General features: G+C 39.9%; 1 protein-coding gene, 3 non-coding genes and 1 pseudogene across 4 annotated transcripts; 4 read left to right on the top strand and 1 right to left on the bottom strand.

The window, feature by feature from the left end:
- Nucleotides 1-6,742: 6,742 nt before the first annotated feature.
- On the top strand, nucleotides 6,743-14,608 carry LOC112732275 (protein MEI2-like 5). Its single transcript, XM_025780936.3, has 13 exons — nucleotides 6,743-7,266; nucleotides 8,249-8,307; nucleotides 8,396-8,539; nucleotides 8,625-9,070; nucleotides 10,405-10,563; nucleotides 10,667-10,783; nucleotides 10,916-11,067; nucleotides 11,514-11,605; nucleotides 12,089-13,043; nucleotides 13,129-13,213; nucleotides 13,303-13,371; nucleotides 13,505-13,684; nucleotides 13,882-14,608. The coding sequence occupies exons 2-13, from the start codon at nucleotides 8,277-8,279 to the stop codon at nucleotides 13,930-13,932; spliced, it is 2,481 nt and encodes an 826-aa protein (XP_025636721.1). The 5' UTR covers nucleotides 6,743-7,266; nucleotides 8,249-8,276; the 3' UTR covers nucleotides 13,933-14,608.
- Nucleotides 14,609-16,035: 1,427 nt separating this feature from the next.
- LOC112735947 (photosynthetic NDH subunit of lumenal location 1, chloroplastic-like) lies at nucleotides 16,036-47,009 on the bottom strand (annotated as a pseudogene).
- LOC112739485 (small nucleolar RNA R71) lies at nucleotides 25,462-25,569 on the top strand. The gene has a single exon (XR_003170421.1). It is a non-coding gene; the product is annotated as a small nucleolar RNA R71 (small nucleolar RNA).
- LOC112738810 (small nucleolar RNA R71) lies at nucleotides 34,424-34,527 on the top strand. The gene has a single exon (XR_003169763.1). It is a non-coding gene; the product is annotated as a small nucleolar RNA R71 (small nucleolar RNA).
- LOC112738799 (small nucleolar RNA R71) lies at nucleotides 41,197-41,300 on the top strand. The gene has a single exon (XR_003169750.1). It is a non-coding gene; the product is annotated as a small nucleolar RNA R71 (small nucleolar RNA).
- Nucleotides 47,010-72,089: the final 25,080 nt, after the last annotated feature.

Here is a 72,089-nt window from a genome sequence, read left to right as displayed (position 1 = left end):
ACCTCCGTGGAACATCCGCAAGCCAATGGACAGGCTGAAGCTGCCAACAAAGTCATATTGGCCGGGTTAAAACGGAGATTACAAGACGCAAAGGGAGCTTGGGCAGAAGAGCTTCCACAAGTTCTATGGGCGTATCGAACGACGCCACACTCCACCACAAAGGAATCCCCCTTCCGGTTAGCATACGGAATAGAGGCAATGATTCCAGTAGAGATTGAGGAAGGATCGCCTAGAGTGGTTCATTACAATGAGGGAGCAAATTTCCAACTTCAAAGGGAAGAGCTCGACCTACTACCTGAAATCCAAGAAAGAGCTCAGATCAGGGAAGAAGCACTAAAGCGTCGAACGGCTTCCAGATATAATCAAAGGGTAGTGCCGAGAAGTTTCGCAGAAAATGATCTCATCCTAATCCGAAATGATATTGGAACAACTCGCCCAGGAGAAGGAAAGTTGGCAGCAAACTGGAAAGGACCCTACCGAGTCGTGGAAGTACTTGGGAAGGGCTACTACAGACTGTCCGAACTCGATGGACGAGAGCTTCCCAGATCATGGCACGCCTGCAACCTAAGAAGGTACTACAGCTAAAAAAAGTAAAGATCTCACTACTGGATGCACTCTTTTTCCTGAAAAGTTTTTTTAATGAGGCACCAAGTTGAGACTCAGACACTATCCGACTTAAAGGGATGAAAAATTCCCACATGGATATATTTGCACTTTCCTTTAATAAAATATATTTTAGATGTTGTACAAGTTTTCAAGATGCATTAATCTGAAGCATTCATCGTCCGATTATAAAGCAACAGATCGGCATAAAGTGAAAAGCAACTTCACTGCACGATCACAATAAAGACAATCGTCCGATAAAGCTGAAAACGCGATTCACCTAAAAGACAATCTAAAGATAGCAACCACCTTCTACACATCGGCAAAGATGAACACAGAATAATGTAAGAAGTTATCGAAAGTGATCCGAAAAAGAACCTGACGAGGTCTTATGGATTGCTAAATAATAACTTAAAGACTGGCCGACGTAAAGAAGTCGGACCAAGTCAACCCAAGTTACAAGTAAACCCTGGAAAGCGGTATGGCCAACCCTATTAAAGAGGATTACTTTAACTTATAAGGGCCCGACATAACAAAGTCAGCCCAAAATGAACAAGTTATAAAAGTAATCCCTGAAAGAGACCTGACAAAGGTCCAAGAAAGAGGATTACAAAAATAACTTGGAAGAGACCGACATAACGAAGTCGGTTTCCTACAATGAACAAGTTATAAAAGTGATCCCTGAAAGAGACCTGACAAAGGTCCAAGAAAGAGGATTACAAAAATAACTTAGAAGAGGACGACGTAAAGAAGTCGACCTCCTACAAAACAAGTTATAAAAGTAATCCTTGAAAGAGACATGACAAAGGTCCAAGAAAGAGGACTACAAAAATAACTTAGAAGAGGACGACGTAAAGAAGTCGGCCTCCTACAAAAACCAAGTTATAAAAGTAGTCCTTAAAAAGAGATCTGGCAAAGATTCAAAAGAGAGGACTACAAAAATAACTGCAAAGAGGACTAACGTAAAGAAATCGGTTATGAAAGTGCTAAACATACAAGCAAAAGCGAGAAAACCGAAAAACAAGTTGGGCCCACACAGCCACAACCTCAAAGGATCCAAGCTACAAACAATAAGTACAAAGCAATTCAAAGAGGCTGAGCCGCAAGATTCCAACACTCTCAAAAACCAGAAGAGATACCAAGATAAATGCAAAAAAACGTGATATAATCTACAAAAGTTAGAAAGCTTCAGAGGCCAGCAAAATCTACCTCAAAAAGCTAGAAAGCTACCTTTGTTTTCCAAAATAAAAGTTGCTAGGCAAGCGACTAGAAAGTGTCAGCAGTTAACAAAACAATAAAGAGTTTAAAAGCCCACAAGCCGGGCTAGCTACACAAATGTTCAGAGAGAAATCAGCAAACATCGGGAGCCTTCTTGGCAGCATTATTAGGGGGAGAAGGAGGGCGAGTCTGAATAGGCACAGCATCCACAGTTCCATCCTCCTGGTTCAGAATCTGGCAATCCGGATCGGCTACAACCGGAGGAGCTGAAGAAGTCGACACTTTGGCAGAGGACACAGGGGGAGGTTCAACATCATCATCCTCGTCATCAGGGACAATCTTGCCATCCCTGACAATGTTATCCAGGCTGAAGAGGTTAAGGTCGGCCTCGGGAGCAATAACCCGAACTTGTTCCTTCAGGTTCTCGTAAGCAGCAGTTACACTGCCAACGAGATGACCCTGAAGCTCAGAGTAATCTTCTCGGGCACTCTCCAGCTCCCCCCTCAGACGCATCACCTCCCGATAAGACGTAACGTAGCTATCCTTATGCATCAGTGCCATGTTCTCGGCCAGCCGCACAGAAGCTGCCAAAGCAAGAGAATTTGCCTTCTCGTTCTCCAAATCCTTCTCCAACTTGGCAACCTTTACCTCAAGCTCCTCTTTAAGGCCCTTCATCCGATCGAACTCCTGCTTCGTCTCCTCCATAAACTCTTTGGTGGCATGGAGAGGAATATTCTGAGCAGTTCGGTACAAAGCAACCCCCATATACGCCATTTTTACACTGTTTCGAGCCATAAATTCCAGATGGCGAAGGATAGACACATCGTCCATAGGAAGAGCACCGTAGGGACCGATTTGCTGATCCACAAATTCGATCTCATTGAAGTTGGGAGCATCAAAGTTGAAAGGCTCAGCCGTTTTTTGTTTCTTATTGGGAGGAGTGCCAGAAGGAGCGGCAGAAGTTGGTGGAGGGTCAGCCAGACGAACTCGAGGAGTGGGGATCACCTTCCTCGCCCCAGGAGAACTCTGGCATGGACGGCTTCACACGCACTTGGGAAGATCCCTCCCTGGCCGCCTTGACCGAGATGTTTTTAGCAGCAGTCGCCTTCTGTGCTCTTTTAAAAGCCTTCATGGATTCATTATTCTTCATTGCCTCTGCAAATAAAACACAACAGTAAGAAATTAAGCTGCAAGTCGGAAAGGCATTTACAAGCAATATAAACAAATAATAAAAGGAAAATCAGGAACGCAAAATACCCAGCTCGGTTTGAAGAAGAGAAGAATTGGTTAAAAATTTCTTTGTATCAAGATGGGAGGTTGACCCCAGTGTTCTTCCAAGACGGTCACAAAAGCTCGCTCAGTTTCATCCAACATCTCCTACGTGTATCTGGACACTCTCACATCTTTTTGCATTCCAAGGGAAAGGCGGGCTCATCATTTTCATCTAGAAAAAACTAACGCTTACATTCTAGCATCTCTCAAACAAGAATATAAGACCTTAAATAGCGAGCATTTTCATAGGAAAAAGACAAAACGCAAAAAGCACAGAAAGTCATCAAAACCACTATCTTCCTACAGTTTATCAGTAAAGAACAAGCATGCATCCCCAAACATCAAAGCACGACAAGTAGAAAGCGTCAAAGATACTTCCTTTTTTAGGATCAAACAAAATTATCACTCAAAGTTTCGAAACCAAAAGCACTAACAACAGGCAGAAGCCATAAAAACAGCAAGCAACAGGAAAAGCGAAAAATCATGCAAAGAGGCAAAAAAACTACAGAACACACCACGATCAGGCATAAGTAAAGGCAGAAAGATCCAAACTTTCTCTAGCCAAAATAAAAACTTTCTCAAAATAAATGGCGTAAAGGAAGGAAGGAAGAAGAACCAAACCTGGAAAATGGGAGAAAAGCTGCAAAAGAAAGCAGAAAAACGGAAGGCAAAATCCAGAATCACCCCTCTTCCACGAAAACAGCAACAAAGCAAGCGTCGTAGGAAGGAGCTATGGACTCAAAGCCAGAAACAGAAAGCGAGAGAGTAAAGGGAGAAGTTACAAAGAAAGAGTGAAGAAGAGAAACTGTTTCCTGAGTGTAAAGTTCAAAAATAAAGAAGTTAAACGGGGCAATTAATGCCAAATTAATTGGGGCATTAAACCCTCGCACGTTCCCCATAACAAGGCGCTAATACAAAAGCGCGCGCTTTTAGAGGAAAACGTTCTACATTCAAAAAGGTTCTACAAAAGAGGAAGTCGACAAAATGCTCGAGTTCGGCTTCACCCGAGAAGGATCGAAGTCCTAAAACCAAGACTCGACCTCCAAAAGAAAGACCGAGCTCGAGCAGGGGCACTGTTCATACCCTGAGTCGAGTTATCCGACCCGGGATGATCGGCGACAAAGCGACTGACCTCTTCAGGTCAGACTATCCGATCTCTTCCCAAAAGAGCTCGGCCAAATCGACAGGAAAGCCCAAAAAATGGGCCCAACTCAAGGAATATGACCCATATCCAAAGGCAGTCCAAGCCTATAGAGATAAGGTCGGTTCCATTGAAGATAAGCTGACCTCACCAAAAGATAAGATAAGATAAGATAACTAAGTTATCTTATCTAAAAAGGTCACTCTACAACTACTATAAATACACTGGAGCACCCAGGTATAACTCATACTCTGATTCTACAAAAAACCTGCTTAATACCCGTGCTAACTTAAGCATCGGAGTCTCTTGCAGGTACCCCCCACCCTCGGGTGACCAAGGATCAGCAGTGCAGCAAGTCCAACAAGTCAGACACAACAGCTCCAGCCGCCACCAGCCAGCCGGACACGCCATCTCCGACCAGTACAGAAGATCTCATCCGAGATCGACCTCCAATTTCAGGTAACCCCCGAAACAGCAACAAATAGTAAGATTCAAGAATGGCATGACTGAATACTCAAGTCCGACTTTATGAAGCTCGACCTCGAGTAGGGGCACTGGCTTATTACGAGAGCCAAGTCCAAAATTATTAAAAACCAAAGACAACATTCTACAATGATATCAGAGCACAAAAGAAGAACTCGATCTCCTTCCAAAGCAAACTCAGATAAGAAAAGAGGCTTTGAGAAATTCTACAAGGAAGTTGGTAACTTTCAAGTTCAAAAGAAAAGCTCGATCTCCTTTCAGAAATTCGAGAGAAAACTCGAATAAGAAAAAGAGATTTTGAGACAAAGGATGGCTACGAGGTTCGCCACAAATGACCTCATCCCGATAAGACATAATATCAGGTTACAGAGGTCGGGCGAAGAAAAACTGGCAACAAACTGGATAGGACCCTACAAGATTGCTGAAATCTTAGAAAAGGGCTACTACAAAGTGTCTAACTTCAAGGGTGAAAAACTGTCAAGGTCGCGACACACCTCCAATATAAGGAGATCCCATAATTTCTTATGAAAAATGATTTTCTACAATTAACACACACCAATTGAAGCTCGATAAACCGCGAAAATCACAGGCCGATCATATAGAAATCGCTTGGATGAAGCGACGAGGAATCAATTGGTGGAAAGAAGTTACATATGCGAATTGGAAAGAAAACACCTCGAAACAGCTCGGGCCAAACGGGTTGAAAAAGTTGTGTTTAGAATAAGTCACAAAAGTAACTTAACCAAATATGCCCCTCGAGGCATAAATACGATTTAACAACTCGACCCTCACGAATGAATCGTACAAAATCTCAAGCCCACGATCTTATCTCTACGAATAAATGACCTAGTCGTATAAAATGGAACAATTTCACAAAAACAAGTTGTTCAAAGAAAATTTGTTCTAGCATTCACAACAACCTAAGGACAAGATTTTTGAAGTAAACGATTTGTATCAAAACAAGTCGTAAGAAATCAGAATAAGTTTTAGAAAGGTGATTTGTATTAAAACAAGTCATGTATCCTCAAAACAACTCGAACTGAACGAGTTATACGAAACTAGGACAAGAAATATTCTTTGGTTAAGCAAGATGTGCTAAAACTCATACAGAGCCTACAAGCCTTAAAAAACTCGGAAAGAACGAGTTATACAAATCAGTTCTAGAAAAAGGACTTGGCCAAAAACAAGTCGTTTAAAGAGGGAAAAGTATTTATAACACGGCATGGGCATAAGGGTAAGTTGACGCGATCATTAAAGAAACGCACTGTTACCAATGTAACTGCTTCCACGTGTAAATGCGAAAACCCTAACAGACGCGACGTTTGATTAGACTTTGGCGGTTAAGAAATTTAAAATCACGTCGGTTTTAAAAATCACATCAGCTACAGACCCGAGTTCAATACTCGAATCCAACTCATAAGTAAAAGAGATTGGACTCGAGTAGGGGCCTGTTCCTACCCTGACCCAACGCTATGGCCCAGGTTCAAATACACCAAAAGGCTCAATCCAAAGATTGGCCTTCGTTATTCACTGACCTCTTCAGAAGAGGTCAGACTCAACACATACTTCTTTTCAAAGAAGTCGGGTTCAAGAGATAGCTGGCAGATAACACTTATTAAAATAAGTAACTGCCCCTAAAATCTCTCAACCCACTTCTAGAAGCTATATCCCAACAATTTCTAGATAAAAGGGACAGTTATCCACCTAAAAAGGTGGCACTACTCCAACGGTGGTTATTGGTTCACCACTATAAATACACTGACACTCCTCAAGTATCACTAAGTTTCAATACATTCTAAACCTGTTTAACCACATGCTGACTTAGGCATCGGAGTGTCTTTGCAGGTATCACCCTCCATCTCTTAGAACACACAACTCGAACGGCGGCTTCTCGACGTAAAACAAATTGGAGACCACCTTCTTTTAGCGTTTGAATCTCTCATTCAAGTCCAACCATCCAGTTCTAGATAAGCCCCGGAACACTATCCTAAGTAAGTTTATATTTTAAAAAGTTACGAAAGAAAATGATCTATCATAATAGATTTCTGGCAGTGGTGTAATAAAATGCCGAAATCGGGGTTCCGGACTTCAAATTATGCTTAAATACATTTAAATGCTCCGCATTCGACCGAACCACACTTTTCTCGTCTCTCAAATCAATCATTTTCCATTTTCCACTCCTTTTTCACACACACTCTCTCTCTCGGGTCAGGGTCAGGCGCCAATCATCGCTATGCTCTTGCTCCTCACCTTTCTCTCCCTCTCCCAAAAGATTCCCCCAACCAATTCACATCACAAACCATACTCTGCATGAAACACGCACACGCACGCAGACACACTCTCAAACTCAAACTCAAACTCAGCTTCTCTTCTTCACTCTTTCCGACCTCTCTCCTCTCAAATTTCTTGAAATATATCAAATACCAATTCTGGTTTTTTAGGGGCTAAAGAGACAAGTTTCTAGGTACCTAGACCCTCAAATACCAATTCTGGTTTTTAAAATTCGTAAGCTTTAGGGTTTTCTGACTGTTGCACCCTTCGAATTTCAGGTAAATTCGCGTGTTTCCGTTTTGATTCACTCTTTCTCTGATTTTCCAATTCCAAATTCTGAGTCCTAATTGTTTTTGTTGTTTGAAATTAACCGCTCGATTATAGCCCGCTTTTAAGTTGAATTTGCTCTTTGAGTGCAGCGGTTATTTTCATAATGATTGAAGGGATTTCTTTCATGGTTATTCTGAACTCTAAGGTTTCTGAAAGTACTTTTAATTTTTGGTTTTGGGTTTTGGTTTGAAGGGTTGTTTTACCCTTTGGTCAAGACAAAAATATTTTGTTTATTTATTGTTTATTTAGCACTAATTTGGGTTGGTTTTATTGTTGCGATCACCTGCTTTATTAAATGGTGTTGGTAACCGCTAATACTTTATTTTCGAGCATCCCTTGATATGCTATTTTCTTTCCGAATGGGGGGAAAAAGGAGAGAGAGAGAAGAATTGGCAGCTCGAGTTTAACTACAAGGGGCCTTTCTAGTTTTAATATATTATTTTCCCCTCACTCACTTTTTTTATATTGAAGCAGAATCTTGTGTTTGTGCTGAAAACTGTTCAAAAAGTTTTTGTTCTTTATTTATTTATTTATTTATTTATTTTTTTGTGCTATCTATATGGGGATTGATCTTTAATCATGGTATGCAGCTTCAGCTGCTGCTGATTCTTGAGGGGAGCTTGGGTTTGTGTAATTGGATATAGCTTGCACTTTTTTATTGTACTAGAGGGAAATTCATACATATGTACCTATTGTGATTTTCGGGTAATGGAAACATACCGCTTTTCCTCTGCCCCTCCTAAAATGTCTGCATTGGTAGGGAAAGAATAAAACAATGAAACTTCCAAACTCTATTTAGTAGAAAATAGAATATTCCCAATCTTGGTGTGATTAGCTTTTTACAAGTTTTGTGGTGGTTGCCATATCTATTGCAAGGGATCTTAATTTTCCTGATCAAGACAAACACTAATTGATGTAATATCTTACTAGTCTGTGACTGAAGCAGAAGGGTGATGCAATGAAGCAGTCTTTTGATCCTTCATCTTTGGGTAATTATCTAAATTCATTTCTGTTTTGGTTACCATAATGAGTTCTACGTTGAACTAATTGTATTGTTTATTTTATTATTACAAATAGGTCCTTCAAAGATTGCATCCATAAATATACCTAGAGGAGTGGGGTGCAGTGCACGGGGGGTTTCATCTGGATCTGATTCATACCATGCGTCATCTGATGCTAGTCTCTTTTCCAGTTCATTACCTGTTCTTCCACACGAAAAGTGTATGCCATATTTTTTTACAGCACCTTTAGTCTTGTACTCCATATTATAGAAAAACCTTTTGACCCATTTTTTGCCAACTTGCAGTGAACATAAATGATACTGAAAATGGTTATCAATCTGTTGATGACATCTCATCTGGCTTTGAAAAGCTTCAAGACAAGGGTTCATTAGAAGGTGTCGGTGCTCATGCAGTGGGAACCACGCTTCCTGATGATGAAGAGGAGCTTTTGGCCGGCATAATGGATGATTTTGATCTAAGTGGTTTACCTGGTTCTCTTGAGGACTTGGAAGAGTATGATCTTTTTGGAGATATGGATCTAGATCCTGATCAGGATGGTTTCAGTGCGGGCATGTCCAAATTGAACTTCTCCGATAGTGTTGTTAGCAATGGTTTGCCTCATTATTCTTTTCCTAATGGTGTTGGAACTGTTGCTGGAGAACATCCATATGGAGAGCATCCTTCTCGAACGCTATTTGTCCGAAATATTAACAGCAACGTGGAGGATTCAGAGCTGAGAGCTCTTTTTGAGGTTAGTATAAGGTAGTCTGATTTAAATAGACAATTTTGTATGTACGTTTATTTGCTTGTTGAGTTCAATAGTATGCCAACTTTGTTGGTCTTGACATTTGGATATCTTTGTTAACAACAAAATTATGTAAACAAGACAAAATTGTTTAGAATTTAAAACTATTTACTGTAGATATTATTTCTGGAGTTGTTCGGACTTCTGAAATGATGAGGTTCCAAGTAATGAAAAATAGTATATTCTATTTGTATAGTCTAAGTTCCTATTTGTTTGAAACCTTTTCAAGGAAAAGAAAAAAATGAACATTTTTAAAGAATATGCACAAAAAGAGTGCAAGATAATTAGATGCTTTCGTCAGGAAAAATAATTAAATCAAAAGATGCTACGACAGTGCTTCTTTCAAAATCAAAGTTGAGAGAGAATAGCATCTAAAGTAAAGATCTAGAACTAAATTAAACTAAATTATCATAAAGTATAGTATTTAAGCTTAATGAATAGCTTTTGGCGGGCATATGCTAAGTTAAAAATAAATTGGTTGTTTTGGTGTTTGTGGCTACAAGTTAGAAACTCTCTACTGACGGGAGATTAAGGAGGAAGGCATGGAGATGATTAATTGACAAATTGCGTAATTGTAATGTGAATTTTGCTTGCATTTTCCCCTTTCAATGAAGTGCAAGTCTCCCAAAAGTTAAATCAACATTGTGGGACTAAGAAGGAAAGTAGTTTACCTGTGAAGATGAAAATTAAAAGCTTTTGCCATACCTTTTTCTTTCTTCAGTCAAATATATATTGCTCAAAATTCTGAACTGTAACACAGTTGCTTCTTTGTCTCAAAGAAAGCAAGTGCTATATAAAATAAATCATGTTGGGGGGAGGATTTTGTTGTTATAGACTTTCATGTCTCAAGATTGTGCTGAACCCTATATATGACAGCACAACTACTGTGAATTTTGTATCTATGTATTTATAACTGTAAATTAATTTTACTTTTTGAATACTTGATATGTTTCTACGAATAGAGTTAATCATGAACTTAAATCTATATTGACATGACTCCTTAGAAAGTTCTAATGTGAGCCTTAAAATAGTTTTAATTTCAGATGTGAATCCTTAGTTCCAAATGTGTGCATATTTGTGGAAGGTAGGAAGGGCCTTTTCTCATTATTTTTCTGTATACATTTTAAACATTGTAAATAGAAACAAGTGGCTGCAATTTGTTTCTGGAACACATTAAATGTGCTTCATTATCCCTGATCAAGGGTTAATTAATTAACTGATATATCATTCAAAATTTTTGCTGTAAGAATTGTTAATTGTGATTTTATATTATTTTCCAGCAATATGGTGATATTAGAACCCTCTATACTGCATGTAAACATCGGGGTTTTGTAATGATATCCTATTATGACATCCGTGCTGCTCGAACAGCTATGCGTGCATTACAAAACAAACCTCTGCGTCGCAGGAAACTTGACATACATTTCTCAATACCAAAGGTATTATATTCTCCTTAACCTACTTCACAGTCGTCCTAAGTTTTTCTTAGTAATTGAATGCCTTGACATTCTTGTACTTGCTTTCTTTTCTTGCACATCCCAGGATAACCCATCAGACAAGGATATCAACCAAGGAACCTTGGTGGTTTTCAATTTGGATCCATCTGTTTCAAATGAAGACCTCCGTCAAATATTTGGGGCTTATGGAGAAGTCAAAGAGGTGATTCTTTTATTTTTCTGAACTGCTATTGTCAGATCTATTGAGATGTGGGTAGATGTGCCTCTGTTTCTGTGTCCTTTTTAGTTCTCTAACTAAAAATAACCTTATTTTTAATGATCAATATCTTTGCAGATAAGGGAAACTCCTCACAAGAGGCATCATAAGTTCATTGAATATTATGATGTCAGAGCTGCAGAAGCAGCACTAAAATCATTAAATAGAAGTGACATAGCTGGTAAACGGATAAAGCTGGAGCCTAGTCGGCCTGGAGGAGCTCGTCGAAAGTGCGTACACCAATTATTTGAGATGCTTTTGGTTGATTTTTATTTTTATTTTGTGATATTCATTGTTTACTTTTGGTTGAATTTCATGCAATGTATTAACATATCATTGTTGAACAGAGTTATGGTTTGGCGAATGTGTTTTCTGTTAGCTTATCTTTGTTGGTACTTGGATATAGTTTAATGTTCTCAGAGTGGCTCAAATGTTATGATTTTGCTAATAAGTGTTTGTCTGTTTGGCTTAGCATGGTGCTTGGATAATAGCATAAAGTGCCCAATTAATATTTTTAGCCATTGAATTATTGTAAAATTAGCTTTGTAAATTTATATTGTGGATAGAAAATTTACCACTAACGGTTGCTTCTTGAACTTCAAAACTTTTGCTGCCTTCTTTTCTAGCATTTATGTTTATATATCAATCTAGTATTGATAACATTTGCGCCTCTTAGTTTATTGCTCCAACTAAATCAAGAGCTTGATCAAGATGAAGCTCGGAACTTTCGGTATCAAGTGGGTTCACCTGTGGCCAACTCTCCACCAGGTAGGTTCTTGTGATCTTCTTTGCAGACTTAGGCTTGATTTGGTAAAGCTTTTTGAAGAGGTGCTTGTGCTTTTTAAAAGCACAAGCTCCTCATTTTGTGTTTGGTAAATAAAAAAGACCATGTGCTTGTGCTTGTAGCTTTTAAAAGATGGGGATACTTTTGAAAGCAATTAAGGTGGAGCTTTTCAAAGTTGGCTTGTGTTTTTCAAAATTTAAAAGTCTAATATAACCTCATATATTAACTAATTTTCAAATTTAACACTTAAATTTATGTCTTTTATAGTATTTTTAAATTTAAAAAGCTGTTTTATTAAATGTAATTGTGGTTGCTTGTGTTTATTAAAAGTCATTTTTAATTTGATTTACCAAACATAAATGCTACATTTTTTAAAAAGTAAAAGTTTTACCGAACTAAGTCTTAATTATGATGTTCTTCCATCTGTTGTCTGTTGTTGAATTAAGCTGATAAAGCTTTTATTACAGGTAACTGGATGCAGTTCACTAGTCCTGTCGAGCAGAATTCTATGCAAACGATCAGTCATTCTCCTGGCTCTAGGATCATGAGCCCAACAACTGGTAGCCACTTGCCAGGGCTGGCTTCAATTTTGCAACCTCAGGTATCGAATACTGTGAAGGGTGCAACTATCGGCAAGGACTTTGGAAGGAGCAATCACGGAGAGCACATTTTTACCAGTATGAATTCAACGCAAGGAACTACTTTTCAGTCACATTCACTTCCAGAGCCAAAATTCAGCCAATATCGTGGATCTTTGTCCTTGTTTGGTCCATCAACATCAAAATCAAATGAATCTTCGATGGAAACCTTGTCTGGGGCACAGTTTTTATGGGGAAGTCCAACCCTTTACTCAGAGCGTAATAAGCCTTTAGCTTGGCCAAGACCAGCTGCGGTGCATCCATTTACATCAAATGGCAAGGGGCATGGCTTCCCATACTCAAGTCAAAGTACTTCCTACGTTGGGGCATCCCATCATCATAACGATCATCATGTTGGTTCTGCTCCATCAGGTTTGCCACTAGAGAGGCACTTTGGTTTTCCTGAGTCACCTGAAACTTCGATCATGAATAATGTTGGTTATGGAGGCATGGGTCTGGGGCACACTGATGGAAATTACATGGTTAAAACAAGTGGGTCTGTTAATGCTGGCATTACTATTCCGAGAAATATTTCTGAGAACGGTTCATCAAACCTTAGAATGAGATCTTCTCCTAGGCTTAGCCCCGTGTTTTTGGGCAGTGGTCCATATGCAGGACTACCACCTACTATCATGGATAGTTTGACCGACCGTTCTCAGAGCAGATGGATTGAGAACAATGAAAGCCAAGTTGATAGCAAGAAGCAATTCCAGCTTGATTTGGATAAGATTAAATGTGGTGAAGATACAAGGACTACATTAATGATAAAGAATATTCCAAATAAGTATGATTGACTTTGGTGGCTGTTTATTGACCTCTATTGTGACATTGGATGCTTTGATGATTCATTAGTTGCTGATAACTTGCAGGTACACTTCAAAAATGTTATTAGCTGCCATTGATGAAAATCACAGGGGTACATATGATTTTCTCTATCTCCCAATTGACTTTAAGGTACATTTTTTGCTTGAACAAGTTTTAAATTATGTACAGCTTTCTTCGAAATCTAGAAGCTGATTTTCTATTGTTGTTTGTAATTGCAGAATAAATGCAATGTGGGATATGCATTTATCAACATGTTGTCACCCGCTCTTATTATTCCATTCTATGAGGTAGGTTTCATCAACTCTACTGATTCTCATATCCATCTTCAATAAAATTACTTGGCATTTAATGATAATATCGTAGAATCTATTAAAGAATCCCCCTCAAATGGTAGATTCACTAACTTGTTTGATTTTTCAGACATTCAATGGGAAGAAATGGGAGAAGTTTAATAGTGAAAAGGTTGCATCTTTGGCATATGCTCGAATACAAGGGAAGACTGCACTTGTGAGCCATTTCCAAAATTCAAGTTTGATGAATGAAGACAAGCGCTGCCGCCCAATTCTCTTCCACTCAGAGGGTCCCGAGACGAGTGATCAGGTAGTGTTATCGACTACTATGTACCCAGTAAACAAATAAATACCTGGTTTGTTTAATCTTCGATGCGATGCTCTTCATGAGGTTGATATTTGGAACTAGTTGCTTTGCATCGTCGTCATAATTTTATCGTTTGGATATATTTTCTCCTGAAATGGAGTTATGGATATCTAACTGCTGTGGGTGCATATGTACTGTAGATCATACAAGAGCATCTTCCCTCCAACATTTTGGAATGTTCAGGCACTTAAGCCGATTGAGCCGTCAAGTGATTTTGCTGGGAGTCCGACGAAGGACGGATATCCCGTAAGCTGAGACAAGTTAACATCATATCTGCAGAATTGGTCGGATATCCCGTAAGCTGAGACAAGTTAACATCATATCTGCAGAATTGCATAAAACGAAACCTTTTGCTGTTAATGTAAACTTCTGCAGGCGCGTCACTGGTTCTGCATATATTTAGGAAATATAACTAAAGGGTGTAGATTCTGTATCATAGTCATTTTAAGGAGTATTTTGCGACCAAGCTATAAGAAGCTTGGACCATTTTGACTGGTTTGCTTCACAGGTAACTTATGTTGATGGTGGAGACCAAGGGCTGAAGATTTGAGCAAATCTGGTTTTCATTCTAGGGAAGGTGTCTCACTTGTTTTGCTCATCATGTGCTTTCTTTTTTCTTTTATTTTTTGGGGGGCGGGGGGCCATTTCGGGGTTTGTTTTTTTAGGGATTTTGTTTTTATTTTTGAAAAAATGTCAATATGGTTAGAGCTTATTTAGGTCTGAGAGTGAGAGTCGGTTGGTAAATTATTAGCATGGGGTACACAACGAAATTGTATAGGGAGAAATAAGACCACTTGTTTCTAAATGCCTATAATGTACCGCTACTGTTGAAAACGACGTGTATAAAAGTGCGCTTTTATGCGAAAACCTCTGGAATATCTTGGTTTAATTAATTAATTAAATTTTATTTTAACATTTATTTCAGTTAACTCTTTCTATTTTTCCTTCATTCTAAATGGTCCCGGAAAAAATTTCTTCATTCTAAATTATAACTCGACTCAACTCCGCCAACTTAATGACGTGTTCATGCACAAACGGTTCCAGAGTGGAGTAAATCGCAAGGTTTTGAAACCAGATCAGTTTTCGAATAGTTAGTTACTTATTTACTGGTTTAATCAATTGAGGATTTACACATACAAGTTTTTTTGGCTTATAAGTCTTATAAGTTGGTACAAGTCCAACAAAATATATGCATTATACTTCCACATTCAAGAGTAAATAAATGCATGTTATTCAACCACTTCCTGTTTCTAAAGCGCACTACTCATCATGCATTATGAACGACTCTTCTTCCATGAAAACGAGTTTCTTACCAAATTTGAAGATAATGGAACTTCAAAAATATACCTAAAGGATTACAGAAATACACCAGAATTCACCCAAAAGATTATAGAAATACACCAAAAGAATTACAAAACTACATCCAAAGGATTTAAAAAATACACCCAAAATTCGTTGAAGTACACCTTATGCATAATTCAGAACTCTTTCTTTCTCCTCCTCATCTTCTACTACTGCTTCTTCTTCTTCAAAAACGATTTCAGAGCTTGATGTCAAAAAATAATGAAAATCGAGAATAACGAAGAAAGAAAACAAAGAGAAAAGCACGTAAATGAAGAAGGAGAAAAAAAAAAGCAAGAAACGAAAGAAAAGAAGAAGAGGAAGATGAAAAAGAACGTGTACCAAGAAGAAGAAGGTGCAGTGAAGAAAACAATGGAAATCGAAGAAAGAAAATAGAGAAAAAAAACGAAAGAAAAGAAGAAGAAGAGAAAGAGGAATAGAAACGTGCAGCAAGAAGAAGAAGGTGCAGTAAAAACGTACAGTACAATTCGAAGCGCGTAAGTACGATTTAACTGTTTAATCGATTTAACTGTAGTCTAATAAATTATAAATAAATACTTAAAATATAATTATAATTTAACATAAATTTTAAAATCTTTTAAATTTAAAATATTATATCAATTAAAATCTAACACAATCTTTGACCTTATCAATTATTAACAATTTATCATTTACTAATCATTATATTACCATTGAATTCATTAAAATAGTCACAATAAAAAAAATTCATTGAATTAACCAAACTAATAACAAATATTCGATTATTTATTCATCTAGTTTATTGAGTTAATTCAATTCATCTATTCCTTCATTGAATTAAAAAAATGAGCACAAAAAGCACAACAATGTAGTTTATATACACATGTAACGCATGAATGAGATGAGAAGAAAAATTTGATATAAACTTGATCTGTAGAAAAATTAGAACAGGTGGTGAATTGTGCAGTTCAATTTCAGATGCCAAGAAGCCGAAAGGAGTCCGCCACCACTTTGAGCTGATCTCGATATCTTCTCCATCGCCTCTCATCGGCTCCCACAATTAACGTGTAGTACCTTCCTGCACATATCAATGCACCTTATTAGTTAGCATTAGCATTAGACATGATTGATTGAGTCTATTGTTACTTTATGGAACACTGAGATTTTGCTTGTATGGCAGGTTAGTTACCATTTCCTATAGCAATTGTTGCAAATGAGGCACTTGAGTAATTTGGAGAAGTAAGCACATATTCAAATGAATAGTAATATTTTTCATTTACCGTTTTCTGCCATTCAGAACTCAAATTATCTTTAATTCATCATGATCATATATTTAGTTCTTTCAGATTAGAAATAAAAATCAGTGAAAGCAAACCTCCGGCATGTCATATATTGTTAGTCTTTGATTTGGTGCTGCATATCTATCTATGTTTGACCAAAAACGATACAACCTGCTTAAATGTACAAATTATTTTTTTGAATATCAAAATAAAAATAGTGTGTATAAAGATTTGTAGACAACAATATGCAGCAACATCACCTCTTCCAATGGGACCCATATATCTCGGATGTCTTTCTTCTCAGTTGGTATGAACCTCACCCTCACATTTTGCAACTTTAGGTATCTATCTTTGAATGCAGAATCATGAGCCATGAAGTCAAATTCCTACAGATTAAAGGACAATCATTCATTCATTCACTCTTTGGAAACATTATCTATATATCTGTTTCTATTGGATTGGATTATCATGCAAACTCACCTTCCAAGTAATTGGCGCTAATTCTCTAACTACACATACCTCCAGAAATGCAGTCACAAACTCACAATCCAAGCACAATTAATCACAAAACACAAAGCAGCACATCACTATACAAAATAATCACAACCCACAAAACAGTAGAATACTGAACAGAGCATAAAAAAACACAATCATAATCACCTGCAGAGTATGACGAGAACAATATCTTCAAAACACGAAACACATTCAATAACAATATCTTCAAAGCACTAACCTTCGATCTGAAAAAGTTGGCCAGCACTTAACTATTAAAGGAAAAATGATTAATCTTATATTATTAGATCTCATCTCACATCATTGAAAATATTGATGATGACTAATTGATGGCTAAACATCACAAATTCTGCTGGCCCTCTAGCAATCCTTGTGATTTTATGTCTAGTAGGAGCGATTTGATATACGGTCGGGGTAATTTGTGAGGAAAAATAATGAGTTAGGGAATGTGAATTCGCGTTCATTCTGTGGTTCTTTTTTTTTACTATATTTTTCATTCTCATTTTTTTAGTGTTCTTTTTGTTCTATTTTATTAAAAAAAAAAGTTACTGAAAAAATAATGAATAATAGAGTTAGTTTAAAAGTATATTATAATGGTCAATTATTTTTTCAGACACTTGAAGGTATAAGATTTATTTGTGAAAATCTATGTGATATTGTTGTTCCTTTTATAATATTATTTGAGGAACTAAAAGGTATAATTTGTGAAAGAATTGATCCTTAAATATTGAAAAGAGTGACTAATATTTTGTATAGGTATCCTGTACCAGTGTTTAGTAAGTTCATACATTTCGAGATAAAATATGTCACTGATAACGCAACGATACAAGAAATATTTTCAATATATCATGAAAGTCGATAAGAGGTATGTCATTGATGAAACAATGATGCAAGAATGAGAGAGGGCACTTACTTTAAGAAATTAGGGAATAGGGTTATGAGAGAGGGCGAGAGAGGGTGAGAGAGAGGGAGGTGGGAAACCATCGGACGGGGTGGGTTGCGATAACAACTTCTAGATAAAGATCCGAGGGTTTGGAACCGAGATGAGTATCTTCGACTGGAACAGGATTCTTTCACCGTTTTTGTAGACAGGCTACCGGTAGACATATCGAAACAAGAATTATTTGGTTTGTTTTCATGGACAGGAAGGATTAATGACATTTACCTCTCCAGAAGTGGAGTGGTGTACCTCTTTGCTTTCATCCGATATACCACAAAAGGTGGTGCTTTGAAAGCAATTTCAGAAATGAATCGCTTGTGCTTACGGGGGAAGGAGATCTTCGTAGGGGAGGCTAAGTACAGGAGGGACATGTCTAAAGGAAAGAGGACACTGGAAAATGCAGATACCAGGAGAGAACCAGACAAAAAGAAGATCGAAGGGGGGAAATCTCAGATCGAACATGGTTGTTCTTTGGGAGATAGAGTGGTTGCTAGAGGGTTAAGAATGGTTCCGACTGAGAGCCAACCGGGTGGAAGCAAAGCTTTGGAAAATGTAAGTGATCCGCACGCAAGTAGTCTGCTGAAGGACGGAAAGGGCTCGGGGGTAAGGATAATCCAGGCTTCGATGGTAGAGAATAACTGGGCTTGGTTGAAGCGGAGCATTGTTGGAAGTACTATGCAGGCCATTGATTTCCAGTTATTAAGTGCCGTAGCTCGAACGGAATGGCCTAAAGTCGTAAAGGTTTGTGCATTGGGAGCATACAAAGCCTTGTTAGTTTTTGATAGTACACACAGTGTGGACGAGGCGCTCACTATCCACATGACTAATCTCTTGAAGTTTTTTAATCGAGTAGGACGCTGGAGTGAGCATGATCATTGTGACAAGAGACGAGTATGGATTGAGTGTATCGGAGTTCCATTACATACGTGGTCTGAAGCTACGTTTCGTGAGATTGGTGAACAATGGGGAGAGGTAGTGATGTGCGAGCGCGCAACAATGTCTTGCTTGTCGTTTGGCGCCGGTCGTGTGTTGATTGATACGCCAAGGTTTGATATTATTCATGAGAAGATATGCATGTACGTAGGCTGGTGCAAGAAATTGTGATCTTAGGCAACGGCGTCAAAAATTCTGTACGCACGTCTTAATAAATTGTTTTTCATTCACAACTTCGATACAACTAACCAGCAAGTGCACTGGGTCGTCCAAGTAATAAACCTTACGTGAGTAAGGGTCGATCCCACGGAGATTATTGGTATGAAGCAAGCTATGGTCACCTTGTAGATCTTAGTCAGGCGGATATCAAAAGGTTATGGAGTTTTCGAACATAAATAATAAATAGATAGAAAATAAGGATAGAAACACTTATGTATATCATTGGTGAGAATTTCAGATAAGCGTATAGAGATGCATTCGTTCCTCTGAATCTCTTCTTTCCTGCTGTCTTCATCCAATCAATCTTACTCCTTTCCATGGCTGGCTTTATGTAAGGACATCACCGTTGTCAATGGCTACTTTTTATCCTCTCTGGAAAATGGTCCGATGCGCTGTCACTGCATGGCTAATCGTCTGGAGGCATCACCCTTGTCAATGGCTGCATCCTATCCTCTTGTGAAAATGGTCCAAATGCTCTGTCACAGCACGGCTAATCATCTGAGGTTCTCAATCATACTGGAATAGGATTCACCCTCCTTTTGCGTCTGTCATTACGCCCAGCACTTGCGAGTTTGAAGTTCGTCATAGTCATTCAATCCCAGAGTCTTACTCGGAATACCACAGACAAGGTTTAGACTTTCCGGACTCTCATGAATGCCGCCATCAATCTAGCTTATACCACGAAGATTCTGATTAAGAGATCCAAGAGATACTCATTCAATCTAAAGTAGAACGGAAGTGGTTGTCAGGCACGCGTTCATAGGGAATGATGATGATTGTCACGTTCATCACATTCAGGTTGAAGTGCGAATGAACATCTTAGAAGTGGAACAAGTTGAATTGAATAAAAAAACAGTAGTACTTTGCATTAATCTTTGAGGAACAGCAGAGCTCCACACCTTAATCTATGGAGTGTAGAAACTCTACCGTTGAAAATACATAAGTGAAAGGTTCAGGCATGGCCGAATGGCCAGCCCCCATGATCTAAGAACAAAACGTCCCAGGATGTCTAATACAATAGTAAACAGTCCTATTTATACTAAACTAGTTACTAGGGTTTACAGAAGTAAGTAATTGATGCATAAATCCACTTCCGAGGCCCACTTGGTGTGTGCTTGGGCTGAGCTTGAATGTTACACGTGCAGAGGCTCTTTCTGGAGTTGAACGCCAGGTTGTAACGTATTTCTGGCGTTCAACTCTGGTTTGTGACGTGTTTTTGGCGTTTAACTCCAGACAGCAGCGTAGAACTGGCGTTCAACGCCCTTTTACATCATCTAAACTCGGCCAAAGTATGTACTATTATATATTTCTGGAAAGCCCGGGATGTCTACTTTCCAACGCAATTGGAATCTCGCCATTTTGAGTTCTGTAGCTCCAGAAAATATACTTTGAGTGCAGGGAGGTCAGAATCCAACAGCATCAGCAGTCCTTCTTCAACTTCTGAATCTGATTTTTGGTCAAGTCCCTCAATTTCAGCCAGAAAATACCTGAAATCACAGAAAAACACACAAGCTCATAGTAAAGTCCAGAAATGTGAATTTAACATAAAAACTAATGAAAACATCCCTAAAAGTAACCAGATTCTACTAAAAACATACTAAAAACAGTGCCAAAAAGCGTATAAATTATCCGCTCATCACAACACCAAACTTAAATTGTTGCTTGTCCCCAAGCAACTGAAAATCAAATAGGATAAAAAGAAGAGAATATACTATAAATTCCAAACTATCAATGAAACATAGCTCCAATTAAATGAGCGGGACTTGTAGCTTTTTGCCTCTTGAATAGTTTTGGCATCTCACTTTATCCATTGAAGTTCAGAATGATTGGCATCTATAGGAACTCAGAGTTCAGATAGTGTTATTGATTCTCCTAGTTCAGTATGATGATTCTTGAACACAGCTATTTTATGAGTCTTGGCCGTGGCCCTAAGCACTTTGTTTTCCAGTATTACCACCGGATACATAAATGCCACAGACACATAACTGGGTGAACCTTTTCAGATTGTGACTCAGCTTTGCTAAAGTCCCCAATTAGAGGTGTCCAGGGTTCTTAAGCACACTCGTTTTTTGCTTTGGACCTTGACTTTAACCGCTCAGTCTCAAGTTTTCACTTGACACCTTCACGCCACAAGCACATGGTTAGGGACAGCTTGGTTTAGCCGCTTAGGCCAGGATTTTATTCCTTTAGGCCCTCCTATCCACTGATGCTCAAAGCCTTGGGATCCTTTTTATTACCCTTGCCTTTTGGTTTTTAAGGGCTGCTGGCTTTTTGCTCTTGCCTCTTGGTTTTAAGAGCTTTTGGCTTTTTTTGCTTGCTTTTTCTTTTTCTTTCTAATTTTTTTTTGCTCTTTTTTTTTTATTTTTTTTTCTGCAAGCTTTGTTCATTGCTGCTTTTTCTTGCTTCAAGAATCATTTTTATGATTTTTCAGATTATCAAATAACATGTCTCCTTGTCATCATTCTTTCAAGAGCCAACATATTTAACATTCTTAAACAACAACTTCAAAAGACATATGCACTGTTCAAGCATTCATTCAGAAAACAAGAAGCATTGTCACCACATCAACATAATTAAACTAAGTTCAAGGATAAATTCGAAACTCATGTACTTCTTGTTCTTTTGAATTAAAACATTTTTCATTTAAGAGAGGTGATGGATTCATAGGACATTCATAACTTTAAGACAAAGTTACTAAATACTAATGACCATGTAATGAAGACACAAAGATGGATAAGCACTTAAGATAGAAAAAACGAAAAACAGAGAATGTAAGAACAAGGAATGAGTCCACCTTAGTGATGGTGGCGTTTCCTTCTTGAGGAACCAATGATGTCCTTAAGCTCTTCTATGTCTGTTCCTTGTCTTTGTTGCTCCTCCCTCATTGCTTTTTGATCTTCTCTTATTTCATGAAGGATGATGGAGTGCTCTTGATGTTCCACCCTCAATTGTCCCATGTTGGAACTTAATTCTCCTAGGGAGGTGTTGATTTGCTCCCAATAGTTTTGTGGAGGAAAATGCATTTGAGGCATCTCCGGGATCTCATGGTGATGAGCTTCATGCGTCTCTTGAGATTCATGAATGAGCTCTCTTGCTTGCTCCATCCTTTTCTTAGTGATGGGCTTCTCTTTCTCAATGGGAATGTCTCCTTCTCTGAAAGCTCCAGCCGAGTAACATAGATGGCAAATAAGATGAGGAAAAGCTAGCCTTGCCCCAGGAGAGGGCTTTTCGGCTATTTTGTAGAGTTCAAGGGAGATAACTTCATGAACTTCTACTTCTTCTCCAATCATGATGCTATGAATCATCATGGCCCGATCCACAGTAACTTCAGATCGGTTGCTAGTGGGGATGATGGAGCGTTGGATGAACTCCAACCATCCTCTAGCCACAGGCTTGAGGTCCAGTCTTCTTAATTGAACCGGCTTGCCTTTGGAGTCAATCTTCCATTGAGCTCCTTCCACACATATGTCCATGAGGACTTGGTCCAACCTTTGATTAAAGTTGACCCTTCTAGTGTAGGGGCGTGCATCTCCTTGCATCATAGGCAAGTTAAACGCCAACCTCACATTTTCCGGACTAAAATCTAAGTACTTCCCCCGAACCATTGTAATATAATTCTTTGGGTTTGGGTTCTTACTTTGATCATGGTTCCTAGTGATCCATGCATTGGCATAGAACTCTTAAACCATTAGGATGCCAACTTGTTGGATGGGGTTTGTTAGAACTTCCCAACCTCTTCTTTGGATTTCATGTCGGATCTCCGGATACTCATTCTTCTTAAGCTTGAAAGGGACCTCGGGGATCACCTTCTTCTTGGCCACAACATCATAGAACTGGCCTTGATGAGCTTTGGAGATGAATCTTTCCATCTCCCATGACTCGGAGGTGGAAGCTTTTGTCTTCCCTTTCCCTTTTCTAGAGGATTCTCCGGTCTTGGGTGCCATCAATGGTAATGGAAAAACAAAAAGCTTATGCTTTTACCACACCAAACTTAGAATATTGCTCACCCTCGAGCAAGAGAAGAAAGAATAGATGAAGAAGAAGAAGAAAATATGGAGGAGAGGGGGGAGGGGTGTATTCGGCTAAGAAGAGAAGAGAGGGTTGTGTTGTGTGAAAATGAAGAAGAATGGAGGGCTATATATAGGGAAAGGAGGGGGGTTAATTTCGGCCATATAGGGTGGGTTTGGGTGGGAAATTGATTTTGAATTTTGAAGGTAGGTGGAGTTTATGAGTTAGGTTTATGGGGAAGAGTGGATGGATGTGAGTGGTGAAGTGGTGATGGGGAAGAGAGATTAAGGTGATTGGTGAAGAGTTTTGGGGAAGAATGTTTATGGGATTGTGTGAAAGAGGGGTGAGAAGAAGTGAGTGGAGGTAGGTAGGGATCCTGTGGGGTCCACAGATCCTGAGGTGTTCAAGAATTTACAACCTTGCACCAAATTAGGCATGCAAAATGCCCTTGCACACAACTCTGGGCGTTCAGCACCAGATTGGTGCTTGTTCTGGGCGTTCAGCGCCAGCTCTTCTCCAGGGTGCAATTCTGGCGTTCAAACGCCCAGATGCTGCCCATTTTAGGCGTTCAGCGCCAGAACCATGCTCTGTTCTGGCGTTGAACGCCAGCCAGATGCTTCTTACTGGCGTTTAAACGCCAGTAAGGTCTTCCTCCAGGGTGTGATTTTTCTTCTGCTGTTTTTGATTCCGTTTTCAATTTTTATATTTATTTTGTGACTTCACATGATCATGAACCTAATAAAACATGAAAGAATAAGAAAAATAAAATTAGATAAATAAAAATTGGGTTGCCTCCCAACAAGCGCTTCTTTAATGTCAATAGCTTGACAGTGGGCTCTCATGGAGCCTCACAGATGTTCAGAGCATTGTTGAGACTTCCCAACACCAAACTTAGAGTTTGGTTGTGGCCTCCCAACACCAAACTTAGAGTTTGACTGTGGGGGCTCTGGTTGACTCTGCAGAGGAAGAAGGTTACTGTGCCTCTTTTCCATGTTTACAGAAGGATAACCTTGAGTTGTAAACACAAGGGAGTCCCCATTCAATTGAAGGACTAATTCACCTCTGTCAACATCAATCACAGCTCTTGCTGTGGCTAGGAAGGGTCTTCCAAGGATGATGAATTCATCCTCATCCTTCCCAGTATCTAGGACTATGAAATCAGCAGGGATGTAAAGGCCTTCGACCTTTACTAATACGTCCTCTACTTGTCCATAAGCCTGTTTTCTTGAATTGTCTGCCATCTCTAATGAGATTTTAGCAGCTTGCACCCCATAGATTCCCAGTTTCTCTATTACAGAGAGGGGCATGAGGTTTATCCCTGACCCAAGGTCACATAGAGCCTTCTCAAAGGTCATGGTGCCTATGGTACAAGGTATTAAGAACTTTCCAGGATCCTGTTTCTTCTGAGGCAATGTCAGTTGATCCAGATCACTTAGTTCATTGGTGAACAAGGGAGGTTCATCTTCCCAAGTCTCAATACCAAATAATTTGGCATTCAGCTTCATGATTACACCAAGGTACTTGGCAACTTGCTCTTCAGTAACATCCTTATTTTCTTCAGAAGAGGAATACTCATCAGAGCTCATGAAGGGCATAAGGAGGTTCAATGGAATCTCTATGGTCTCTAGATGAGCCTCAGACTCCTTTGGTTCCTCAAAGGGAAACTCCTTATTGATCACTGGACGTCCCAGGAGGTCTTCCTCACTGGGATTCACGTCCTCCCTTTCCTCTTTGGGTTCGGCCATGATGGTTATGTCAATGGCCTTGCACTCTCCTTTTGGATTTTCTTCTGTATTGCTTGGGAGAGTACTAGGAGGGATTTCAGTGATCCTTTTACTCAGTTGGCCCACTTGTGCCTCCAAATTTCTAATGGAGGATCTTGTTTCATTCATGAAACTTACAGTGGCCTTAGATAGATCAGAGACTAAGTTTGCTAAATTAGATGTATTTTGTTCAGAGTTCTCTGTCTATTGCTGAGTGGATGATGGAAAAGGTTTACTATTGTTAAACCTATTTCTTCCACCATTATTAAAGCCTTGTTGAGGCCTTTGTTGATCCTTCCATGAGAGATTTGGGTGATTTCTCCATGAGGGGTTATAGGTGTTTCCATAAGGTTCACCCATGTAATTCACCTCTGCTATTGCAGGGTTTTCAGGATCATAAGCTTCTTCTTCAGAAGTTGCCTCTTGAGTACTGTTGGATGCAGCTTGCATTCCATTCAGACTCTGAGAAATCATATTGACTTGCTGAGTCAATATTTTATTCTGAGCCAATATGGCATTCAGAGTATCAATTTCAAGAACTTCCTTCTTCTGAGGCGTCCCATTACTCACAGGATTCCTCTCAGAAGTGTACATGAACTGGTTATTAGCAACCATGTCAATGAGTTCTTGAGCTTCTACAGGCATTTTCTTTAGGTGTATGGATCCACCTACAGAAGTATCTAATGACATTTTATCCAATTCAGATAGACCATCATAGAATATATCCAGTATGGTCCATTCTGAAAGCATGTCAGAAGGACACTTTTTGGTCAGTCCTTTGTATCTCTCTCAAGCTTCATAGAGAGATTCACCTTCTTTTTGTCTGAAGGTCTGAACATCCACTCTAAGCTTACTCAGCTTTTGAGGAGGAAAGAACTTGGCTAAGAAAGCCTTGACCAGCTTATCACAAGAGTTCAGGCTATCTTTGGGCTGAGAGTCCAACCACACTCTAGCTCTGTCTCTTACAGCACAAGGGAAAAGTATGAGCCTGTAGACTTCAGGATCTACTCCATTAGTCTTAACAGTATCACAGATCTGCAAGAATTCAGTTAAGAACTGAAAAGGATCTTCAGATGGAAGTCCATGAAACTTACAGTTCTGCTGCATCAGAGAAACTAATTGAGGTTTCAGCTCAAAATTGTTTGCTCCAATGGCAAGAATGGAGATGCTTCTTCCATGTAAATTGGAATTAGGTGCAGTAAAGTCACCGAGCATCCTCCTTGCATTATTATTATTTTCGGCTGCCATTTCTTCTTCTTATTCGAAAATTTCTGAAAGGTGCTTACTGGATTGTTGTAATTTAGCTTTTCTTAGTTTCCTCTTCAGAGTCCTTTCAGGTTCTGGATCTGCTTCAACAAGAATGTTCTTGTCCTTGCTCCTGCTCATATGAAAAAGAGGGAACAGAAAAATAATAATAATAGGGATCCTTTTTACCTAAGTATAGAGGTCCCTGTGTGAGTAGAAGAAAAGAAGAGTAATGTCAAGAAAGAAACACAAGTGTGAGGAGAGCAGAGATATGAGATGAAGAGAAGTGTTAGTAGATAAATAATAAAATAGAAGGAGATGAGAGAGAAAGAGAATTTTCGAAAATTATTTTTGAAAAAGAGTTAGTGATTTTCGAAAATAGTTTTTGAAAAAGGTTAGTAATTTTTGAAAATTAAAATAAAAAATTAAAATAATTAGTTAATTAAAAAGAAATTTTGAAAAAGACGGAAGATATTTTCGAAAATTAGAGAGAGAGTTAGTTAGGTAGTTTTGAAAAAGATAAGAAACAAACAAAAAGTTAGTTAGTTAGTTGCAACAAATTTTGAAAATCAATTTTGAAAAGATAAGAAGATAAGAAGTTAGAAAGGATATTTTAAAATCAAATTTTTGAAAAAGATAAGATAAGAAGATATTTTTGAAAAGATATGATTGAAACTAGTTTTGAAAAAGATTTAATTTTTAAAATCACAATTAATGACTTGATTCACAAGAAATCACAAAATATGATTCTAGAACTTAAAGTTTGAATCTTTCTTAACAAGTAAGTAACAAACTTGAAATTTTTGAATCAAAACATTAATTGATGATGTTATTTTCGAAAATTATGTGACAAAGATAAGAAAAAGATTTTTAAAAAATATTTTTGGAATTTTCGAAAATAACTAAGAAAAATGAAAAAGATTTGATTTTTGAAAAAGATTTTAAAAAAAGATAAGATTTTTAAATTGAAAATTTGATTTGACTCATAAAAACAACTAGATTTTAAAAAGTTTTGAAAAAAGTCAACTCAAATTTTCAAAATTTATGAGTGAAAAAGGGAAAGATATATTTTTTTATTTTTGAATTTTTTTAATGATGAGAGGGAAAAACATGAAAAAGACTCAATGCATGAAAATTTTGGATCAAAACAATGAATGCATGCAAGAATGCTATGAATGTCAAGATGAACACCAAGAACACTTTGAATGTCAAGATGAACATCAAGAACTTATTTTTGAAAAATTTTTAATGCAAAGAAAACATGCAAGACACCAAACTTAAAAATTTTTCATGTATAGACACTATGAATGCAAGAATGCATATGAAAAACAAGAAAAGACACAAAACATGAAAACATCAAGATCAAACACGAAGACTTACCAAGAACAACTTGAAGATCATGAAGAACACTATGAATGCATGAATTTTTCGAAAAATGCAAGATGAATATGCAATTGACACCAAACTTTCAACTTGACTCAAGACTCAAACAAGAAACATGAAATATTTTTTATTTTTATGATTTTTTTATTTTTATTTTTATTTTTATTTTTTTTTGGATTTTTCAAAAATTATTTGAAAAAAAAGAAAAATAAGGATTCCAAAATTTTTAATATGAATTCCAGGAATCTTGCAATCTTAGTCTAAAGCTCAAGAGGGTTAGACATGGCTTAATAGCCAGTCAAGCTTTAGAAGATATTTATACTTTCCATGTATAGAGCAACTAAGTGTGTGAGAATCAACAAGCTCTTGTGATGATAAGTTGAAACCCCAGTCCAAAAGATTAGACATGTCTTACAGCCAGCCAGGATTCAACAAATCATCATGAAACACTAGAATTCATTCTTAAAAATTCTGAAGAAAAATATATTTTTGAAAAGATTTATATATATATATATATATATTTTTTTTTTCGAAAACAAATCTGGGCGTTGAACGCCCAGAGTTGTGTGCAAGGGCAGTTTGCATGCCTAATGGGTGCAGGGATGTAAATCCTTGACACCTCAGGATCTGTGGACACCACAGGATCATTTCAGGATCTGTGAATCTCACAGGATCCCCACCCACCTCACCCTCTCTCTCTCCATTCATGGTCATCCCTTCTGTTTTCCATTCACCACTCACATCCATACACACATCTCTCCATCTCCTCCATATCTTCCTCTTCTTCTTCTATTCTTTCTTCTTTTACTCGAGGACGAGCAACATTCTAAGTTTGGTGTGGTAAAAGCATAAGCTTTTTATTTTTCCATAACCATTAATGGCACCTAAGGCCAGAGAAACCTCAAGAAAGAGGAAAGGGAAGACAATTGCTTCCACCTCTGAGCCATGGGAGATGGAAAGATTCATCTCACAAGCCCATCACTAAGAAAAGGATGGAGCAAGCAAGAGAGCCCATTCATGGATCTCAAGAGACGCATGAAGCTCATCACCATGAGATCCCGGAGATGCCTCAAATGCATCTTCCTCCACAAAACTATTGGGAGAAAATTAACACCTCCCTAGGAGAATTAAGTTCCAACATGGGACAATTAAGGGTGGAACATCAAGAGCACTCCATCATCCTTCATGAAATTAGAGAAGATAAAAAAGCAATGAGGGAGGAGCAACAAAGACAAGGAAGAGACATAGAAGAGCTCAAGGACATCATTGGTTCCTCAAGAAGGAAATGATGCTACGATTTTAAGAAATTGCATGATCGGCAAAAATTCCTTCCGGCAAGTGCACCGGTTATCGTCAAGTAAAAACTCACAATAGAGTGAGGTCGAATCCCACAAGGATTGGTTGAGTGAGCAATTCGGATTAGAAGTGTGTTCTAGTTGAGCGGAATCAAGATTTAGATGAGAATTGCGGAATGTAAAATTGCATGAATTAAAGAGCGAGAAGCTAAATTGCTGAAATTAAAAAGGGATCGGGGTGATTGCATGAATTTAATTGCAGAATGTAAAGAGAAGTGATAGATCAGAAATGGGGAATTCATTGGGTTTCAGGAGATATTGAGATCTCCGAATGAAACATTTTTTTTATCCCTTCCTCAACCAATGCATTCATTGAATTTTGCTTGGCAATCTTATATGATTGGATCCCAATCCCTTGGCTCACCAATTCTCTCTAAAAACAAACAAATTCCCAATCCCTTGGTTTAAATGTTCATAAGAAGAGATGATGCTCGATCACTGATTATACCACACAGTTTCATGAACCACAATTTGGTAGGATTACATGTCACAATATCCATCCAAACCCCAATCCAATTCACTGTGAGAAAGCTTCTCTAGCATGAATCCTCCATTCCTTTCCCAAGGTTCCGAAGGATTCCAATTATGGATAGTTTCTTTCCCAAGACAACTAACCAATGGAATTAGATCGAGAAGCTTTCTAACAAAATTCAAGAGAAAAGATTGAAGAATAAGATAAAAACTATTATTGATTCATTGAATTACAATAGAGCTCCCTAACCCAATGAAAGGGGGTTTAGTGAGTCATAGCTCTGAATTCAATTACAAAAAGTATGAAAACTAGAAAAAGTGATCCCCCAAATTCCCCGAGTGTCAACCAACTTAAATTCTATCCTATTTATACACTTTCTAAATTGAGCTTCTGTTGTGTTTCTTGGGCTTTGAGGCCTTTCCCTGATTTCCTTTTGCTTTGGGTTTATGATCCATAATCCTGATGAGGCTGCTGATCTAATTCTGTAACATTCATTGAGCCAACTTAGTGATAATCAAGTAATGACACATGACTCAACAAATTGAAATTCCAGACTCATCAATTCTTCAGGCCCAATCCCATAAACCATGATATTCAATTGGGTTTCATACCAGAGTACGTTTAAGTTAATGTTTGTGCTTAAATGCTAACTTAAACTGCAATATCTTTGGCCCAGAAACCTTTTCAATTGGTGGCGTTTAAGTTGCAGTTTAAGCTTAAACTGCAACTTAAACGTTGGACACTCCTGGAGGTGGTATAATTCAAGCACGTTTAAGCTTCAGTTTAAGGTTAAACTGAAGCTTAAACGTGGAAATGGAAGAAGGCAAGTCTGGAGTGTGGAGTTGTCGAACACGTTTAAGCTTCAGTTTAAGGTTAAACTGAAGCTTAAACGTGGAAATGAAGAAAGCAACCCTGGAGGAGAATGGTCGAACACGTTTAAGCTCCAGTTTAAGCTTAAACTGGAGCTTAAACGTGGAAATGGCTCCCTGGTGCATTTCTCATTTCTGGCGTTTAACTTCCAGTTTAAGGTTAAACTGGAGGTTAAACGCCACTTTCAGCTTTTCCTCAGCTTTCATGATTTTGGCGTTTAAGCTCTAGTTTAAGCTTAAACTGGAGCTTAAACGCCACTGATAGTTCCCAGCATTATATGGCTTGGTAGTTTGAGTTCCAGTTTAAGCTTAAACTGGAACTTAAACTCCACATGTGATATTCAAGCTTCCTTTATTGATTTTGTTGCTTCCTTGCCTAGCCTCTTCTTCCCTGAAATCATCCAAACAACTGCATCAAAGTCTTGCAAAATTTCATGAGAAATCTTCCATTCATAGCGTTCAAGTAATATAACTAAAAACTCATGGAATTTGCATCAAAATCATACTGTTTGGATGGTTCATTGCTTTGTTATTCATTTAACCATTCTTGGTTACTTTAAGCTCAAGAAAATGCATAAAACAACTAAAACTAACAGAAAAATGCTAGTGAAACTAGCCTAAGATGCCTTGGCATCACAACACCAAACTTAATGCTTGCTTGTCCCTAAGCAAGTCCTGAGTTATTTGAGAGGAAAGTATGAAACAGAAAGCAATTACATTGGCTATATTAGCAAGCATTTGAAGTTCATCAAAAGGGTTTTATGCAGAAAGTTGCAGCATCACTTTTTCATTCTTATCAGGTAAGATTATCACTTTTTCATTGCATCCATCAAACACTGCTATGGCCTCTTGTTATTCTTATGTCCTTGGCACTTTTCTCTTCTTTGTTTTTCCTTTCTTTTTCTTAGAGCTCCTTTGCTCCTTGTTTGCTTAGTGTCATGTGTTGCACAAGCCTTTGGCATTTTCTTTTTCTTATCAGTGCACTACACATATCCACTACAGGCATTTTAGTTCACATTTCTTCTTGAGACATTGGTGCCCAGCACCTCTTTGTGTGACTAAATGTTTTGTATTTAGGTTGCTCTTGATAATGGACTTTTGGTTGATAATCCCGGGTTAGTTAACCCAAGTTACCAAGTGTTGAAACACTCCTCAGAACCTATTCATCCAAGCATATCCTTAATACATAAACACCACAGGCATTTGTCTCAGAAGTTCAAACCATTGGTGCCTAGCTTATTTTCTCAAAATATATATATATATTTTTTTTTTGCTTTTTGGTTGCCCTTTTTCAGTGGCTTTTTCTTCTTCTTTTTCTTTCTTTTTCATGGCCAAAGACATTTATTCATCAAGATCCATAGACAGTATTCAAACTTCTACACAAAAATGATAATTATACACTCAATTTCCAGTGATCTGACTAAACAATCAAGCATGCATACCACCACTTAATTCTACTTGAATTGTCACTAATTGAGCCAAGCTACTTTTGTTCAAACTTTTCTTTTATTTTTGGAAACAGAACAAGCATGGCAAGCATTTGTTTAAGAAGGTGAAGTTATATCCAAACATCTAGGCATTCACTTTATTCAAAGCAGTAAACAGACACTCATACTAAAAACTTCACATTCCAGAAAGATTCAACAATTACAGTTTAAACCAGAACAAGCATGCTTTTGTTTGCCTTTTAAAGAATGGTCAAGGAACACCACCACCTTGTGAAATTTCTTGTTTTCTCTTTGTTGCCAGGAAACAATTTGATTTCTCCTTCTTCTCCTTGTTGTTGCTTCATGTTCTTTCTCAGATCCTTGTTTCCTTTCCTGCAAAGAGTGATGAAGTTGCTTGCTTCTCAAGCACTTGAGTGGTTAGCTCAACTATGTATGGGCAAGTGTCTGAGTCTTAAGTTGGTGTGTGAACACCAAACTTAGTCTCCTACTTACTCCTCTGCTCTTTGAGTCCTTGAATTCTCCTTGGAATGAAGTTGCTGCTAAGGATTTTAAGCATTCCTGTGATTGCTTAGAATGGTTGTTCCTTTCATATAATTCAAAGGTTGTTGTGTTCAGTTGATCTGTGTGGTGGAACACCAAACTTAGAGTCACACATTCCCCTTTGAATTATTGATCCACGAATTCATTGTTTGGTGTGAAACACCAAACTTAATTCTTTGCAATGCACAGAAACTACTTCACCTTTTTATTGAAACAAATAAAAGAAGCAACAAGGGAGTATTACCTCAGGTTGGGTTGCCTCCCAACAAGCGCTTCTTTAACGTCATTAGCTTGACGGTTGCCCCTTGTTAGGGTGGATTGTAGTGCTTGATGTCCTCTCCTCTCACTATGAAAACGTCCCCATTTGATTCCTTCATGATTTCCAAATGTTCCATAGAAAGAACTTTCCTGATTGTGAACACTTGAGGGAGCTGGGAAGGAATGGTTTTGAGGCCAGGTGGGATTGGCAGATAATGACTTGATATCACTTTATCTCCCGGAGAGAAACCTTCAGTGGGAATTTTCTTGTTTCTCCACCCTCTTGGCAATTTCTTTACAATTCTTCCCTTTCTCTTGAGGATTTCTTCATTGACCCTTATGCCAGGAGGATCCTTCTGATCTGTTTCTATTGATTCTTGTGGCTTTAACTCTTGCAATTCTTGTTTGCCTTCCAAGGACTGTTTCAGAGTTTCAGCTGCTGGATTGCTTTCCTCCAAACACAGATGGCTACTATCATCCTTAAGCTTTTCAGGTTCTGGTTCAGGCTCAGATGCAGGTTTGAAAACATTGAAAATGAGCTGTTCATCATGTATTCTCAAGATTAGCTCTCCTTGTTCTACATCTATGAGCGCTCTAGCAGTGGCTAGAAATGGCCTTCCCAGAATGATAGGGCGTAGGTAGCTTTCCTCTATGTCCAAATGACAAAGTCTGTGGGGGAAGAAATAATTTCCCACTTTCACCCGCACATTTTCAACTACCCCTTCAGCTTGCTTCTGAGTTTTGTCAGCCAATTGTATGATTACATCAGTGGATCTCACCTCATTCAGTTGTAGCCTCTTCATAAGAGTCAGAGGCATCACATTTATGCTAGCTCCTAGATCACAGAATCCTCTGTCAATTTTTGTTTCTCCTATGATGCAGGGGATATGAAAACTTCCTGGGTCTATTTTCTTAGAGACTATGTCCTTCTTGATGAGGGCACTGCATTCTTTGTTCATTATTACAGTTTGTCCTCCCTTCAAAACTCTTTTCTTGCTCAGCAATTCCTTTAAATACTTGATATGTGTAGGCATCTGCTGGAGAATCTCAAGAAAGGGAATATTGATATGGAGAGACTTAAATGTCTCTAAAAACCTTGAATAGGTTTTCCCTTTTTCACCTCCTCCTAACCTCTGAGGAAATGGTGCTTTTGGTTGGTATGTTTCCAGCATGCCTTTTTGCAGTTCCTTGGCTTGCTCAGTTTTACTTTCCTGCTTAGCTTCTTCCACACCTTCCTTCAAGATTTCTGGCTCCTGTTCTGAGGGTCTGATTCCTTCTTCTTCTGAGACTTCCTTCAATATGGTGATGGCCTTGCATTCTTCCCATCTCACTCCCTTTTGTTCCCCTTTAGGATTCTTTTCTGTGTCACTAGGGAACACTGCAGTTGACTTGGGGGCCTGTTGAGATAGCTCTCCTACTTGAGACTCCATCCTCTTGAGTTTTTCACCATGGTTCCTTAAGGTAGATCTCACATCATCCCTAAAGCTTTTCAACTCACTTATGTCCTGACCCATGTTTGCCAGCATTCCTTCTATCCTGTTTAATTGATCTTGAAATTGTTGGTTCGGATTAGGTTGGGTAGGTTGATTATTTTGGCCATGATATGATGGTTGGGAGTAAGTGTTTTGTGTGGCTTGGTATGATCTTTGGTTGGAGTTTTGGTATGTGGACTTGTTATGTTGGTTTTGCTGGTTTCCCCACCCAAAGTTTGGGTGGTTTTTCCAGCCTGGGTTGTAAGTGTTGGAATGTGGATCATATGGTTGCCTTTGTTGATTTCCTACATAATTGGCCTCTTCCCAATCACCTCCTTCAGTGCTTACTTCCTCTTGATCTTGTGTGTGTATTGCAGCCACTTGCTTTGTTTCTAATTTCCTGGTGAGCTCTGCTAGTTGCTTGGCAAACACCCTTTTTTGGGCTAAGATTGTATCAACATGGTTCAGCTCCATAACTCCCTTAGTGTTGTGTCTCTCTGAAGCATAGTAGTACTCATTCTCAGCCACTGTCTCAATCACTTCAATGGCTTCTTCCACAGTCTTTTTCCTGTTCAATGAACCTCCTGATGAATGGTCTACAGCCTTCCTTGATTCATAAGAAAGTCCATCATAGAAAATATGCAATTGCACCCAGTCATGGAACATGTCTGGTGGGCATTTCCTTGTCAAATCCTTGAACCTCTCCCATGCCTCGTAGAGAGTTTCACCATCTTGTTGTCTAAAAGTCTGAACCTCAGATCGAAGCCTATTGACCTTTTGTGGGGGGTAGAAACGTGCCAGAAACTTGCTTTCCACCTCATCCCAGGTTGTTAGGCTCCCCCTTGGGAATGATTCCAGCCACTTAGCTGCCTTGTCCCTAAGTGAAAATGGGAACAAGAGCAGTTTATAGGTATCTTCCAGGACTCCATTGGACTTCACCGTGTCGCAAATTCTCAGGAATTTTGTGAGATGTTGGTTTGGATCTTCATTAGCATTCCCACCAAATGAACAATGATCCTCCACAAGTGATATTAGCTGTGGTTTGAGTTCAAAATTGTTGGCCTGAATGGGTGGTTTCTGAATGCTGCTACCACAATTCCCAGAGGTTGGGTTTATGTATGAACCAAGAACCTTCCTCTCGGGAATGGCATTGTTTCCATCAGCTCTCTCATGGTTGTGAACTTCTCTATCCATGTTGAGATCTAGAGCTTCCTCAAAATTGTCCTCAGATTCTCCTTCAGATTCTTCTTCTCCCAGTACTCTCTTCCCTCTTGCTTCCCTTCTAAGTTTATGAAGGGTCCGCTCTGGTTCGGTATAATGAGGAGTTGATGTCTCTCCTCTCCTACCTGTCATACAAGAACACAGCACAGACAACAAACAAGTGAAATACTCTTGGTTAATGGAAGAGTATGGTTAGAGCAGTTGAGGAATTAATTCAAATAGTTAGTGAGTCAGTGAGTTAGTTGCTTGAATTTAAAGGCATAAAGAAAGAAAGCATGTAACAGAGTGCAGAAATTAAAATTCAACAAGTAACTTGAACTGAATTAACAAAGCAAGAAAAATGCTCAATCTAGTTAACTTCCAATTTGAGAATTGTCAATCGAAAACCAATCCCCAGCAATGGCGCCATAAACTTGATGCTACGATTTTAAGAAATTGCACGATCGGCAAAAATTCCTTCCGGCAAGTGCACCGGTTATCGTCAAGTAAAAACTCACAATAGAGTGAGGTCGAATCCCACAAGGATTGGTTGAGTGAGCAATTCGGATTAGAAGTGTGTTCTAGTTGAGCGGAATCAAGATTTAGATGAGAATTGCGGAATGTAAAATTGCATGAATTAAAGAGCGAGAAGCTAAATTGCTGAAATTAAAAAGGGATCGGGGTGATTGCATGAATTTAATTGCAGAATGTAAAGAGAAGTGATAGATCAGAAATGGGGAATTCATTGGGTTTCAGGAGATATTGAGATCTCCGAATGAAACATTTTTTTTATCCCTTCCTCAACCAATGCATTCATTGAATTTTGCTTGGCAATCTTATATGATTGGATCCCAATCCCTTGGCTCACTAATTCTCTCTAAAAACAAACAAATTCCCAATCCCTTGGTTTAAATGTTCATAAGAAGAGATAATGCTCGATCACTGATTATACCACACAGTTTCATGAACCACAATTTGGTAGGATTACATGTCACAATATCCATCCAAACCCCAATCCAATTCACTGTGAGAAAGCTTCTCTAGCATGAATCCTCCATTCCTTTCCCAAGGTTCCGAAGGATTCCAATTATGGATAGTTTCTTTCCCAAGACAACTAACCAATGGAATTAGATCGAGAAGCTTTCTAACAAAATTCAAGAGAAAAGATTGAAGAATAAGATAAAAACTATTATTGATTCATTGAATTACAATAGAGCTCCCTAACCCAATGAAAGGGGGTTTAGTGAGTCATAGCTCTGAATTCAATTACAAAAAGTATGAAAACTAGAAAAAGTGATCCCCCAAATTCCCCGAGTGTCAACCAACTTAAATTCTATCCTATTTATACACTTTCTAAATTGAGCTTCTGTTGTGTTTCTTGGGCTTTGAGGCCTTTCCCTGATTTCCTTTTGCTTTGGGTTTATGATCCATAATCCTGATGAGGCTGCTGATCCAATTCTGTAACATTCATTGAGCCAACTTAGTGATAATCAAGTAATGACACATGACTCAACAAATTGAAATTCCAGACTCATCAATTCTTCAGGCCCAATCCCATAAACCATGATATTCAATTGGGTTTCATACCAGAGTACGTTTAAGTTAATGTTTGTGCTCAAATGCTAACTTAAACTGCAATATCTTTGGCCCAGAAACCTTTTCAATTGGTGGCGTTTAAGTTGCAGTTTAAGTTTAAGCTTAAACTGCAACTTAAACGTTGGACACTCCTGGAGGTGGTATAATTCAAGCACGTTTAAGCTTCAATTTAAGGTTAAACTGAAGCTTAAACGTGGAAATGGAAGAAGGCAAGTCTGGAGTGTGGAGTTGTCGAACACGTTTAAGCTTTAGTTTAAGGTTAAACTGAAGCTTAAACGTGGAAATGAAGAAAGCAACCCTGGAGGAGAATGGTCGAACACGTTTAAGCTCCAGTTTAAGCTTAAACTGGAGCTTAAACGTGGAAATGGCTCCCTGGTGCATTTCTCATTTCTGGCGTTTAACTTCCAGTTTACGGTTAAACTGGAGGTTAAACGCCACTTTCAGCTTTTCCTCAGCTTTCATGATTTTGGCGTTTAAGCTCTAGTTTAAGCTTAAACTGGAGCTTAAACGCCACTGATAGTTCCCAGCATTATATGGCTTGGTAGTTTGAGTTCCAGTTTAAGCTTAAACTGGAACTTAAACTCCACATGTGATATTCAAGCTTCCTTTATTGATTTTGTTGCTTCCTTGCCTAGCCTCTTCTTCCCTGAAATCATCCAAACAACTGCATCAAAGTCTTGCAAAATTTCATGAGAAATCTTCCATTCATAGCGTTCAAGTAATATAACTAAAAACTCATGGAATTTGCATCAAAATCATACTGTTTGGATGGTTCATTGCTTTGTTATTCATTTAACCATTCTTGGTTACTTTAAGCTCAAGAAAATGCATAAAACAACTAAAACTAACAGAAAAATGCTAGTGAAACTAGCCTAAGATGCCTTGGCATCACAACACCAAACTTAATGCTTGCTTGTCCCTAAGCAAGTCCTGAGTTATTTGAGAGGAAAGTATGAAACAGAAAGCAATTACATTGGCTATATTAGCAAGCATTTGAAGTTCATCAAAAGGGTTTTATGCAGAAAGTTGCAGCATCACTTCTTCATTCTTATCAGGTAAGATTATCACTTTTTCATTGCATCCATCAAACACTGCTATGGCCTCTTGTTATTCTTATGTCCTTGGCACTTTTCTCTTCTTTGTTTTTCCTTTCTTTTTCTTAGAGCTCCTTTGCTCCTTGTTTGCTTAGTGTCATGTGTTGCACAAGCCTTTGGCATTTTCTTTTTCTTATCAGTGCACTACACATATCCACTACAGGCATTTTAGTTCACATTTCTTCTTGAGACATTGGTGCCCAGCACCTCTTTGTGTGACTAAATGTTTTGTATTTAGGTTGCTCTTGATAATGGACTTTTGGTTGATAATCCCGGGTTAGTTAACCCAAGTTACCAAGTGTTGAAATACTCCTCAGAACCTATTCATCCAAGCATATCCTTAATACATAAACACCACAGGCATTTGTCTCAGAAGTTCAAACCATTGGTGCCTAGCTTATTTTCTCAAAATATATATATATATATATTTTTTTTTTGCTTTTTGGTTGCCCTTTTTCAGTGGCTTTTTCTTCTTCTTTTTCTTTCTTTTTCATGGCCAAAGACATTTATTCATCAAGATCCATAGACAGTATTCAAACTTCTACACAAAAATGATAATTATACACTCAATTTCCAGTGATCTGACTAAACAATCAAGCATGCATACCACCACTTAATTCTACTTGAATTGTCACTAATTGAGCCAAGCTACTTTTGTTCAAACTTTTATTTTATTTTTGGAAACAGAACAAGCATGGCAAGCATTTGTTTAAGAAGGTGAAGTTATATCCAAACATCTAGGCATTCACTTTATTCAAAGCAGTAAACAGACACTCATACTAAAAACTTCACATTCCAGAAAGATTCAACAATTACAGTTTAAACCAGAACAAGCATGCTTTTGTTTGCCTTTTAAAGAATGGTCAAGGAACACCACCACCTTGTAAAATTTCTTGTTTTCTCTTTGTTGCCAGGAAACAATTTGATTTCTCCTTCTTCTCCTAGTTGTTGCTTCATGTTCTTTCTCAGATCCTTGTTTCCTTTCCTGCAAAGAGTGATGAAGTTGCTTGCTTCTCAAGCACTTGAGTGGTTAGCTCAACTATGTATGGGCAAGTGTCTGAGTCTTAAGTTGGTGTGTGAACACCAAACTTAGTCTCCTACTTACTCCTCTGCTCTTTGAGTCCTTGAATTCTCCTTGGAATGAAGTTGCTGCTAAGGATTTTAAGCATTCCTGTGATTGCTTAGAATGGTTGTTCCTTTCATATAATTCAAAGGTTGTTGTGTTCAGTTGATCTGTGTGGTGGAACACCAAACTTAGAGTCACACATTCCCCTTTGAATTATTGATCTACGAATTCATTGTTTGGTGTGAAACACCAAACTTAATTCTTTGCAATGCACAGAAACTACTTCACCTTTTTATTGAAACAAATAAAAGAAACAGCAAGGGAGTATTACCTCAGGTTGGGTTGCCTCCCAACAAGCGCTTCTTTAACGTCATTAGCTTGACGGTTGCCCCTTGTTAGGGTGGATTGTAGTGCTTGATGTCCTCTCCTCTCACTATGAAAACGTCCCCATTTGATTCCTTCATGATTTCCAAATGTTCCATAGAAAGAACTTTCCTGATTGTGAACACTTGAGGGAGCTGGGAAGGAATGGTTTTGAGGCCAGGTGGGATTGGCAGATAATGACTTGATATCACTTTATCTCCCGGAGAGAAACCTTCAGTGGGAATTTTCTTGTTTCTCCACCCTCTTGGCAATTTCTTTACAATTCTTCCCTTTCTCTTGAGGATTTCTTCATTGACCCTTATGCCAGGAGGATCCTTCTGATCTGTTTCTATTGATTCTTGTGGCTTTAACTCTTGCAATTCTTGTTTGCCTTCCAAGGACTGTTTCAGAGTTTCAGCTGCTGGATTGCTTTCCTCCAAACACAGATGGCTACTATCATCCTTAGGCTTTTCAGGTTCTGGTTCAGGCTCAGATGCAGGTTTGAAAACATTGAAAATGAGCTGTTCATCATGTATTCTCAAGATTAGCTCTCCTTGTTCTACATCTATGAGCGCTCTAACAGTGGCTAGAAATGGCCTTCCCAGAATGATAGGGTGTAGGTAGCTTTCCTCCATGTCCAAAATGACAAAGTCTGTGGGGAAGAAATAATTTCCCACTTTCACCAGCACATTTTCAACTACCCCTTCAGCTTGCTTCTGAGTTTTGTCAGCCAGTTGTATGATTACATCAGTGGATCTCACCTCATTCAGTTGTAGCCTCTTCATTAGAGTCAGAGGCATCACATTTATGCTAGCTCCTAGATCACAGAATCCTCTGTCAATTTTTGTTTCCCCTATGATGCAGGGGATATGAAAACTTCCTGGGTCTGTTTTCTTAGAGACTATGTCCTTCTTGATGAGGGCACTGCATTCTTTGTTCATTATTACAGTTTGTCCTCCCTTCAAAACTCTTTTCTTGCTTAGCAATTCCTTTAAATACTTGATATGTGTAGGCATCTGCTGGAGAATCTCAAGAAAGGGAATATTGATATGGAGAGACTTAAATGTCTCTAAAAACCTTGAATAGGTTTTCCCTTTTTCACCTCCTCCTAACCTCTGAGGAAATGGTGCTTTTGGTTGGTATGTTTCCAGCATGCCTTTTTGCAGTTCCTTGGCTTGCTCAGTTTTACTTTCCTGCTTAGCTTCTTCCACACCTTCCTTCAAGATTTCTGGCTCCTGTTCTGAGGGTCTGATTCCTTCTTCTTCTGAGACTTCCTTCAATATGGTGATGGCCTTGCATTCTTCCCATCTCACTCCCTTTTGTTCCCCTTTAGGATTCTTTTCTGTGTCACTAGGGAACACTGCAGTTGACTTGGGGGCCTGTTGAGATAGCTCTCCTACTTGAGACTCCATCCTCTTGAGTTTTTCACCATGGTTTCTTAAGGTAGATCTCACATCATCCCTAAAGCTTTTCAACTCACTTATGTCCTGACCCATGTTTGCCAGCATTCCTTCTATCCTGTTTAATTGATCTTGAAATTGTTGGTTCGGATTAGGTTGGGTAGGTTGATTATTTTGGCCATGATATGATGGTTGGGAGTAAGTGTTTTGTGTGGCTTGGTATGATCTTTGGTTGGAGTTTTGGTATGTGGACTTGTTATGTTGGTTTTGCTGGTTTCCCCACACAAAGTTTGGGTGGTTTTTCCAGCCTGGGTTGTAAGTGTTGGAATGTGGATCATATGGTTGCCTTTGTTGATTTCCTACATAATTGGCCTCTTCCCAATCACCTCCTTCAGTGCTTACTTCCTCTTGATCTTGTGTGTGTATTGCAGCCACTTGCTTTGTTTCTAATTTCCTGGTGAGCTCTGCTAGTTGCTTGGCAAACACCTTGTTTTGGGCTAAGATTGTATCAACATGGTTCAGCTCCATAACTCCCTTAGTGTTGTGTCTCTCTGAAGCATAGTAGTACTCATTCTCAGCCACTGTCTCAATCACTTCAATGGCTTCTTCCACAGTCTTTTTCCTGTTCAATGAACCTCCTGATGAATGGTCTACAGCCTTCCTTGATTCATAAGAAAGTCCATCATAGAAAATATGCAATTGCACCCAGTCATGGAACATGTCTGGTGGGCATTTCCTTGTCAAATCCTTGAACCTCTCCCATGCCTCGTAGAGAGTTTCACCATCTTGTTGTCTAAAAGTCTGAACCTCAGATCGAAGCCTATTGACCTTTTGTGGGGGGTAGAAACGTGCCAGAAACTTGCTTTCCACCTCATCCCAGGTTGTTAGGCTCCCCCTTGGGAATGATTCCAGCCACTTAGCTGCCTTGTCCCTAAGTGAAAATGGGAACAAGAGCAGTTTATAGGTATCTTCCAGGACTCCATTGGACTTCACCGTGTCGCAAATTCTCAGGAATTTTGTGAGATGTTGGTTTGGATCTTCATTAGCATTCCCACCAAATGAACAATGATCCTCCACAAGTGATATTAGCTGTGGTTTGAGTTCAAAATTGTTGGCCTGAATGGGTGGTTTCTGAATGCTGCTACCACAATTCCCAGAGGTTGGGTTTATGTATGAACCAAGAACCCTCCTCTCGGGAATGGCATTGTTTCCATCAGCTCTCTCATGGTTGTGAACTTCTCTATCCATGTTGAGATCTAGAGCTTCCTCAAAATTGTCCTCAGATTCTCCTTCAGATTCTTCTTCTCCCAGTACTCTCTTCCCTCTTGCTTCCCTTCTAAGTTTATGAAGGGTCCGCTCTGGTTCGGTATAACGAGGAGTTGATGTCTCTCCTCTCCTACCTGTCATACAAGAACACAGCACAGGCAACAAACAAGTGAAATACTCTTGGTTAATGGAAGAGTATGGTTAGAGCAGTTGAGGAATTAATTCAAATAGTTAGTGAGTCAGTGAGTTAGTTGCTTGAATTTAAAGGCATAAAGAAAGAAAGCATGTAACAGAGTGCAGAAATTAAAATTCAACAAGTAACTTGAACTGAATTAACAAAGCAAGAAAAATGCTCAATCTAGTTAACTTCCAGTTTGAGAATTGTCAATCGAAAACCAATCCCCAGCAACGGCGCCATAAACTTGATGCTACGATTTTAAGAAATTGCACGATCGGCAAAAATTCCTTCCGGCAAGTGCACCGGTTATCGTCAAGTAAAAACTCACAATAGAGTGAGGTCGAATCCCACAAGGATTGGTTGAGTGAGCAATTCGGATTAGAAGTGTGTTCTAGTTGAGCGGAATCAAGATTTAGATGAGAATTGCGGAATGTAAAATTGCATGAATTAAAGAGCGAGAAGCTAAATTGCTGAAATTAAAAAGGGATCGGGGTGATTGCATGAATTTAATTGTAGAATGTAAAGAGAAGTGATAGATCAGAAATGGGGAATTCATTGGGTTTCAGGAGATATTGAGATCTCCGAATCAAACATTTTTTTTATCCCTTCCTCAACCAATGCATTCATTGAATTTTGCTTGGCAATCTTATATGATTGGATCCTAATCCCTTGGCTCACCAATTCTCTCTAAAAACAAACAAATTCCCAATCCCTTGGTTTAAATGTTCATAAGAAGAGATGATGCTCGATCAGTGATTATACCACACAGTTTCATGAACCACAATTTGGTAGGATTACATGTCACAATATCCATCCAAACCCCAATCCAATTCACTGTGAGAAAGCTTCTCTAGCATGAATCCTCCATTCCTTTCCCAAGGTTCCGAAGGATTCCAATTATGGTTAGTTTCTTTCCCAAGACAACTAACCAATGGAATTAGATCGAGAAGCTTTCTAACAAAATTCAAGAGAAAAGATTGAAGAATAAGATAAAAACTATTATTGATTCATTGAATTACAATAGAGCTCCCTAACCCAATGAAAGGGGGTTTAGTGAGTCATAGCTCTGAATTCAATTACAAAAAGTATGAAAACTAGAAAAAGTGATCCCCTAAATTCCCCGAGTGTCAACCAACTTAAATTCTATCCTATTTATACACTTTCTAAATTGAGCTTCTGTTGTGTTTCTTGGGCTTTGAGGCCTTTCCCTGATTTCCTTTTGCTTTGGATTTATGATCCATAATCCTGATGAGGCTGCTGATCCAATTCTGTAACATTCATTGAGCCAACTTAGTGATAATCAAGTAATGACACATGACTCAACAAATTGAAATTCCAGACTCATCAATTCTTCAGGCCCAATCCCATAAACCATGATATTCAATTGGGTTTCATACCAGAGTACGTTTAAGTTAATGTTTGTGCTCAAATGCTAACTTAAACTGCAATATCTTTGGCCCAGAAACCTTTTCAATTGGTGGCGTTTAAGTTGCAGTTTAAGCTTAAACTGCAACTTAAACGTTGGACACTCCTGGAGGTGGTATAATTCAAGCACGTTTAAGCTTCAGTTTAAGGTTAAACTGAAGCTTAAACGTGGAAATGGAAGAAGGCAAGTCTGGAGTGTGGAGTTGTCGAACACGTTTAAGCTTCAGTTTAACGTTAAACTGAAGCTTAAACGTGGAAATGAAGAAAGCAACCCTGGAGGAGAATGGTCGAACACGTTTAAGCTCCAGTTTAAGCTTAAATTGGAGCTTAAACGTGGAAATGGCTCCTTGGTGCATTTCTCATTTCTGGCGTTTAACTTCCAGTTTAAGGTTAAACTGGAGGTTAAACGCCACTTTCAGCTTTTCCTCAGCTTTCATGATTTTGGCGTTTAAGCTCTAGTTTAAGCTTAAACTGGAGCTTAAACGCCACTGATAGTTCCCAGCATTATATGGCTTGGTAGTTTGAGTTCCAGTTTAAGCTTAAACTGGAACTTAAACTCCACATGTGATATTCAAGCTTCCTTTATTGATTTTGTTGCTTCCTTGCCTAGCCTCTTCTTCCCTGAAATCATCCAAACAACTGCATCAAAGTCTTGCAAAATTTCATGAGAAATCTTCCATTCATAGCGTTCAAGTAATATAACTAAAAACTCATGGAATTTGCATCAAAATCATACTGTTTGGATGGTTCATTGCTTTGTTATTCATTTAACCATTCTTGGTTACTTTAAGCTCAAGAAAATGCATAAAACAACTAAAACTAACAGAAAAATGCTAGTGAAACTAGCCTAAGATGCCTTGGCATCAGGAAACGCCACCATCACTAAGGTAGACTCATTCCTTGTTCTTACATTCTCTGTTTTTTGTTTTCTTTATGTTAAGTGATTATGCATGTTTGTGACTTATTACATGATCATTAGTAGTTAGTAACTTTGTCTTAAAGTTATGAATGTCCTATGAATCCATCACCTCTCTTAAATGAAAAATGTTTTAATTTAAAAGAACAAGAAGTACATGAGTTTCGAATTTATCCTTGAACTTAGTTTAATTATGTTGATATGGTGACAATGCTTCTTGTTTTCTGAATGAATGCTTGAACAGTGCATATGTCTTTTGAAGTTGTTGTTTAAGAATGTTAAATATGTTGGCTCTTGAAAGTATGGACTATTATACATTGCTGGAAAGCCCTGAATGTCTAATTTCCAACGCAATTGGAAGCGTGCCATTTTGAGTTCTGTAGCTCCAGAAAATCCACTTTGAGTGCAGGGAGGTCAGAATTCAACATCATCAGCAGTCTTTCTTCAACCTCTAAATCTGATTTTTGCTCAAGTCCCTCAATTTTAGCCAGAAAATACCTGAAATCACAGAAAAACACACAAACTCATAGTAAAGCCAGAAATGTGAATTTAACATAAAAACTAATGAAAACATCCCTAAAAGTAACTAGATCTTACTAAAAACATACTAAAAACAATGCCAAAAAGCGTATAAATTATCCGCTCATCACAAAAAACTTGGTGCACAAAATTGTGATCTCAGGCAACGGCGCCAGAAACTCTGTATGCACGTCTTAATAAATCATTTTTCATTCACAACTTCGATACAACTAACCAGCAAGTGCACTGGGTCATCCAAGTAATAAACCTTACGTGAGTAAGGGTCGATCCCACGGAGATTGTTGGTATGAAGCAAGCTATGGTCACCTTGTAGATCTCAGTCAGGCGGATATAAAATAGTTATGGAGTTTTTGAAATTATATAATAAAATAAGGATAGAAATACTTATGTAAATCATTGGTGAGAATTTCAGATAAGCACATAGAGATGCATTCGTTCCTCTGAACCTCTCCTTTCTTGCTATCTTCATCCAATCAATCTTACTCCTTTCCATGGCTGGCTTTATGTAAGGACATCACCGTTGTCAATGGCTACTTTTAATCCTCTCTGAAAAATGGTCCGATGCGCTGTCACTGCATGGCTAATCGTTTGGAGGCATCACCCTTGTCAATGGCTGCATCCCATCCTCTTGTGAAAATGGTCCAAATGCTCTGTCACAGCACGGCTAATCATCTGAGGTTCTCGATCATACTGGAATAGGATTCACCCTGCTTTTGCGTCTGTCACTATGCCCAGCACTTGCGAGTTTGAAGTTCGTCACAGTCATTCAATCCTAGAGTCCTACTCGAAATACCATAGACAAGGTTTAGACTTTCCGGACTCTCATGAATGCCGCCATCAATCTAGCTTATACCATGAAGATTCTGATTAATAGATCCAAGAGATACTCATTCAATCTAAAGTAGAACGGAAGTGGTTGTCAGGCACGCGTTCATAGGGAATGATGATGATTGTCACGTTCATCACATTCAGGTTGAAGTGCGAATGAACATCTTAGAAGCGGAACAAGTTGAATTGAATAGAAAAACAGTAGTACTTTGTATTAATCTTTGAGGAACAGCAGAGCTCCACACCTTAATCTATGGAGTGTAGACACTCTACCGTTGAAAATACATAAGTGAAAGGTTCAGGCATGGCCGAATGGCAAGCCCCCATGACCTAAGAACAAAACGTCCTAGGATGTCTAATACAATAGTAAACAGTCCTATTTATACTAAACTAGTTACTAGGGTTTACAGAAGTAAGTAATTGATGCATAAATCAACTTCCGGGGCCCACTTGGTGTGTGCTTGGGCTGAGCTTGAATGTTACACGTGCAGAGGCTCTTTCTGGAGTTGAACGCCAGGTTGTAACGTATTTCTAGCGTTCAACTCTGGTTTGTGACGTATTTCTGGCGTTTAACTCCAGACAACAGCGTAGAACTGGTGTTCAACGCCCTTTTACATCATCTAAACTCGGCCAAAGTATGAACTATTATACATTTCCGGAAAGCCCTGGATGTCTACTTTCCAACGCACGTGAAAACGCGCCATTTTGAGTTCTATAGCTCCAGAAAATCCACTTTGAGTGCAGGGAGGTCAGAATCCAACAGCATCAGCAGTCCTTCTTCTACCTCTGAATCTGATTTTTGCTCAAGTCCCTCAATTTCAGCCAGAAAATACCTGAAATCACAGAAAAACACACAAACTCATAGTAAAGTCCAGAAATGTGAATTTAACATAAAAACTAATGAAAACATCCCTAAAAGTAACCAGATTCTACTAAAAACATACTAAAAACAGTGCCAAAAAGCGTATAAATTATCCGCTCATCACAACACCAAACTTAAATTGTTGCTTGTCCCCAAGCAACTGAAAATCAAATAGGATAAAAAGAAGAGAATATACTATAAATTCCAAACTATCAATGAAACATAGCTCCAATTAAATGAGCGGGACTTGTAGCTTTTTGCCTCTTGAATAGTTTTGGCATCTCACTTTATCCATTGAGGTTCAGAATGATTGGCATCTATAGGAACTCAGAGTTCAGATAGTGTTCTTGATTCTCCTAGTTTAGTATGTTGATTCTTGAACACAGCTATTTTATGAGTCTTGGCCGTGGCCCTAGGCACTTTGTTTTCTAGTATTACCACCGGATACATAAATGCCACAGACACATAACTGGGTGAACCTTTTTCAGATTGTGACTCAGGTTTGCTAAAGTTCATAATTAGAGGTGTCCAGGGTTCTTAAGCACACTCTTTTTTTGCTTTGGACCTTGACTTTAACTGCTCAGTCTCAAGTTTTCACTTGACACCTTCACGCCACAAGCACATGGTTAGGGACAGCTTGGTTTAGCCGCTTAGGCCAGGATTTTATTCCTTTAGGCCCTCTTATCCACTGATGCTCAAAGCCTTGGGATCCTTTTTATTACCCTTGCCTTTTGGTTTTAAGGGTTACTGGCTTTTTTCTGCTTGCTTTTTCTTTTTCTTTCTAATTTTTTTTTCGCTCTTTTTTTTTTCTATTTTTTTTCTGCAAGCTTTGTTCTTTGCTTCTTTTTCTTGCTTCAAGAATCATTTTTATGATTTTTCAGATTATCAAATAACATGTTTCCTTGTCATCATTCTTTCAAGAGCCAACATATTTAACATTCATAAACAGCAACTTCAAAAGACATATGCACTGTTCAAGCATTCATTCAGAAAAATTGTGATCCCCGGCAACGGCGCCAAAAACTTGGTGCACGAAATTGTGATCTCAGGCAACGGTGCCAGGTTTTTGAAAAATTTTTAAAAATAAAACAAAAAGAAAATTACCTAATCTGAGCAACAAGTTGAACCGTCAGTTGTTCAAACTCGAACAATCCCCGGTAACGGCGCCAAAAACTTGGTGCACGAAATTGTGATCTCAGGCAACGGCGTCAAAAACTCTGTACGCACGTCTTAATAAATTGTTTTTCATTCACAACTTCAATACAACTAACCAGCAAGTGCACTGAGTCGTCCAAGTAATAAACCTTACGTGAGTAAGGGTCGATCCCACGGAGATTGTTGGTATGAAGCAAGCTATGGTCACCTTGTAGATCTCAGTCAGGCGGATATCAAAAGGTTATGGAGTTTTCGAACATAACTAATAAATAAATAGAAAATAAGGATAGAAACACTTATGTATATCATTGGTGAGAATTTCAGATAAGCGTATAGAGATGCATTCGTTCCTCTGAACCTCTGCTTTTCTGCTGTCTTCATCCAATCAATCTTACTCCTTTCCATGGCTGGCTTTATGTAAGGACATCACCGTTGTCAATGGCTACTTTTTATCCTCTTTGGAAAATGGTCCGATGCGCTGTCACTGAATGGCTAATCGTCTGGAGGCATCACCCTTGTCAATGGCTGCATCCTATCCTCTTGTGAAAATGGTCCAAATGCTCCGTCACAGCACGGCTAATCATCTGAGGTTCTCGATCATACTGGAATAGGATTCACCATTCTTTTGCATCTGTCACTACGCCCAACACTCGCGAGTTTGAAGTTCTCACAGTCATTCAATCCCAGAGTCCTACTCGGAATACCACAGACAAGGTTTAGACTTTCCGGACTCTCATGAATGCCGCCATCAATCTAGCTTATACCACGAAGATTCTGATTAAGAGATCCAAGAGATACTCATTCAATCTAAAGTAGAACGGAAGTGGTTGTCAGGCATGCATTCATAGGGAATGATGATGATTGTCACGTTCATCACATTCAGGTTGAAGTGCGAATGAACATCTTAGAAGCGGAACAAGTTGAATTGAATAGAAAAACAGTAGTACTTTGCATTAATCTTTGAGGAACAGCAGAGCTCCACACCTTAATCTATGGAGTGTAGAAACTCTACCATTGAAAATACATAAGTGAAAGGTTCAGGCATGGCCGAATGGTCAGCCCCCATGATCTAAGAACAAAATGTCCCAGGATGTCTAATACAATAGTAAACAGTCCTATTTATACTAAACTAGTTACTAGGGTTTATAGAAGTAAGTAATTGATGCATAAATCCACTTCCGGAGCCCACTTGGTGTGTGCTTGGGCTGAACTTGAATGTTACACATGCAGAGGCTCTTTCTGGAGTTGAACGCCAGGTTATAACGTATTTCTGGCGTTCAACTCTGGTTTGTGACGTGTTTCTGGCGTTTAACTCCAGACAGCAGCATAGAACTGGCGTTCAACGCCCTTTTACGTTGTCTAAACTCAGCCAAAGTATGGACTATTATTACACATTGTTGGAAAGCCCTGAATGTCTAATTTCCAAAGCAATTGGAAGCGCGCCATTTTGAGTTTTGTAGCTCCAGAAAATCTACTTTGAGTGCAGGGAGGTCAGAATCCAACAGCATCAGCAGTCCTTCTTCTACCTCTGAATCTGATTTTTGCTCAAGTCCCTCAATTTCAGCCAGAAAATACCTGAAATCACAGAAAAATACACAAACTCATAGTAAAGTCCAGAAATGTAAATTTAACATAAAAACTAATGAAAACATCCCTAAAATTAACCAGATTCTACTAAAAACATACTAAAAACAGTGCCAAAAAGCGTATAAATTATCCGCTCATCACAACACCAAACTTAAATTGTTGCTTGTCCCCAAGCAACTGAAAATCAAATAGGATAAAAAGAAGAGAATATACTATAAATTCCAAACTATCAATGAAACATAGCTCCAATTAAATGAGCGAGACTTGTAGCTTTTTGCCTCTTGAATAGTTTTGGCATCTCACTTTATCCATTGAGGTCCAGAATGATTGGCATCTATAGGAACTCAGAGTTTAGATAGTGTTCTTGATTCTCCTAGTTCAGTATGTTGATTCTTGAACACAGCTATTTTATGAGTCTTGGCCGTGGCCCTAAGCACTTTGTTTTCTAGTATTACCACCGGATACATAAATGCCACAGACACATAACTGGGTGAACCTTTTCAGATTGTGACTCAGCTTCACTAAAGTCCCCAATTAGAGGTGTCCAGGGTTCTTAAGCACACTCTTTTTTTGCTTTGTACCTTGACTTTAACCGCTCAGTCTCAAGTTTTCGCTTGACACCTTCACGCCACAAGCACATGGTTAGGGACAGCTTGGTTTAGCCGCTTAGGCCAGGATTTTATTCCTTTAGGCCCTCCTATCCACTGATGCTCAAAGCCTTGGGATCCTTTTTATTACCCTTGCCTTTTGGTTTTAAGGGTTACTGGCTTTTTTCTGCATGCTTTTTCTTTTTCTTTCTAATTTTTTTTTGCTCTTTTTTTTTCTATTTTTTTTTCTGCAAGCTTTGTTCTTTGTTGCTTTTTCTTGCTTCAAGAATCATTTTTATGATTTTTCAGATTATCAAATAACATGTCTCCTTGTCATCATTCTTTCAAGAGCCAACATATTTAACATTCATAAACAGCAACTTCAAAAGACATATGCACTGTTCAAGCATTCATTCAGAAAAATTGTGATCCCCGGCAATGGCGCCAAAAACTTGGTGCACGAAATTGTGATCTCAGGCAACGGCGCTAGGTTTTTGAAAAATTTTTAAAAATAAAACAAAAAGAAAATTACCTAATCTAAGCAACAAGTTGAACCGTCAGTTGTTCAAACTCGAACAATCCCCGGTAACGACGCCAAAAACTTGGTGCACGAAATTGTGATCTCAGGAAACGGCATCAAAAACTCTGTACGCACGTCTTAATAAATTATTTTTCATTCACAACTTCGATACAACTAACCAGCAAGTGCACTGGGTCGTCCAAGTAATAAACCTTACTTGAGTAAGGGTCGATCCCATGGAGATTGTTGGTATGAAGCAAGCTATGGTCACCTTGTAGATCTCAGTCAGGCGGATATCAAAAGGTTATGGAGTTTTCGAACATAAATAATAAATAGATAGAAAATAAGGATAGAAACACTTATGTATATCATTGGTGAGAATTTCAGATAAGCGTATAGAGATGCATTCGTTCCTCTGAACCTCTGCTTTTCTGCTGTCTTCATCCAATCAATCTTACTCCTTTCCATGGCTGGCTTTATGTAAGGACATCACTGTTGTCAATGGCTACTTTTTATCCTCTTTGGAAAATGGTCCGATGCGCTGTCACTGCATGGCTAATCGTCTGGAGGCATCACCCTTGTCAATGGCTGCATCCTATCCTCTTGTGAAAATGGTCCAAATGCTCTGTCATAGCACGGCTAATCATCTGAGGTTCTCGATCATACTGGAATAGGATTCACCCTCCTTTTGCGTCTGTCACTACGCCCAGCACTCGTGAGTTTGAAGTTCGTCACAGTCATTCAATCCCAGAGTCCTACTCGGAATACCACAGACAAGGTTTAGACTTTCCGGACTCTCATGAATGCCACCATCAATCTAGCTTATACCACGAAGATTCTGATTAAGAGATCCAAGAGATACTCTTTCAATCTAAAGTAGAACGGAAGTGGTTGTCAGGCATGCGTTCATAGGGAATGATGATGATTGTCACGTTCATCACATTCAGGTTGAAGTGCGAATGAACATCTTAGAAGCGGAACAAGTTGAATTGAATAGATAAACAGTAGTACTTTGCATTAATCTTTGAGGAACAGCAGAGCTCCACACCTTAATCTATAGAGTGTAGAAACTCTACTGTTGAAAATACATAAGTGAAAGGTTCAGGCATGGCCAAATGGCCAGCCCCCATGATCTAAGAACAAAACGTCCCAGGATGTCTAATACAATAGTAAACAGTCCTATTTATACTAAACTAGTTACTAGGGTTTACAGAAGTAAGTAATTGATGCATAAATCCACTTCCGGGGCCTACTTGGTGTGTGCTTGGGCTGAACTTGAATGTTACACGTGCAGAGGCTCTTTCTGGAGTTGAACGCCAGGTTGTAACGTATTTCTGGCGTTCAACTCTGGTTTGTGATGTGTTTCTGGCGTTTAACTCCAGATAGCAGCATAGAATTGGCGTTCAACGCCCTTTTACATCATCTAAACTCGGCCAAAGTATGGACTATTATACATTGCTGGAAAGCCCTGGATGTCTACTTTTTAAAGCAATTGGAAACGCGCCATTTTGAGTTCTGTAGCTCCAGAAAATCCACTTTGAGTGCAGGGAGGTCAGAATCCAACAGCATCAGCGGGAGGGGATTCGGGGCACGTCTTCGATGGAGCACGCGAGGGCGGCGCGGATTTATTCGGCGGGGGATGAACCCAGTCAAGCTATGCCGCTTATTGGTCGGAGGAAGGGCTGCTCCAGATGGCGAGGTAGTACGCCGGGGGCTGGGACGTCGGGGAGCTTCTGCCGAACCGGGAAGACTGAGCGTTAACCATGACGTGGATGGGGAGCCGAGATCACTGGCGATGGATGTGATGCTCCTTGAGGGGCGACCGGATTCGTGGATAGGGACGAACAGAAGGAGCGGTGGGGACCGAGAACCGGTTCTTGCTGGAACGGACCGAGATGGGGGGAAGGTGGGGTATGAAGTGACTGGCGACTTGGGGGTTGTGGTTTTGCATCCCGATGGAGGTGGTCTGGGACTGTGGAAGCCACTGGTGGTGGAAGATACGAGGGCTGGTGAAGCAATGGATGATTTGGGTGATGAAGTAGGGGTTGTTGCTACGAATGGTGCTGAGTCTGAGACGTCTGAAACTACACGGGCAGAAGATATGAAAGAAAACCGGAAGACGTGGGACCTAGCTATGGAGTGTGGAGCTGTGCAATATAATGAGGAAGACGATATTATGATGATCCTCTAAGAGCAGAATGAGGCACTGGCACTGAAGAAAAAGCAGGCCAAATAGAAAGAAAAATCTAGAAGAAGTCGTCCGAAAAATCGGAATAAGGTGTGTACAACTATTTTAAAATAATTTTTTCATCCTGGAATGTTAGGGGGTTGGTGGAAATTGGTAAATTGAGTATGGTGAAGAACTTTAGGAGGAGATTTAATGTGCATAGTTAGGCTTGATAGAGACAAAAAAAGAGGTTCTGACTAAATTTGACGTAGTGCAACTGTGGGGTAATGATGTAGTAGGGTGGGAGTTTATGGGATCGGATGGTGCTTCTGGTGGTCTGCTGTTGATGTAGGACGAAACGATATTTAACATGAGCAATTGTCATAAAAGAGCTAGATGGTTATGTATGGATGGAGTGCTGGTTAAAAATAATTTTCGGTGTGCTTTCTGTTTAGTGTATGGTGAGCGTATTAGGGACGAAAAGCTTATTGTGTGGGAGGAGCTGAGCTTCATGTCAGGATTATGTCAAGTACCTTTTTGCTTTATGGGGGATTTCAATGAGATTGTTCAAGTAGAGGAGAGGAAGGGGCTACTTCTATGCCGGTATCTGCAGTTGAGTTTAAATCTTGGATTCAAGATATGGAGCTCGTGGATCTTGCTTTATCTGATCGTAGGTTCACATGGTTCAGGGGTCAGTCATGTAGCCGTATTGATAGAGTACTGGTTAGTTTGGAGTGGCTGGAAGAGTTTCCTGAAACAAGATTACGAGGAGGACCACGAGGGTTGTCAGACCATTGTCCTTTGGTTATGGATGTCACAAGGATGGGGGGGGGGAAGCCTTTTCAGAGTTTGGATTCTTGGTTTACTCATGATGGGTTCTTGAGGATGGTGAAGGAGGAGTAGAGGAGCATAGGGGAGAGCCAATTCTTAGACAAGCTGAAGGCTATAACGGTTCCACTGCGCAGATGGCATAGAAAAAATTTTGGAAATATGGATACAAGGATTGATAGGTTTGAAGAGGAGATTAGAAAAGTCGATGAAATGGTGAGCAATGGAGTGCATGATGGAACAGAGAAAGCAAGGAGGAAGGCGCTTGTGAGCTCATGTAAGAAATGGTATATCAGGAAGGAGATCCATTGGAAGCAGATGTCTCGATCCAGATATGCTGAGGAGATGGACAGAAATACTAGGTACTTCCACAATATAGCCTCGACAAGGAGGAGGAACAATCGGATTGATGCCTTGAGAATTCATGGAAGATTAGTTAGGAATCAACCCCGAATTAAAGTTGCTATAAGAGATTTCTATAAGAATTTGTACCATCAGGAGACCTCACCTAATATAGGATTTCGGGATGGGCTGGTAAGGCAGATATCTGAGGAAGAAGCAGCAGGGTTGGAGTTGATGCCAACTGCTGAAGAAATAAAGAATGCTGTGTGGGATTGTGAGTCAACAAAGGCACCAGGGTGTGACGGGTATAACATGAATTTTATTAAGAAATGCTGGGATGAAATTGGGAAGGAATTCATTGAAGCAGTCTTGGGGTTCTTTCGGTCGGCTAGGCTGCCTAGGGATTCGAATGTCACTTGGGTGGCTTTGGCACCAAAGTTTGTTGGAGCTACAGAAATCAAAGATCTCCGGCCAATTAGTATGGTGGGATGTGTGTATAAGGTTATCTCTAAGGTGTTAGTTCGGAGAATGCGGAATGTGATGCCAGGCTTAGTAGGCGAGACTCAGAGTGCTTTTGTGCAAGGCAGGAAAATTCATGATGGAGCTTTGATAGCCTGTGAAACTGTGCAGTGGATCAAGGCAAGAAGAAGGAGCTCAGCGATAATTAAACTAGACTTTCAAAAGGCATATGATAGGGTCAAATGGAGTTTTTTGGATATAGTTCTGCAGAAGATAGGATTTGGCCAGAAGTGGCGGGGTTGGATTAAGGAATGTGTATGCTCTGCGTCTATGTCGGTGCTTATAAATGGATCCCCTTCAAAGCCCTTCAAAATGGAAAAGGGTCTACGACAAGGAGATCCGTTGTCGCCCTTTCTGTTTGTGCTAGTTGTTGATGTCCTTCATCGGATGATCGGAGAGGCGGTAACAAATGGGCGCATTTCTCCACTTTTGGTAGGACGAGATCACATTTAGCTGTTGCACTTGCAGTTTGCGGATGATACTATACTATTCTGTCCTCCAGAGGAAGAGACTATCAGGAATTACAAGCGCTTACTGCGCTGCTTTGAACTAATGTACGGGTTGAGTATTAATTTTGAGAAGTCCAGTTTCATTCCAGTTAATTGTGAAGATCGTTGGACGATACAGATGTGCCAGCTATTGGGATGTAAGGAAGCCTCTTTACCAGTCTGATACCTTGGAATCTCTCTGGAACCGAACCCAAGGTTAGTTAAGACTTGGAAACCGGTAATTGATAAGGTGGAAGAAAAGTTGAGCTTGTGGAAGGCGAAGACCCTCAATAAAGTGGGCAAGCTAGTTCTCATCAAGTCCGTCCTCAATAGCCTGCCTATATACTATCTCAGCCTATATACAAGATGCCAAAGGCAGTAGCAGAAAAGTTGATCTCGTTGCAAAGACGGTTCTTGTGGAGTAAGGAGGATGGGAAGAAAGGGATGCCACTAGTGAGATGGGAGATAGTGATGGCTCCTAGAAAGGTGGGTGGGTTAGGAGTGGGAGATGCAGTGGTTAAGAATACAGCCCTTCTGTTCAAGTGGTGGTGGAGGTTTTCGAAAGAGGATTGCCCTTTATGGAAGAGAGTAGTTTGCTCTTGTAATAGCATGAATCCCTCTGCGATGCTGTGTGGTCAGCCTATTCCTACAAGAGGGGGCGCTTGGAGAGATATCTGTCAGCTCCAGATCAGGGAGCCACAGATCAGAGAAAAGATGATCAGAGGCTTATCTATGGATGTAGGGAATGGCAGAACAATCAAGTTTTGAAAGGTTGAAAGAGATGTTCCCAAGACTCTTCTCGGTCTCAAACCTCACAGGATCTGTTATAGGGGAGTGCGGGTTTTGGGATGGGTTAGAAAGGATCTGGAGTTTCAAGTGGAGGAGAGAATTATTTCAGTGGGAGCTGGAGCTTTTACACCAACTCCATGAGGTCTTGCAGTCAGTAAGAATAACAACTAAGAAGGAGGACAGGGTGGTTTGAAAATATGATAAAACTGGTATTTTTACTACTAACTCCTTTGTGCAGGTGATGCAGGAAGCAGCGCTTCCGGAGGAAATTACGAGCTATAGCTTCACTAGCGCTATTTGGAGGGGTTTTTCTCTGCCAAGGGTTGAGTTATTTTCGTGGTTTGTTTTGGTTGAGAGGGTGAACACTAAGGAGAGACTATGCAAATTAGGTGTCATTGACCAGCATGATAATATGTGTGTTTTATGTTGTAAGTCTGTTGAGTCTGCTTCTCATCTATTTATTGGCTGTGAGATCACTTGGCAGGTGTGGTGTGCATGGCTATTCGCTCTTGGAAGGATATCGACTATGCCGGGTACACTAAAGTAACACTTTGAGAGCTGGTCGAATGCTTCACAAAGAAAGAATGAGCGGAGGCGATGGTTGATTGGGTTTTTTGCTATTATCTGGGCAATTTGGGTAGAAAGGAATGGTAGAGTCTTCAATAATAAAGGCTCAGGGGTGATGGAAGGTCCTTTATGCTCTCCGACGAGTGGCTTGGTGGTGAACCTCTTGGTTGTTGATGGCAATGCCGAAGATGACTAGAGGGTACTTTACATATTGAGTTGATCGATGATGGTTTTTACATTGAGTAGCCTGTTACTTATGTTCTGTTGCTCCACCTTGTTGTGTTGAGCACTTTTTATTTCAAAAAAAATATTTTTTAATATATATTATTAAAGTCAATCACAAGAGTCTGTCTATCACAAGAGGCATAAAGTTTAACATAATCCATGAATAAAAACACGATAGAAAAAACAACATTCTCCTGGTGGTCTGGCCAATTTGATTCAAAGCTGAGATCGTTTTCCCATTTAAACTGTTGAAAATCGGTTAAATGGTTGTCAAACCATTGAAAACAGGTCGAATTTTGCAGTTCGCATGAAGAAATCTGTGCGATTTACATTATGTTCTGAGAGTTACCTGAAACTAGAGGTCGATCTCGGACGAGATCTTCTGTACTGATCGGAGATGGTGTGTCTGGCTGGCTGGTGGCGGCTGGAGCTGTTGTGTCCGACTTGTTGGACTGGCTGCACTTCTGATCCTTGGTCACCGGAGGGTGGGGGTACCTGCAAGAGACTTCGATGCTTAAGTTAGCACGGGTATTAAGCAGGTTTATTGTAGAATCAGAGTATGAGTTATACTTGGATGCTCCAGTGTATTTATAGTAGTGTGGGCTGACCTTTCTGATAAGATAAGTTAGTTATGTTATCTTATCTTATCTTATTTCGAGTGAAGTCAGCTTATCTTCAAGGGAACCGCCTTTATCTCTATAGGCTTGGATTGCCTTTGGATTTGGGTCGTGTTCCTCTATTTGGGCCCTTTATTGGGCTTTCATGTCAATTTGGCCGACCTCTTTGAGAAGAGGTCGAGTAGCCTGACCTGAAGAGGTCGGTCGCTTTGTCGCCAATCATCCCAGGTCGGATAACTTGACCCAGGGTATGAACAGTGCCCCTGCTTGAGCTCGGCCTTCTTTTTTGAGGTCGAGTCCTTGACTTTGGTCCTTCTCTTGTGAAGCCGAACTCAAGCATTTTGTCGATTCCTTTGTAGCAGCTTTTGAATGTAGAACATTTTTCTCGAAAAGCGCGCGCATTTATATCAGCGCTTTGGGAACGTGCGAGGGTTTAATACCTTCATTAATTGGTATTAATTGCCCCGTTTTTCCTTGTGGCCTTTTATTTTGAATTTGCGATTAGAAAATGGTTTCCCTTCTTCGCTCCTCCTCGTAACTTCTTTCGTTCTCTCGCTCTCCGTCCTTTGCCTACATTTTGCTTTTCTTGCGTTGCGGCGTCGTTCGGCGATTTTCTGGGCAGTTTCCATTTTTACGCCTTCATTTTCCCTCGAAGCTTCTTTCTTCTCCAGGTTAGTTCCATTCGCATTTTCTTTTTCTTTCGTTGCTTTGGCTTTGTGATGAAGTTTTGATTTTGCTTTAGAGAAAGTTTGGATCTTTCTGTTTTTGTCGCGCCTAATTGTTGTTGAAATGTGTATTCTGAGAGTTTCTTCATCTTCTGCATGACCTTTTTTGCCTTTCCTGTTGCTTGATATTTTTAGGGCTTTGCATGTTCTGTTGTTTCTGTCTGATACCGATACCCAGAAAATCTGCATCTTTTTCTTGCTTTATTTGAAGATTGCTTTTTGTCTGATTCTGAAAAAAGGTTGCGCCTTTGATGTTTTGGCATGCTTGATGTTTGGGGATGCTTTTTGCTGGTAGACTGTAAGGCCGTGATTTTGATGACTTTTAAAAATGCTTGCTGTTTGAAGTCTTCTTTTCTTGTTTGAGAGATGCTGGGGTGCGAGCTGTAGATTTTTCCTGAAAACCCTGCTTTGTTACTGCCTCCAAAGGATGCCCCAAGACTTTGGTTTGAGTCTTGGGGTTTTCCTTTTCTGTTTGTTCACCTGTATCGTATTGATCGAGTTGTTTTATCCCTTGTCCGAGATGTTTTTAGTAATCCCCTCTTCTTTTCTTATTGTAGGATTAGTTGGCCTCATGTCTTCTCGCCATAACATTGTAGAGATGTCTTCCAGAGTTCCCGAGGGGATGTCCGATTGGCTGGACTCCCTTGTTTTGATGTGTGTTTCTGTTGTGGATGCTGAATTTTGCATAGAGCTGAGGAAGTGTCATAGGATTTGTGGTAACAGTGCCTGGGAGAGGGATTATGAGCTTGTTGCTCCTGATTTTGATGAGAGGGTTTGTTTTCCGACCTCCATCGAGGGGGAGCGTCCCTTCTTCTATGCCTATGAATATTTCTTCAGTCAACTGGACGTTACTTTTCCTTTTACTGCTTTTGAGACCGACCTGTTGTGGTCGTGTAATATTGCCCCATCCCAGCTTCACCCGAATTCCTGGGGTTTTATCAAAATTTTTCAGCTACTTTGCCAAGAGTTAGGTGTAACACCTTCTCAGGCTCTCTTCCTTTATCTGTTTGTTTCCGCCAAGCGTGGTGGCTCTTCGAAAAAGAAAGCTTCCTGGGTTTCGTTCAGGTCTGCCCAGGGCCATAAAGTGTTTGCTATGTATGATGAGTCCTTTAAGGATTTCAAGAATTACTTCTTTAAAGTTCGTGCCGTCGAGGGGGCCCCCCTTTTTTCTTGATGAAAATGATGAGCCTTCTTTCCCTCTAGAGTGGTAGAAGGATGTGAGAGTGTCTCGCTATTCCTGGGATATGCTTGACGATGTTGAGCGTGCCTTTGTTGTTGTTCTTGAGGATTTATGGGGAGCACCACCCCATCTTGATACAAAAAGATTTTTGAATGACCCATCCCTAGTCTGGGCTGTTTTGGGTATTTGCCTGACTTGTTTCTATACTTGTTTCTTAGTTTTGGCTTCCTCATCTTGTGCTTGTAACCCTTTACTGTGGCTGATTTTGTGTTTGCAGAGATGTCAAAAAATAATGAATCCATGAAGGCCTTCAAAAGGGCAAAGAAGGCGACTGCTGCTCAGAACATCTCGGCCAAGGCGGCCGGGGAGGGATCTTCCCAAGTGCAAGTGAAGTCACCTGTGCCGAGTTCTCCTGGGCCGAGGAAGGTGATCCCTACTCCTCGGGTTTGTCTGGCTGACCCTCCACCAACTTCTACCTCTAGCTCTGGTGCTCCTCCCAACAAGAAACAAAAAACAACTGAGCTTTTCAACCTTGATGTTCCTGACTTTAATGCAGTTGAATTTGTGGATCAACAAATCGGTCCCTACGGTGCCCTTCCTATGGACGATGTGTTGCTCCTTCGCCATCTGGACTTTATAACTCGAAGTAGTGTTAGAATGGCGTATATGGGGGCTGCCCTATACCGAACTGCTCAAAATCTTCCTTTCCACGCCACCAAAGCCTTTATGGAGGAGGCTAAACAGGAGTTTGATCGGATGAAGGGTCTGAAGGAGGAGCTTGAAGTAAAGGTAGCCAAGTTGGAGAAGGATCTGGAGAACGAGAAGGCAAGTTCACTTTCTCTGGCAGCTTCTGTAAGGCTGGCCGAGGACACGGCACTGAGGCATAAAGACAGCTATGTTATATCCTATCGGGAGGGAATGCGTCTGAAGGCGGAGTTGGAGAACGCCCGAGCTGATTACTCCGAGCTCCAGGGTCATCTTATTGGCAGTGTGACTGCTGCTTATGGGAACCTGAAAGAGCAAGTTCGGATTATTGCTCCCGAGGCCGACCTTACTCTCTTCAGCTTGGATAATATTGTTAGGGATGGTAAGATTGTCCCTGTTGACGAGGATGATGATGATGTTGATCCCCTCCCTGTGTTTTCTACCAAGGTGTCTGCTCCTGCTGTTCCTCCTGCCGAGGTCGGCCCTCCCGTTTCTGATCCTGACTGCCAGATCTTAAACCGGGACGATGGTACTGTGGATGCTGTGCCTATTCAGACTCGCCCTCCTTCACCCCGTACTGATGCTATTGAGAAGGCTTCTGATGTTTAACTGAACTTTTTATCTTGATTGTGTAAATAGCCCGGCCTGTGGGTTTTTAAACTCTTTATTTTGTAAATTTCATTTTGCTAACTGTTGACACTTGTTTATTTGCTTATTTAGAAACTTTAGGCTAAAAAACAAAAAATAGCTTTCAAGTTCTTGGGGCTGATTTGGGTAGCCCTTTTGAATTTGTTTTCATGACAACTTCGCTCCTTTAGTATCGTGTCGATCTTTATCTCGTCTAGGCACTTTTTCTAGGCTTTTGGTAGTGTTGTGGCTTTGATTCCTTTGAGGCAACAAACAAAAAATCCTGTTTTGTTTGGACCTTTTGTGAGGTCTCGGCCAAGTATTACTTTTTGTAGCCTTTCGCACTTTACGTGGGTCGACTTCGTCATGTCGGGCCCTTCGAAGTTACTTTTGTAATTCTCTTTTTTGGACCTTGTTCAGGTCTCTTTCAGAGATTACGTTTATAACTTTTATGTTTTGGGCCGACTTCGCCATGTCGGATCAAGTTATTTTATAATCCTCTTTCTTGGACTTTGTTCAAATCTCTTTCAGGGATTACTTCTATAACTTTATGTTTTGGGCCGACTTCGTCATGTCGGGCCTTTCTAAGTTACTTTTGTAATCCTCTTTCTTGGACCTTGTTCAGGTCTCTTTCAGGGATTACTTCTATAACTTTATATTTTGGGCCGACTTCGTCATGTCGGGCCCTTCTAAGTTACTTTTGTAATCCTCTTTCTTGGACCTTGTTCAGGTCTCTTTCAGGGATTACTTCTATAACTTTATGTTTTGGGAGACCGACTTCGCTATGTCAATCTCTTCGAAGTTATTTTTGTAGTCCTCTTTCTTGGATCTTTGTCAGATCTCTTTTAGGGACTACGTTTATAACTTGTTTGTAGGAGGTCGGCTTCTTTGCGTCGTCCTCTTTCTAAGTTATTTTTGTAGTCCTCTTTTTTGGACTTTTGTCAGGTCTCTTTCAGGGACTACTTTTTATAACTTTTCATTTTGGGCTGACTTGTCATGTCGGGCCCTTCTAAGTTAAAGTAATCCTCTTTAATAGGGTTAGCCAGACCTCTTTCCAGGGTTTACTTATAACTTGGGTTGACTTGGTCCGACTTCTTAACGTCGGCTAGTCTTTAAGTTATTATTTAGCAATCCATAAGACCTCGTTAGGTTTTTTTTTCCGGATCACTTTCGATAACTTCTTACATTATTCTGTGTTCATCTTTGCCGATTTGTAGAAGGTGGTTGCTATCTTTAGATCGTCTTTTAGGTGAATCGCGTTTTCACCTTTATCGGACGATTGTCTTTATCGTGATCGTGCAGTGAAATTGTTTTTCACTTTATGCCGATCTGTTGCTTTATAATCGGACGATGAATGCTTCAGATTAATGCATCTTGAAGACTTGTAGAATATCTAAAATATATTTTATTCAAAGAAAAGTGCAAATATATACATGTGGGAATTCGTCCCTTTAAATCAGATAATGTCTGAGTCTCAACTTGGTGCCTCATTAAAAAACCTTTTCAGGAAAAAGAGTGCATCCAGTAGTGAGATCTTTACTTTTTCTAACTATAGTACCTTCTTAGGTTGCAGGCGTGCCATGATCTGGGAAGCTCTCGTCCATCGAGTTCGGACAGTCTGTAGTAGCCCTTCCCAAGTACTTCTACAACTCGGTAAGGTCCTTTCCAGTTTGCTGCCAACTTCCCTTCTCCTGGTCGAGTTGTTCCAATATCGTTTCAGATTAGGATGAGATCATTCTCTGTGAAACTTCTCAGCACTACCCTTCGATTATATCTGGAAGCCATTCGACATTTTAGTGCTTTTTCCCTGATTCGAGCTCTTTCTTGGATTTCAGGTAGTAGGTCGAGCTCTTCCCTCTAAAGTTGGGAATTTGCTCCCTCATTGTAATGAACCACTCTAGGCGATCCTTTCTCAATCTCTACTGGGATCATTGCCTCTATTCCGTATGCTAACCGGAAGGGGGATTCCTTTGTGGTGGAGTGTGGCGTCGTTCGATATGCCCATAGGACTTGTGGAAGCTCTTCTGCCCAAGCTCCCTTTGCGTCTTGTAATCTCCGTTTTAACCCGATCAATATGACTTTGTTGGCAGCTTCAGCCTGTCCATTGGCTTGCGGATGTTCCACGGAGGTGTACTGGTGCTTTATGTTTAAGTTGGCTACTAATTTTTTGAAGCCTGCATCTGTGAATTGAGTGCCATTGTCTGTGGTGATGGAGTGTAGAACTCCGAACCTTGTGACAATGTTTCTATATAGGAATTTTCGGCTTCTTTGAGCAGTGGCGTTGGCTAGGGGCTCTGCCTCGATCCACTTTGTGAAATAGTCTACCCCTACTATGAGGAATCTAACTTGTCCTGATCCCTGGGGGAAGGGTCCGTGAAGATCAAGTCCCCATTTTGCAAATGGCCAAGGCAAAGTTACACTGATGAGCTCTTCTGGCGGGGCGACGTGAAAGTTGGCATGTTTCTGACATGGTGGACATGTCTCTACAAATTCTGTAGCTTCTTTCTGTAGAGTTGGCCAATAAAATCCCGCTCGGAGTACTTTTTTGGCGAGAGCTCGTGCTCCGAGATGATTGCCGCAAATGCCGCCGTGTACTTCTTCTAGCACTTCCTTTGTGTTGTTGGTAGGCACACATTTTAGTAATGGTATTGAGATCCCTCTTTTGTACAGGATGTTGTTTATGATAGTGTAGTACTGTGCCTCCCTTTTTAACCTCTTTGCCTCCTTTTCTTCTGTGGGGAGTGTTTCTGTTTTGAGGTAGTTAATTATGGGGGTCATCCATCCTTGGTCCTGACTTGTTACGGCTAGGACTTTTTCCTCTTCCAAGATTGACGGGTTCTGTAGCATTTCCTGGATGAGGCTTCTATTGTTGCCCCCTGGTTTGGTGCTGGCTAGTTTTGAGAGTGCGTCAGCTCGGGCATTTTGTTCGCGGGGTATGTGGCGGATCTTATATTCCCCGAGTTATCCGAGCTGTTCCTTGGTTTTATCCAAATACTTTTTCATGGTGGGATCTTTGGCTTGGTAGCTCCCTGTTAACTATGAGGTGACTACTTGTGAATTACTGTAAATGTTGAATTTTTGAGCTCCAACCTCTTTAGCCAGCTTCAAACCTGCTAATAACGCTTCATATTCCGCCTGATTGTTTGAGGCCGGGAACCCAAATTTAAGGGAGAGCTCAACTTGGGTTCCTTGGTTGCTTTCTATTATCACACCTGCGCCGCTTCCAGTCTTATTTGAAGAACCATCCACATAGAGATTCCATTCTGTGGGGATTTCCGGGACATCTGTGAATTCTGCGATGAAGTCGGCCAGATACTGTGATTTGATGGCCGTTCGAGCTTCATATTGGAGGTCGAACTCGGATAACTCGACTGCCCATTGTAAAATTCTACCTGCTAAATCTGTTTTCTGCAATATTCCTTTTATGGGCTGGTTAGTTCGAACCTTAATGGTGTGAGCCTGGGAGTATGGGCGAAGTCGTCGAGATATTAGAACGAGAGTATAGGCAAACTTTTCTATTTTCTGGTAGTTCAACTCGGATCCCTGTAGCGCTTTACTAATGAAGTAGACGGGTTGTTGCCCACTTTCGTCTTCTCTGACTAGTGCTGAAGCTATTGCCCGACTTTCTACTGCGAGATATAATATGAGCGGTTCTCCTTTTCGTGGAGGGGATAGGATAGGTGGCCGTCCCAAGAAATCCTTAAAGTCTTGGAAGGCTTGTTCATATTCTGTTGTCCATTCGAACTGCTTTCCCTTCCTTAAAGTAGCATAGAAGGGGAGAGATCTTATCGCTGATCCTGCTAAGAACCTAGATAGGGCAGCCAATCTCCCGTTGAGTTGTTGTACTTCTTTGACACATGTTGGGCTTTTCATGTTGAGTATGGCTTGATATTTATCCGGATTTGCTTCAATTCTTCTTTGTGTGAGCATGGAACCTAAAAATTTGCCCGCTTCTACTGCAAAGGTGCATTTTGCGGGATTGAGTCGCATGTCATGCTTCCTTATAGTGTCAAACACTTGAGCCAGGTCGGATAATAATGTCTCTTCACTTTGTGTCTTTATCAACATGTCGTCCACATAGACTTCCATGATTTTTCCGATGTGATCTGAGAAGACTTTATTCATTAGCCTTTGATAAGTAGCTCTCGCATTCTTGAGACCGAAAGGCATCACAATGTAGCAGTAGTTCGCTTTCGGCGTTAAAAACGAGGTCTTTTCTTGATCTGGTGGATACATGGGGATTTGGTTGTATCCCGAGTATGCGTCCATAAACGAGAGGTATCTATATCCGGAGGAAGCATCGACTAGAGCGTCGATACTTGGGAGTGGGTAAGGATCTTTTGGGCAGGCTTTGTTGAGATCGGTGTAATCGGTGCACATTCGCCACTTTCCATTTGTTGGCTAGCCATAGTGGGTATTTGACCTCTCTTATGAATCCTGCCTCTAATAATGCTTGTACCTGTTCTTCCACAGCTTGGGATCGCTCTAGCCCAAGTTTTCTTCGTCTTTGCTGTACCGGCCGAGATGCTGGATAGACTACCAACTTGTGGCACATTAGCTTGGGGTCTATGCCTGGCATGTCTGCGGCTTTCCATGCGAAGAGATCGACATTATCTCGTAAGAATTGTACCAGTAATTCTTTTGAGTCTCCTCTCAGGATTGTGCCGATATTAGTCATTTTGTCCGAGGTGTCTCCGATCTGAACCTTCTCTATCTCAGCTTCTGGTTGCAGACGGAGTTCTTCTCGTCTCTGAACTCTGCCAAACTCAATTGTGTGAAACTCTTCTCCTTTGCCTCTGAGGTTTAGAATTTCGTTATAACAGCGGCGTGCCATCTTTTGATCTGCTTTTATTGTGGCTATCCTCTCTGTAGTTGGGAATTTCATGCATAGATGTGGAGTCGAGACTATTGCACCGAGTTGATTTAGTGTTGTCCGACCTATTAGAACATTGTAGGCTGAACTCACGTCGACCACAATGTAGTCTATTTTGAGCATCCTGGATTGGTTCCCTTTTCCAAAGGTTGTATGTAGTGATACATATCCTAGCGGTTGTACCAGGGTATCTTCTAGTCCGAACAGACTGTTCGGGTATGGCTTAAGCTCCTTGTTTTCTAGGCTGAGCTTGTCGAAGGCAGTTTTGAATAGGATGTCAGCGGAGCTCCCTTAGTCTACTAATGTGCGGTGCAGATTGGCGTTTGTCAGTATGATAGTGATGACCATGGGGTCGTCGTGTCCCGAGATGATACCGGATGCGTCCTCTTTAGTGAATGTGATTGCAGGGATGTCGGGTGCTTCTTCCATTCCCTCGACATGATATACTTCTTTGAGATATCTTTTGCGGGATGATTTGGAGATTCCTCCCCCTGTGGATCCGCCGTCTATCATATGGATGTGTCTTTCCGGTGTACGAGGTGATCGCGCGGTTCGTCCAATATCTTCGTCCCTTTGTCTCTTTCTTTGGTCGTCATCTCGGGTGGCTAGAAACCGATCTAGTTTTCCTTCCCTCACCAATTTTTCTATGATGTTCTTTAGATCGAAGCACTCGTTGGTAGAGTGCCCTCGCACTCGATGATATTCGCAATATTCATTCCGGTTTCCTCCCCCTCTTTTGCCTTTGAGTGGCCGTGCTGGGGGTATTTTCTCTGTATGGCAGACTTCTTTGTATACGTCGACTAGGGATGCCCTGAGAGGAGTGTAATTGTGGTACTTTTTGATTTTCTCTCCTTGTTGATCTTCTTTTCTTTTGGATTCCTTATCTTTATCTCGGTAGGGGACCCCAGATTTTGAGGTTTCTCCTAACCGAGCATTTTCTTCCATGTTGATGTATTTTTCTGCTCGCTCCTGCACTTCGTCTAAGGAGGTAGGGTACTTCTTTGATATGGACTGGCTAAAAGGTCCTTCTCGTAGGCCATTGATGAGTCCCATGATGGCGGCCTCTGTTGGCAAGCTTTGTATGTCCATGCATGTTTTGTTGAATCATTCCATGTAGTTGCGGAGGCTCTCCCGATCTCCTTGCTTGATCCCTAGTAAACTGGGGGCGTGCTTGGTCTTATCTTTCTGGATGGAGAATCTGGCTAGGAATTTTTTGGCCAGGTCGTCAAAGTTTGAGATGGACTTTGGAGGTAGGTTGTCGAACCATCTAATTGCTGTCTTCGTGAGAGTTGTTGGAAAAGCTTTGCAACGAACGGCGTCCGAGGCGTCGGTGAGGTACATTCTACTTCTGAAATTGCTGAGATGATGGTTCGGATCTGTGGTGCCATCATACAAAATCATATCCGGGAGTTTGAAGTCTTTTGGAATTTTGGTTTTCATAATTTCCTTGGTGAATGGATCTTGTTCTTTGCGTGAATTTTCCTCAGGAGTAGTCCGAGGAGCTTTGGATTTGAGATTGGCTTCTAATTGCATTAGTTTATCTTCCAATTCTCGACACCGCCGTACCTCTCTTTGTAGATCCTTCCCGACCTCTCGTTGTTGTTGGGTTTCTTTTTCAAGTTGCTTTAAGCGGTCTTGAAGTGCTGCTATTACCTCCGGATTTGATGAGTTTTTGTCCCCGTTGGATTCCGGAGTATCCTTTAGCGTAGCGTCCGCGTTCTTGTGCGGTGTTCTGTTTTCCAGATCTGAATCGTGGTCGTTGTCATGGCCGTCCATCATGGTGTTGGGATAACTTCCAGGTTCCCCGGCAACGGTGCCAATGTTCCGAGGGTTACCTGAAACTAGAGGTCGATCTCGGACGAGATCTTCTGTACTGGTCGGAGATGGTGTGTCCGGCTGGCTGGTGGCGGCTGGAGCTGTTGTGTCCGACTTGTTGGACTGGCTGCACTTCTGATCCTTGGTCACCGGAGGAGGGGTACCTGCAAGAGACTCCGATGCTTAAGTTAGCACGGATATTAAGCAGGTTTATTGTAGAATTAGAGTATGAGTTATAACTGGGTGCTCCAGTGTATTTATAGTAGTGTGGGCTGATTTTTCTGATAAGATAAGTTAGTTATCTTATCTTATCTTATCTTATTTTGAGTGAAGTCAGCTTATCTTCAAGGGAACTGCCTTTATCTCTATAGGCTTGGATTGCCTTTGGATTTGGGTCGTGTTCCTCTATTTGGGCCCTTTATTGGGCTTTCCTATCGATTTGGCCGACCTCTTTGAGAAGAGGTCGGGTAGCCTGACCTGAAGAGGTCGGTCGCTTTGTCGCCAATCATCCCAGGTCGGATAACTCGACCCAGGGTATGAACACATTGTATTCCTTTTCCCCGACACATGCAGGAAAGACGTCACATGCGCATGTAATTTCTCTGTTTTCTTGTAATACATATTTTAAAATGTTGGGCCTTATGTGTTGATGGGAGAAAAATATAAATTGAGGAGAGAGCCATGATTCGAACTTACATTCTTTCAGGGATAGAGATAGGTTCCAACATTACAGCACTATGCCATAATTACTTTTAAATAAAAAAGTTATATGTTCTGTATTGCTATTATATATATTATACATATACTATAATATAATATTTTACATTATAATTTGTCTAAAATTTAAAATAAATTGTATTTATTTATTTAAATCTTAATAATTATTGTTTATACTAGTAGAAAATTAAAAAATTTAAATTATATGTTATTATTTGTATTCTTTTTATTGAATTTTGTTATAATTCTATGTATTTATTTAATTATTATTGAGTTAAACAATTTAATCAGTAATCTAACGGTTAAACCACTAACTCAATGATCCAGTATCTTGACCGAGTTGATAACTATGCTCCTAACAATGGCAAACCAAACAAGGAGATACTACTTGCTAATTCTATTTGCCTCTGCACTTGAATAATTTGTCAGGTACTAAATCTTATATTAATCATCCTAGAATCTATACGTAAAAACCAGAATCATACGTGAATATCCCTAGGCGGTAGCTTAACTCAAAATCTTAGTCTTTTAGTAGTTTCATTCATCTATGTGGAGGTAATTTCCTCCTGCTCCACCTCTTCAACATAAGCACAAATGCAACAGGCTCCAGATCGTGAGTCAAATAATTCATTTCATACGGCTCAATCGTCGTGGCACATAAACCACTACATCCTAATGTTACATCAGAACGCACTCCAAGATTTTCAACGAAGCATCATTGTAGATCCCAACTGGTTTATTAGGGTTCCAGCAACACCAACATTGGCTCTATAGTTAATCTTTCTTTCAAGTTTTTTTGAGGAATTTTCTCCACAATTTGATGTCGTACCAACGGGGCATTCTTGTGTGTCAATTTAGTTATAGTTAATGCCATTTGTAAAAGCAAAGCTTCACAACTCCTCGTGATATCGTACGCTCACAAATTTCGTCCTTCATGTTCATAATTTGCGTCCTAAAGAAACTAACATATTGATGGTTGCGTCTAAGGATTGCATGCGACGTTGAAATGTGTTCAAGTTATCAGAAGGAACACCAAGCTAAAAAAAAGCAAACAATTTCGAATGGTATCCGTAAAAAAAATTGAAAAGATACATTGTGTTGTGATCAAACAAGGTTGTAGAAAATAGGAAAATGCACCAGAAAGAGAATTTAGAGTGCACCTTAAAATAGGAATTCCAAATTAAGAATCTTTGGATAAAACAGTAGGGCATATCAAATCAAAATATATTTCTGCTGATTTTAAGAAAATCACAAGTTTGTGAATGAAGGCGGTTTATCGCAATAGTAATCTTCCTCACACTTGATTGGGTCGAAACGAGTTTAGGCTCACGTCAAGGAATACGAGTTTTGCGTGAGGATACATGAAAGCAAGGGTTTAGTTTAGGAAACGTTCAAATTAATTATCAAGAAGGAACTCGGAATAAAGAACTTTGATGTAAATCACAAAAGGAAAGATAAATTGGGTCGCCAGGATTTATTGGTACTCACACACACACACACACACACTCTCTCTCTCTCTCTCGTACCATGCCTCACATTGTCATAACTTTCCATAGGAATATCACTGGTGTTTCACACAAAAATACTTTGTCAGATTAGTCAATCCATTTTGGTAACCAAACCCTCAGTTCTACCAGTCCTAACAGCGACATTACACATGGCACAAGTATGTTGGGTCATAGGCCTCTAAACCTGATACTCTCAGCTATAAGTCCACCAAAATATGTTACGAATAAATGTTGGGTTACAAAATCATACCATGTAGCTTAAAGCTTTGTCACCAATTACACACTTACCTCTCATCAAAGGATCTGCCTTAGCAGCATCATTGGCGTTCGTAGCGAACACTCGTCCTTGGTGTTGATTCCTACCCGCATTTGGGTTCCTCCCAGGTGTACAATCCCTCGCCATGTGACCAGGCAATCCGCTATTAAAGTAATCACCTCTTCCTTTCGCCGGATGGGACGGATCAAAAGTGGGTCTCCAAAAGTTGCCTTGACCTTGAGGTACATGTCATCCCATCTTAAAGTTCTGAGCTCTTGGTTAAAAGTACTTTTCACGCCCACGGTTGTTTCCCCCACGAGTATCTCTTGGTAATGCCACTTTCTTCGCACACTCCTCCACGACTCTTGCTTTGTTCACAAGCTCAAAAAAGATCTGAATCTCCAAAGGAGACACAACAATCATAATGGTATCCCTCAAACCCCCTTGATAATTTATACACTTCCAACTCTCGTATGACTCCGGGGCACCTTGACACACCCTAGAGAACCTTCAGAGTTTCTCGAACTGACTAGTATACTCGGACACAGACAATGAGCCTTGCTTTAGCTGCATAAGCTCTAACTCCTTAGCTTCTCTCACCGACTCCGGGAAATATTTCCTATAGAACGCCGTTTGAAACACATCCCAAGAAATCTCTGCATTCGAAAGTCGCAGCAACTGGCACTCTCCTTGCCACCAATGTTGCGCTTCTCCTAACAATTGATAGGCCGCAAACTCTACGTATTGGTTAGTCGGGACATGCTGAGTCTATAGTGCACGCTCCATAGCTCGAAACCAATTGTACGCTTCAATGGAGTTGGTCGAACCTTTAAAAGTCAGTGGATGAACTTTCAGGAATGAAGCCAAAGTCATCGGAGCACTAGTGCGCGAATTTGTGACTCGCACAACTGAACCGGTGATAAACCACTATTTTATGGTATATTTTGGATTGAATTGAGTGGATTTTGTCAATTATTCTCACACTCATTCATGTAAATTGCATGTTTTTAGGTTTCCTTCCTAATTTTGTGCTATGATTGAAAACATGCTTCTTTGGCTTTAAAATCACTAATTTTTAATTTTCTTTCATTACCATTCGATGTCGTGATATGTGTGTTTAGTGATTTTAGGATTTATAGGGCAGGAATGGCTTAGAGAATGGAAAGGAAGCATGCAAAAGTGGAAAGAACACAAGAAATTGAAGTTTTGAGAAGCTGGTGTCCACGCGTACGCATGGCTAATGCCTACGCGTGACTAAGCCGTAACCAAATGACACGCACGCGTGGCTGACGCCTACGCATGGCCAGGTGCAAGATTTAACGACGTGTACGCGTGACGAGCGTCACGTGCTGCAATTAACAGAAAATGCTGGGGGCGATTTTTAGGATGCTTTTGACCCAATTTCAGGCCCGAAAATGAAGACAAGAGGCTGGGGAGCTGGACGATTCATTCACTAATCATTCATTCAAACACTTTAGGTTTTAGACGTAGAATTCTAGAGAGTGAGCCTCTCTCCTCTCTCTAGGTTTAAGGTTTCTTCTTTCAATTTCTCCTTAGATTTAGGTTTCAGGCTTATTTTAATTTAGTTTTTCTTACTTTTATTTGTTCTAGCACTTTAGTTATCTACTTCTATCATTGATTCCTTTATTTTGCCCATTTAGTTTATGAACTCTTATGTTACTTTCAATTTCCTTTTTAATGAAATTTTATATTTCCATGTTTCTTTTTTTTATGTTTGCCTTGGTTTCTCTTATTGCTTTCTTACTTGTGTTAGTTATAGCTTTTATTAAATCTTGCATTTTATGATGTTTCTCTTTATTGCATTCTATGTGTTTGATGAAATGTCTCTTTTAGCTATGGAGTAGATTTTTCTATTCTTGACTTGGGTTGGTAACTTAGGTGACTTTGAGTTGCTAATGCCGAAGTGATTGATGGTTGATGTCCATTGACACTAGCTTTCACAAATTCGATTAGTGAGTGGCTAGGACTTATGGATTAGGATTGATGAAGCTCATTTGACCTTCCTTCAATTTTTAGAGGATGACTAAATGAGATTAATCCCTACAACTATCATATTGTGGTTAGTGACAAGGATAGAGATCCTTAACCATTAACCCTTGCCAAGACCTTTTTACCATTTGAGTTTTCCTTACTTTCTTGCTATTTATATTTCTTGTTCCTTATTTTAAAATCCCAAAAAGAAGTACATCATAACCAATAATAAATACACTTTTCTGCAATTCCTTGAGAGACGACCCGAGGTTTAAATACTTTGATTTATTTTTATTGGGTTTGTATTGTGACAAACAATTTAAACGTTGATTGAGGTATAATTATCGATTTAGAACTATAGTTGCAATGCAATTTTATTGAGAAATTCTTTATCGACATTTTCCTCTCTCAACTAGCAAGTGTACTGGGTCGTCCAAGTAATACCTCAGGTGAGTGAGGGTCAAATCCCACGAGGATTGCCGGATTGAGCAAGCTGTGGTTATCCTGTAGATCTTAGTCAGGCGAATAGAAGGATAGTTGTTGTTTGTTATAGGCGCATAAACAAGCAATAACAATAAAATGTAGAAAAAGCAGTGAGAAATCAGTTAAGGCCTCGGAGATGCTTATTCTTCTGGATTAACACGTCATACTAACTACTCCAACGACGAGTGTTTCCCTCAATGGCAAGGCTGTAAGTGATTAAGCCATGGGTCACGGTCATTAATCTCCTTTGATCCAAACTAAACGCCCGCACAGACTAGATCAATCTGGGAGAGGGTAAAGCTCACACAATTCAATCTCTGATGA

Source organism: Arachis hypogaea, chromosome 13 (genome assembly GCF_003086295.3).
Source record: "Arachis hypogaea cultivar Tifrunner chromosome 13, arahy.Tifrunner.gnm2.J5K5, whole genome shotgun sequence".
NCBI lineage: Eukaryota > Viridiplantae > Streptophyta > Magnoliopsida > Fabales > Fabaceae > Arachis > Arachis hypogaea.
This window is presented reverse-complemented; position numbering and strand designations above follow the sequence as displayed.

What these genes read in the sequence shown, in the direction of transcription:
- LOC112732275 (XM_025780936.3), top strand. Translation starts at nt 8,277, where the DNA reads ATGAAGCAGTCTTTTGATCCTTCATCTTTGG. An exon ending in CTTATGGAGAAGTCAAAGAG is followed by an intron (nt 10,784 to 10,915) that starts GTGATTCTTTTA and finishes ATATCTTTGCAG; the next exon opens with ATAAGGGAAACTCCTCACAA. An exon ending in ATAAAGAATATTCCAAATAA is followed by an intron (nt 13,044 to 13,128) that starts GTATGATTGACT and finishes GATAACTTGCAG; the next exon opens with GTACACTTCAAAAATGTTAT.